Source organism: Ascaphus truei, chromosome 14 (genome assembly GCF_040206685.1).
Source record: "Ascaphus truei isolate aAscTru1 chromosome 14, aAscTru1.hap1, whole genome shotgun sequence".
NCBI classification, from domain to species: domain Eukaryota; kingdom Metazoa; phylum Chordata; class Amphibia; order Anura; family Ascaphidae; genus Ascaphus; species Ascaphus truei.
Genome location: NC_134496.1, coordinates 27248160 through 27309837, shown reverse-complemented (window position 1 = coordinate 27309837; position 61678 = coordinate 27248160). Strand labels below are relative to the sequence as shown.

Genomic DNA, 61678 nt, shown 5'->3' with positions numbered 1-61678 from the left:
ACTGCAACACAGAAAAGAAAGGGGGAGCACAGGTTGAGGGATAATGGGGTGTAAATGGAGGATGTTAGTGACCTCTGACAGGGATTTTTGGACCACACCAGCCACCATATAGGAGTCAGAAAGTGAAGCTGTAGCCCTGCACCCGGACGCGGAAGCAGAGAGCTACCTACGAGTCAGCTACGATTACTTAAGGACAGGCTGCTACCCTTTGTTTTTTTTTGTTTCTTTTTTGATGTAAGTGCTGTTTTTATTTTTATTTCATTTTAATAAATTGTACTGTCACAGCACAAGTGCAGACATCAGCTTTAATTTACACCCCTGCACTGAGGAGGAGTCCCAGCTCTGCCCAGCACTTAGCCACAGAGGGGACACAAAATCACAGACACGACCTACAAGGGAGGATAGACACCATTACGAGTGTGCACTCACACTAGTCCGTGTGAGTGGTAATTTGAAATATATCTTGATTCATCCCCCCTCCCCCACTTTGGGGTATCTAAGATTGCAGCATGGCATTTATCTGTATCTAACTAATTTGTTGGCCTGCTGTGGGAGAGATCTGGGTATTTAGACCTTCGTTAGGAAGTCTTATACCCCAACACCAACTAACAAAATACTGATAAGGGAGAAGAGAAGCAGAGAAGAACAGAGACCATTATAGGATCACACCCACACTAGCCTGTGTGAGTGTTTGCAGTTTATTCTGCTCATTTTATAGTTTCTCTCTCCCCTCTTCCAGCCATTATGGTCATAAGTGTACACATTATATGTTTAACAATTGCTTTGATCTAACTGGTTTCTTTTTGTGAGAGGAAAACCTCGACAAAAAGCAAGAAGGGACAGAAGTAAGAGCAAGGAGGATACCCCTTAAACCATGGAGGGACGACCGCAAGAAGAATAGGAGGAGATCCACACCGGAAGGAAGGAGGAACAAAAGATACCTTGATGCACTTGCACAAGGCTGTGTAAGTGCCATTCTATCACTCTTATACAATTTTACATCACCACCATCCTACTACACTCCAGGCAAGAGATCCATTTGGGTATCATTATACCCTATTGGACCCCTGTCAGAGGTCACTTACATCCTCAATTTACATCCCATTATACCTCAACCTGTGTTCCCCCTTTCTTTTCTGTGTTCCAATTACCATTAAGGGTCCTGGATAGATCCTGTTGGGGTCAGAGTCACAGGATGGCACCACGAAGCTAAAGGGGCAATAAACCCCAAAAGGTTGTAATATACCAATAATTGTTTCCACACTTCATATTGAGATAGTGCCCGGGTATGTTTTTGCTGTATTACCAAAACATACTGCGAAAGCAACCCAGGAGTTTTTTATGGCAAAGAAGTGGAATATTCTGCAATGGCCGAGTCAATCACCTGATCTCAACCCCATCGAGCATGCATTTCACTTGCCGAAGACAAAACTTAAGGCAGAAAGACCCACGACCAAACAACAACTGAAGACTAGCACTGTGAACATTCTGAACACATGATACATAAAGCTTGGCCCCCTGCAGACGCACTTACCAGAACTCCCTCCTCCTGTCTCTGTACGTTCTCCCTACCTACCAATTAGATTGTAAGCTCCTCGGGGCAGGGACACCTCTTCCTTAATGTTATGTTTGTCTAAAGCACTTATTCCAATGATCTGTTATTTATATTATCTGTTATTTATTCGATTACCACATGTATTACTACTGTGAAGCGCTATGTACATTAATGGCGCTATATAAAGACATACAATACAATACAAGACAGCAGCAGTAAAGGCCTGGCAAAGCATCACAAAGGAGGAAACCCAGCGTTTGGTGATGTCCATGCGTTCCAGACTTCATGCAGTCATTGCCTGCAAAGGATTCTCGACAAAGTATTAAAAATGAACATTTTATTTATGATTGTGTTAATTTGTCCAATTACATTTGAGCCCCTGAAATAAGGGGACTGTGTATGAAAATGGTTGCAATTCCTAAACGTTTCATACGATATTTTTGTTCAACCCCTTGAATTAAAGCTGAAAGTCTGCACTTCTATTGCATCTCGGTTGTTTCATTTCAAATCCATTGTGGTGGCGTACAGAGCCAAAATGACGAAAATGGTGTCGGTGTCCAATTATTTCCGGACCTAACTGTATAGCTTTCCAGCATATGACAGCTTCAATCTCCCTTCCTCCTGCTCTGAATGCCACCAGAGTCTGTAGGGTTCCTGTCGGTAGATCTCCTTCACCCTGTTGTCCGGCGGCATCCGTCCCTCCGAGTTGGAACAATATGCTAAAGTCCAGTTGCCTTATCTCTCCTTCTTCGGCTCGTGCACAGCCAAAAGGGAGGTTGGACAGGCAGCGGTTATCTTTAGGCGGATTCGCGTCTGCGAGATGGTAGTCACAAATGCCGGGATGAAACGAGTAAGTTTGCATTTTGTGCGTCAAAGAGGAACTACGGTGGCGTGTGAGGGTCAACCCAACGCGTTTCACATTACGTTTCCTTAGGGGACTCATAGGGTACCACTGTGTTCTTAACTAGTGTTCCAAATGAAGTCCACTTGATACTACAAGTGATTCAAGGCACACATAATGGTAAGGCAGGTTGATTGATGCAAGTGCACAGAACAAAATGAACCACTTAAGAACATAAAACGTCATGCAGAACTTTCCTGAAAATTGTTACAGTACAAGTTGTGTATCCCTATGAAAACCAATAAAAAAAAATTTGAAACAAAAAAAAGAAACGCAATAAATAAATAAATGCTGATTGGCAGAAACACGAGTAGTCTAAGAAATTGCCCTGGTTTTCAAGGATTTTGCCCGATTTTTACTTTCTTCGTTATTACAGTGACAGCTCAGATATGTCTGCAGTGTTATGTAACTAACACTGACAGTATAAAGAATTATTAAACATAGCTCAATATAGATATACCTGCAGGTATTTAATACTACTTAGAGTATAAAGTTATTACAATGAGAGCTCAGTATTGTTACGCCGGTGCTGCCCGCAGACCAGACCCGTCCCCTGAGCTGAAGGGGGAAGTGGTAATACACGCACCCGCAGCAAAGGGAGCGTGTCCGGAGTGTGGTATGAAGCGTTGCCAGGCCAGGTGTAGTAAGGTAGACAATACTTGCCGGTACCGGTTGTAGAGATAGAGTGATGAATGCCTTGCCGAGGTCAGGGAGTGGAGAGTGGAGATAGGTCGTAGTCCAAGCCGTGTTCAAGGGGTTACCAGAGTGAGCGTTGTCCAAGGAGTGCCGAGATCGAGAGCCAGAGGGGGTAGTCGTACAAGCCGCGTCAGAACCTGTGAAAACACTGAGAGAATCCAGAAGTACTTCCATACAGAGACTATGTCGAGCAAAGACTGAGAGCAGAGAGGAGCTAGATAAAGCAGGAAGGTCCAATTAGGAACGGAGGCGGGACAGGAAGAGCTACAGGGAGACACTGCAGATTGGTGCAGGCATAACAGGCCAGGTGAGTCTTGTTGGAACCTGAGTATGCTCGTGCAGTGTGCGGGGGCGGAGCCTGAGGTCCGGGGGACGGGAAGAAGAGTGTGCAGACTGAGCGTGCTCCGTAACTCGTGTACGCGCGTGAACCGAGCCAGTGGATGGTGCAGGAGGGCGTGGGCGCGCGCGGCGCTGCACAGAGGAATCGCCGAGGGATTGATCCCGCGACGGCGGCAGGGGCGGGGAGCCGTGGAGGCCGGTAAGGCAGGATTGTTTTGTGTGTCCAGGGGCTCCCTGCGGGGAGGGAGTGCTCTGTGTGAGGAGCGTGGAGAATGCCGATTCCTGACAAGTATAGATATAGCAGCAGTATTTTCTAATTACCACTGAGCTTATAGAGTTATTACAGAGATCTGTATAGATATACATAGTTACATAGTAGATGAGGTTGAAGAAAGACATACAGAAGCGTCTCGGTTATCCGAATTTTGTTAAATCGACACTCCGTTTTATCCGTCACCCCCCCACACCCCCCCCTTCTCGCTTACCGGCGGCAGAAGGAGAGGACTGCAAACCACAGGAGCGGCACCAGAGGAAGACAGCTGGCGGCCGGACAAGAGGACCATGTCAGCAGAGGAATGGAGTTAACACAGCAGGCAGTGGCAGCAGGCAGGAGAAGACCATCAGACTCTGTGTGCAGAGCGGCATAGGAGAATGGCCGGGGAGGAATGCGCTGTAACACCGGAAGTTGACCAGTGTCTGACTTCCAGGTTTTACAGCGAGCTGTAACAAGCCTTAGACAGGTTTGCAGCCATTATCACCCAGCATACAGTGCTTCCACTGCAGCAAGGGATTCTGGGAAGTGACATGCAAATGATCACAGTCTTGTGGGTAGGTTTACTGGCTATGCATCTTAACCCAGGCTGTACTCAAAAGCTGTGAAATACAGCAAGCATAAGCTTTAGGGGACAATGTTAAATGTTTTTTTAAGCAAAAGGTGGCACTGTGTGCTCATTTGCATGTAATTTCCCAAAATCCCTTGCTGCCGCGGAAGCACTGTATGCTGGGTGATAATGGTGAAAGGCTGCGTCCCCGCTAGGGCTGAGCGGGCGTCTCTTGCCGCGGTTACTTACATATATAGATATAGGTAAGTCCCCCGCTCACGAGGTGCACGGGCACACACACCACTCACCGACGCTCGGCGCATATGTAAACAAAAAAATCTAACTTTCTAGCGTGCGCAATGCCCCCCCCCCCCGCACGCATAAGTGACAGGACACCCGGTGCTCATGCTTGGAGCGCTCTCCAAGCATGAGCGCGCTCAGCGCCAGAGAGGACTCAGCCTGACATGCAAATGAGCACACAGTAATATTTCCATTTGATATATATATATTTTTTTTGAGATATAGGGTATTTGTGTTTAAGCAGAGTATTATTCATGGTACAGTATTTGTTGCAGTGGAGTGTTATTTCAGGTACAGTATTCATTGAGGTGGGAGTGTTGGGGTGAGGAGCAGTATCATTTGATGTAGAATACTGTATTTGTTTAGGTGGGAGTATTGCTGTGAGGTGGAGCATGGAGAGTATTATAGGAGTATACATTTGGTATCCATGGTAACCCGGTGCGCGCGGTTCCAACCGCCAGGTCTCGCGCCTGGTCCCTCCCAGCAGAGCACACTTGTCCCCGCCCCTCAGGCTAAGCGCCCGCATCCTTGTCCCCGCCCCCCAGGCTAAGCGCGCGCGTCCTGGTCCCCGCTCCCCCAGGCTAAAGTCACTCTCCGACTCCACCCTCTTAGTAATGTAACGCCCCGCCCCCGGATACGTCACTCCCGGGACCCATCCCCCGTGACTCCTCGGTTGTCTCCGCACCTCCCCCGACACGTCACTGCCCTGAATACGGCGCGTCACGTCCCCGCCCCTAGCATACGTCACTCAGAGCTGTCGCCGCCCCCCGCCCTGGCCTCGGTGTCCCCCGCCCGGTGAGTCCCGGTATCTCCCGGCTTGTGAGTCCCGGTGAGTATCTCCCGGTGAATATGGCGGTCAGCGCGAAGAGGAAGCAGGAGGAGAAGCACCTGAAGCTGCTCCGGGAGATGAGCAGCCTCCCACACAACCGCAAGTGCTTCGACTGCGACCAGCGAGGCCCGACGTACACCAACATGACCGCGGGGGCCTTCGTGTGCACCTCCTGTTCTGGGATCCTGTGAGTACCGGGACGGGGGGGTAGGAGAGAGATGGGCCTTGGGAGAAACGGAGAGAGATGGGTCTTGTGGGGACAGGAGAGAGATATAAAGGGGGGACGACAGGAGAGAGATATATGGGGGGGGGGGGGGACAGGAGAGCGATATGGAGGGGGACAGGAGAGAGATATGGAGGGGGACAGGAGAGAGATATGGAGGGGGACAGGAGAGAGATATGGGGGGGGACAGGAGAGATATGGGGGCAGGAGAGAGATATGGGGGGAGGGACGGGAGGGACAGGAGAGAGATATGGGGGGACGGGAGAGAGATATGGGGGGGGACGGGAGAGAGATATGGGGGGGGACGGGAGAGAGATATGGGGGGGACACGGGAGAGAGATTTATGGGGGGGGACACGGGAGAGAGATTTATGGGGGGGACACGGAGAGAGATTTATGGGGGGGGGACACGGGAGAGAGATTTATGGGGGGGGGACGGGAGAGAGATTTATGGGGGGGGACACGGGAGAGAGATTTATGGGGGGGGACACGGGAGAGAGATTTATGGGGGGGGACACGGGAGAGAGATATATGGGGGGGGGACACGGGAGAGAGATATGGGGACGACGACACGGGAGAGAGATATGGGGACGACGACACGGGAGAGAGATATGGGGGGGACGACACGGGAGAGAGATATGGGGGGGACGACACGGGAGAGAGATATGGGGACGACGACACGGGAGAGAGATTTGGGGGGGACACGGGAGAGAGATATGGGGGGGGGACACGGGAGAGAGATATGGGGGGGGGACACGGGAGAGATATATGGGGGGGACACGGGAGAGATATATGGGGGGGACACGGGAGAGATATATGGGGGGGACACGGGAGAGATATATGGGGGGACACGGGAGAGATATGGGGGGGACACGGGAGAGATATGGGGGGGACACGGGAGAGATATGGGGGGGACACGGGAGAGATATGGGGGGGACACGGGAGAGATATGGGGGGGACACGGGAGAGAGATATGGGGGGACACGGGAGAGAGATATGGGGGGGACACGGGAGAGAGATATGGGGGGGACACGGGAGAGAGATATGGGGGGGACACGGAGAGAGATATGGGGGGGGACACGGGAGAGAGATATGGGGGGGGACACGGGAGAGAGATATGGGGGGGGACACGGGAGAGAGATATGGGGGGGACACGGGAGAGAGATATGGGGGGGGACACGGGAGAGAGATATGGGTGGGACACGGGAGAGAGATATGGGGGGGACACGGGAGAGAGATATGGGGGGGGACACGGAGAGAGATATGGGGGGGGACACGGGAGAGAGATATGGGGGGGGACACGGGAGAGAGATATGGGGGGACACGGGAGAGAGATATGGGGGGGACACGGGAGAGAGATATGGGGGGGGGACACGGGAGAGAGATATGGGGGGGGGACACGGGAGAGAGATATGGGGGGGGACACGGGAGAGAGATATGGGGGGGGACACGGGAGAGAGATATGGGGGGGAACGGGACGAGAGAGTGATATGGGGGGGACGGGAGAGAGAGATGGGGGGGGGAGAGAGAGATGGGGGGGGGGAGAGAGAGATGGGGGGGACGAGAGAGAGAGATATTGGGGGGGGGCAGGAGAGAGATATGGGCCTTGGGGACAGGAGAGAGATATGGGGGGACAGGAGATATATACACACACGGGAGAGAGATGGGGGGAGGGGGGACAGGAGAGAGATGAGCCTGGGGGTGGGGGGCAGAAGAGATATATGGGGGGGGGGGGGCAGAAGAGAGAAATGTGGGTGCAGGAGAGAGGGGCCTAAGGGGGGGGGGGGTTGGAGAGTGGGGCCTGAAGGGGGGTGGGTGAAGTAGAGGGTCCAGAAAGGGGGGGTGGTAAGGGATGAGAGAAGGGGAGGAGGAGAGGGGCCTTAAGAGGAGTCGGTAGGAGAGAGGGGCCTGAGGGGGGGGGGGTAGGAGAGATGGGCCTGAAGGGGGGGGGGGGTCAGGAGAGAGGGGTTTGAAAAGAGGGGGGGCAGGAGAGAGGGGCTTGAAAAGGGGGGGGGGGGTAGGAGAGAGGGGTTGGAAAGGGGGGGGGCAGGAGAGAGGGGCCTGAAAAGGGGAGGTGGGCAGGAGAGAGGGGCTTGAAAAGGAGGGGGGGCAGGAGAGAGGGGTCTGAAAAGAAGGGGGGCAGGAGAGAGGGGCCTGAAAAGGGGGGCAGGAGAGAGGGGCCTGAAAGGGGGGGGGGGCAGGAGAGAGGGGCCTGAAAAGGGGGGGGGTGGCAGGAGAGAGGGGCCTGAAAAGGTGTGGGGGGGTGGAGAGAAAGGTCTGAAAGGGGACAGAGGGAGGGGCCTGAAGAGGAGATTGGGGGGGGGGGGGCAGGAGAGAGGCCTGAATTGTAGTTAGGGAGGCAGAGGCCTGAGGATGGATTGGGGGAGGCCAGTTAGAGACTGGGGGGGGGTGTGGAGGGGGGGGAACCAAATACCTATGGTATCATGTCCTGTGGCTTTATCCGATAATGATTGATGTCCTTGTTGGGTTGACGCCAAGATAATTACATTAACCCTTTCACTATCAAAACAATGCTCAGCTGGCCGCTGTGGCAGTGACGGGTAAATTACATTCTTTAGGTCTTCAGCCACCCTGACCTGAAATACCACATTGAAAAGCCAAATCCCAGTGGTGTTGCACGATGACAGCTGAGGCAGTGTTACTAAATGGCATCTTATACAGACGTGTGGGGACCCCTTGTGGTACCCTGACTGTTGTCGTCATTGTCACCTCTGCCAGCCTCCCTGGTGACAAGTCAATGTCACGTGGGGGCCTTCAGATCCCATTAATTTGTGTCCTTGGTAATTTTTATAACAATCATCATGAAATGGCACCACTTCAATGAAGACCTTGTTGGAATTCTTTATAGATCTTTGGGACTGAAACACTACACATCTCAGTCATCGAGCTCTTTAAGCCTTGATAGCTCTGCTGGTATCAGTTACCCAATGCGACCTGCCAAAGTCCACATTATTCTACAGTATATACCATCCTAATCTCAGTCACTCCTGCATCACTCTGGTCTTTGGCTGCTTTGGTAGTACATAGAGTTGTCTCATTGTCCTTCATCGAGACTCTTGTCATTAAATCCTCTGGTCTGGGATGGGGAGCATATTTGGACAGCGGAGACTGTAAACTCTTGGGGGCATAGAGCTTGTGCTGGCCATAAATCACAAGTTTCACCATAACATGGACATCTGTGTAGCACTATGTGATAAATAGTTTATTAACGGTTATCTTGCATTGTACTGCTCCACCGATTTTATGATGGCATAATAATAAAAAGTAAAGGGTAAGCCCTAGTGCGTTTGGGTTGTATGAGGTGCCCTTAGACAGTGCAGCATGTTCATTTTTACCATGGGCATACAAATCACTTGGGTACCAGAGAGGCCTGCGATGCATTTTGATGCCAAGTAATTGAAATGATTATTTTAGAGCTCAGGGTGTTCATTTGATGCAGTTTTTGTACAGATGGAACCGTGCAAAGTTCAGGTAACTGTATTGGTCCTAAAATAATGTAGATTCCTTGCAGGTGGAGATACCGTTTACCGGACCTATATTATTCTTTATAGAAGCTTTTTGGGCTTGCAAATCTTTCGTTCAAAAGTCCTGTCACTTGACTACCTCTGGAGAAGATATTTGAGGTATTAAAATCTTGTGTATAGATTGTACGAGGAACGGTCATTCATTGTGATTGCACCACAAACTGAAATCCACACGTCTCCAAACGCATACTTTATCTTGGAAAATCAAAGTATGGGGCGTAAAGTTTTATTTCAACATTGAGCATGGAAACCAAAAGCAGAGTTACAGATGTTGTGGCACTGTTAATATGTTAGGCATTTGTGTAGAACACTTTCTGCATGGCTTTTGGCACGACTGGAGCCACCGCTGTGAAAAGGAAATATCAGATTCTACATTATTTGTAAATCTTTGTATGTGTTTTACATTTTATACCTGTGACGTGGGAACTTTTGCATATTTTTTTTTTCTAGCAGATATTTACTTTTACTGACTATTGTAAAGCTCAAGTCACCTCTTCAATTCTATAGCCCACTTTGAAAGCAGGTATTTTGTATACAACTAGACCATCTTGGCTGTCCATTGTTTTTTTGGGGGGGGGATATTGTTGTGTGGATATGAAGAGACTAGCAGCTGGCAATCGTGTTATTGGGCTCATGGTCCTGTTGATGCCAGCTGGATGTATTGAATCACTCCAATTTACCATCCAAAATGTTGACGTAACTGCATTACTGTAGAAGATCCACACTGTGTACTTCTAAAGCGGTAGCTGTCATTGTCACTATGTTTCACCATGCAGAGAGAGAGCATTAATAAAAGCAACGAAGCACAGGTATTGTGTAATAGTAGGAAGGAATTCACCCCAGGCTGGGGTAGCATTCAAATATTGTCACTTGTGTTTTTTTCATTTCGAGATCCCTTTCCCATAAACATTCCATGTTGCATTTTGTGTTAGCTGGTACATTTACATCAGGCCAAGTGATTGTGCTGCCTTGTGCTAATTGTGTATTGAGCGTCCTATTCCAAATATCTTTCTACAACAACTTGCGCTGCGTCAGTTTTGTTTAACCAACACATTTTGTTGGACAAAAGCAAAATTTGTTTTTTTCTTACGTGCGTTTAGTGCATCACTTTCATTTACACACTCGATAAATTTGCATCTTCTTCTAACGTGTGTGTGTGTGTGTGTGTTTTTGTCTGCATAGCTACCGGTACATCTTTAAATAACCTTTGATTAATTCAAGGTATATGTTTGGTGTGTTTGAAGCTACTATTGCTTCTGGGATATATGCGATTTGAAATTAACTGCTGGTAACTAGCAGGCTGTCTGTTAGTCTGATAATGTTCTGTCACTGTTATCTTCCAAATAAATATTTATTACTAGCTGATATACCCGGCGTTGCCCGGGCGTGGAAGGGCAGGGGGCATGGAGTGGAAGGGTGGGGAGGGGCGGGGGGGGGGGGCAAAGGGCAGGGAGGGGCGGAGGGGGCAAAGGGCAGGGAGGGGCGGAGGGGGCAAAGGGCAGGGAGGGGCGGAGGGGGCAAAGGGCAGGGAGGGGCGGAGGGGGCAAAGGGCAGGGAGGGGCGGGGGGGGCAAAGGGCAGGGAGGGGCGGGGGGGGGGCAAAGGGCAGGAGGGCAAGAGGGCAGGGAGGGAGGCAAAGGGCATGGGGGGCAAAAGGGCAGAGAGGGGCGGAGGGGCAAGAGGGCAGGGAGGGGCAAGAGGGCAGGGAGGGGCAGGGAGGGGCAGGGAGGGGCAAGAGGGCAGGGAGGGGCAAGAGGAAAGGAAAGGGAGGGGCGGGGGTGGCAAAGGGCAGGGAGGGGCAAGGGTGCCAAAGGGCGGGCAGGGAGGGTGGGGGCGAAGGGCAGGGAGGGTGGGGGCGAAGGGCAGGGGGTGTGTGAGTGAAGGGCAGGGCCGGAGGGGGCGAAGGGCCGGGCCGGAGGGGGTGGGTGGAAGGGTGGGGAGGGGCGGGGGGGGGCAAAGGGCAGGGAGGGGCAAAGGGCAGGGAGGGGCGGAGGGGGCAAAGGGCAGGGAGGGGCGGAGGGGGCAAAGGGCAGGGAGGGGCGGAGGGGGCAAAGGGCAGGGAAGGGCCGGGGGGCAAAGGGCAGGGAAGGGCGGGGGGGCAAAGGGCAGGGAGGGGCGGGGGGGCAAAGGGCAGGGGGGGCAAAGGGCAGGGAGGGGCGGGGGGGGCAAAGGGCAGGGAGGGGCGGGGGGGGCAAAGGGCAGGAGGGCAAGAGGGCAGGGAGGGAGGCAAAGGGCATGGGGGGCAAAAGGGCAGAGAGGGGCGGAGGGGCAAGAGGGCAGGGAGGGGCAAGAGGGCAGGGAGGGGCAGGGAGGGGCAAGAGGGCAGGGAGGGGCAAGAGGGCAGGGAGGGGCAAGAGGAAAGGAAAGGGAGGGGCGGGGTGGCAAAGGGCAGGGAGGGGCAAGGGTGCCAAAGGGCGGGCAGGGAGGGTGGGGGCGAAGGGCAGGGAGGGTGGGGGCGAAGGGCAGGGGGTGTGTGAGTGAAGGGCAGGGCCGGAGGGGGCGAAGGGCCGGGCCGGAGGGGGTGGGTGCGAAGGGCAGGGAGGGGGTGGGTGCGAAGGGCAGGGAGGGGGTGGGTGCAAAGGGCAGGGAGGGTGGGGGTGGGTGCGAAGGGCAGGGAGGGTGGGGGTGGGTGCGAAGGGCCGGGTCGGGTGAAGGGCCGGGTGAAGGGCCAGGCCGGGTGAAGGGCCAGGCGGGGGGGGGGGGTGAAGCGCCGGGCCAGGGGGGGTGAAGGGCCGGGGGGGGGGGGTGAAGGGCCGGGGGGGGGGGGGGTGAAGGGCCCGGGGGGGGGGGTGAAGGGCCGGGCCGGGTGAAGCGCCGGGCCGGGGGGGGGTGAAGGGCCAGGCCCGGGTGAAAGATCCCTTCCCCTGCGGTTACTTACTTCGCACCGGGCCGCGCTCCTCCTCGGGTTCCTCGGCAGTCTCCGTTCCCCCCGGCGAGGCAGAGCTGAGACGCTCAGGTGAGGAGGTGGTGTGGGCAGCGGCCCGTACAGCTCCCGACTGAGGGAGCCGGAGCAGCGCTCGCGGGGATGGTGAGCTGGGGGCGCGGCCTCTAGGCCTGAAGGTGAGAGCGGCGAGAGCGTGCTCTGGGGGGGGGGGGGGGGGGAGCGGTCTGTGGGAGGGAGCACCGGGAGAGAGGGTGAGCACCGGGAGAGAGGGTGATGTTGAGGTCCCGCGGAGTGGTGATAGGGGGGTTTCCGTTGTTGCGGGCCAGCCGCGAGGGGGGGGGGTCAAGGCCGGGCAGCCGTTAAGGAGGGTGGAGTGTGTGTGTGTCTGTGTGTCTGTGTGTGTGTGTGTTGAGGAGGGTGGAGGGTGTGTGTGTGTGTGTGCGCGCGTTGAGGTGTGTGTGTGTGTGTGTGTGTGTGTGTGTGTGTGTGTGTGGCCCGTCACTCCGCCTCAGGCCAATGAGAGGTGTGCGGGGGCGGGCGGCCCAAGGGACCAATGAGATTTCCCCTAGGGACACCGGACAGGCAGGCATACAGTGCTTTCACTAATATAGTATAAGATACCGGAATCTATTTATCAATTATTTCAGCTGCAAATTGGAGCAAAAATCCGGGTCGGATTTATGAGAGAGGAAGCAGCTGGATTTGTTTCCCATGTTAAAACCTGGTGCAGTTTTTCTGCTCAGATGCTGCCACAGTTGATGGATAAATACAGAGTAAAACCTAAGCAACGCTTATTTTTACTTGAAGATCCCTATTTTAAAGGTACAATCCCACGTAACATGTTTCCAGATATGTGCAGCAAGTTACTTCATAAGGCCATAAATCCTAACAGCTAAAATTAGCACATTATACATATTGTACATTAGTTAATGAAGCCGTCCGTGCTGATTGACATCGTTTGCATTTTTTTTTTTTTAATTCAAGATTTCTTCTTGCCTTTTCCAACGCTGTTTTTATTTTAAAAAAAAATCCGATGCTCCGTTTAGGAGATCGAACTATTTAAATGTTAAGTGTCTGGGGAGGTTAAAATGGCGCTCTCCCCACAGTTCAGTGTATAGATAACCATGGTAACCACAGGCACTAGAGATTAGAAAAATCATGATATCTATATGCTTCTGAGGAGTGTTGCTACTTTAAAAGTCAGTCTTGGGGCTTCTTGCCTGAGGTACGTTCTATAGTGCCGGGCGCGTGGATTTTTAGTTGGCTGACGTTAGTCAGCCTTTCTATAGAAGGGCCACGCATGGCAGGGAGAGGTGAGCCAACAGACAGCGGCGAAGATGAGGAAATTCATCTTTTCGCGCTGCTGCCTGCGCTCAAATGTATGCGTGGATGTGTGTTTGTATGGATGTGTGTGTGTGTGTGTGTGTGTGTGTGCGTGTGTAAATAAATGCAGAAGTAAAAAAAAAATATTTATTAAAGTTTTTTTGTTTCTTTAAAAAAAATCTTATCTAGGACTTACTTTCACTCGCACAACCCATGCACACACATATACTCACACATACATATACACACACATATACCTTACCTGCAGCTCCCGGCACTATATACACGAAAGGCATGCTGCACATGCACGCGCGTTCGCATAGGAACGCACGGCCACATGCTGTATATTACAGCCCTGATTCAGTGAGGTCGACTCTGCATTAATCAGGGTTAAGTTGCCATTTTTTGTTGACTTATGTCGCAACCCCCCCCCCCCCTGTGGGGCGGTGCCCTTAATGCGAATTCCAATTGAAACAGTTTCCTGCATTGAAGCAGCTTTTAGTGTTGCTGCATTTTTAGTATTCCTTGGGGGCAAGGGGTGATAAAGCATCTGGTGCTTAGCTTGCAACATCATTTTGCAGTACATCTGTGGACAGACTACCTACACAACTGCCATATTTGCAGCCTAGGCCCTCCTATCTCTAAAAGCTCCTGTGGGTGGCAGTTTTTTTTAAAGACAAGCTGTGTCTAGCATGTTTGTGGGTGCTGTCAGGGTAGTTTTACTTTAACCAGCATTGTTTCGTGGAAAAAGTCTCCCAAAATCAATGTTTACAATGAAAGCTTCTGGTATGAAATAGAGCAAACTACTTTAAAAACATTTTTTTTTTTTTTTTTAAACTAGGTGCTTTATGTTTGTTGTAAAAAATGGAAGATATCTGTTGTCACCTTGATGTCATTTATAGTACAGGAAGGTCCATGTGTCACAGACATCATTGTGATGTCACAGAACTTTCAGCTCTCCCCAGATGACAGGAAGATACAATGTCACTAAATGATCCAGCAGCAGAGATATTTCTAACACTGGGGACACATCACTGATAGAGAAACTCTGAAATGAGCACTTTATATAAAAATCCAGCTGTTCATACACCCCCACCTCTGCTGTCACTAAACTGTCCCTGTCACAGGCATAGCCATAAATGATATCACAGGAGGTGATAGCTGGACAGCAGAGATGCAGCACACTGGGCATGGCGGCACACAGAGGGAAACCATGACATTCATTACTTGGGAGGATTTAGCTGGATTGTTTTATTACTTGACATGAAAGCATTGAGATAAAAGTTGATATTTTTAACACCTTTTGAAATAGTTTGTGGTATAGCCTAAAGTTTTCCATTGCTTGATACCAATGCAGAACGTTTTGCAGCGGTCTCCTGTGCCACCAGGATGAGGTAGATGTGGTCTGCGCTGTTGGCAGCTCTCTCTGGCACATATTGTCCTGCTAGCTATGCTTGTCATTGTTGGCAGTGCCAGGGGAACACGCCCACATGTAGAGATGGCCAGCTGTAGTTCACCTGGAAAGCTGCCTGCTACTAGAAGGAATCTGCCCAATTTTCTAAGTCTCTCTAACCATGTATGTGTGACACCCCTTTATCAGAATTCTTGCGCTGTTTTATCATCCATCGGTTATATTTATGATATATTTACATTTGTATTTAATTTTACTGCAACATGTTTGCTCAAGCGGGAATATTCAAGCAAGAACCCCCCCCCCCCCCTCCACTTCCCTTCTGATTGTGTTTTGAGAAGTTTTTTCCTGAAGCCGCAGCTATGGATTGGTTATGGGTTGCTACTAACCTTTTGTAAATATTGTGCAAGTTTAAAGCGGTATAGAATAAGAATGTTGTAATGCTTGCTGGCCCGGGATGACACACCTCTTAAAAAGGAAGTCTATGGCCTCGGCCAGGGTGAAGCTGAGCACGCTTGTGTGCTCATGCGACACGCGATCAAACACATGATCGCAATGAGACTGTCAAGGGTGCACGCACGTACCCGTGAGCGCTCAGCTGCTTGCAGAGACAAAAACATTTGATTGATTGGGGAGGCGTGGCGGACACGTCACGAAGTTGGTTCGTCCTCATTGGCTGAATCAGCTGACGTGACGCTGCAGCCGCCTGCGAAGACGAAATGTATTGTCTTCTCAAAACGCTGCCGCATCAACGCGCCTCTTCACCTGCAGGTGCGCATGCTGCTGGATAACGCAAATGCCAACAGTGAGCGTGCTTGTCACGCACGCAGCAATTCGGTAAGTATGAACTCGGTCCAAGTCTGTAATGATGGTGCTTTTGTGCCGTGAACAAAAGGCCTACCTCTGAGGCAGGCCATAGAGCGGCAATTTTTAAAACTACAATTGAATTTGTTTTGCAGTGTGACAGCCGCGTCACGTGAGCTGTTCAGCCAATGAGGACGAACCGCTCACGTGACATCACAGCCACTCTCCCTATCGCCTCCAGCCTAGTGCATGTTTTGCGTGTGACGTCATGTGCTTGGTCGCGCAGGCACTATAATCACTGCCTTAGAAGCTGACAAATTGTATAGCAGCTACTCTGAAATGTTTTCACTATACGGTCTACATCCACAAAGCTCAGTTAAATCAGGGTTCATAACATGACGGTATGTTCCCTGAGTTAACATGGTATACACAAATCTAATCACATGCAAACAGTGTCCAAACTAATTTGCATAGGTTTAACGTCACGTTATTGTAGCATAATTTTGCATTATCTTCTCAAAATGCGTCATGCCGTTACTCCGATCCAGACCGTGACATAGATTGAATTGAGGAATGGAAAATAACATTGTTCGTTAAATCATACCTAACTGGAGATACACCCATCCTGACGCTGAAATAGGTGTTTAACCCAACTTGTGAGCGAGAGGAGCAGGAAATAACGCTATATTGGTTATATCACCTAACTATGGTGTTGCACCCATCCAGACCCTATAAAAGCCCTCTTTCAGGGTACGGATGTGGGTATGACCTAATTAACACAACGTTAAGTCCCTGCATTACCCCAACAGACTTTAGTGGAGATGCAATGTTTTGATAACTCCTCATTTACATGTCATTATCACGAACGGCCATCATAGTTAATACTATGTTTTTTACGGGAGAAAACATGGATTAATATTACATTATTGTCCTTTGAAGATACTCTTAGTGTTACTGTGATAACCGCCATTACATGTGATACCGCCATGTTAAGGGATTTAACAGAGCTTTGTGCATCTGGGCCCAAGAGTTTGTTCTTTAATGCAACACAAGTCTCACCTGTTCCCTGCTAAATATGCTTTGTAAAATTATTTTAAGTCGGATCTACTTAACTGTTGGACAAGTGCTACAACTGACGGCAAACACATTCTAACTGAGATTCTATTTGTGGATAAACTCCTGTTTTGACTGCAAACACTCACAAATGCAAATATACCAGGTGATTCCAGTTGAAAGCAGCACAAACTTTAGCTTAGGTTTGTTAACAATCCTGTTGACCTCTTTGGCTTTGTTTAATGCCCCTGTCCAATGTAGACGATTCATAATTTTTAAAAAATATTTTGGAAATTGCCATTGCTTTTTAATTGGTGTCTTAATCACAAATGTCAGTGTCCCATCTCAGCACTGTACAGTTCTACATAAATATTTGTGTATGATTTTTATGGGCCTCTTGTCACTGAATGTATATGCAGTGTTGCATGTTCTATGGCAGTTGATGTGGTTTTTGCGAAGGTATTATTTTGGGCCTTAACTTGATCAGATTTTATGGGCTGCCTATGTGGCCCAAGTGGTTATCTGCCTTCAAATTCTGTTTGCAATGTTTTATTTGAAACCTGTCTTGAACAGTGAAAGACACAATGCTGGAAGAAGGTGTTGTATTCCCAAGTGCTTTTCATTTATTGTAAGTCCTGTATATTTTGGCGACTGGAGTTTTCATCTGTGGATGTAGCTTAAGCCTCTGGCCTTGTAAAATGGGCCGTGGAAGAACAGTCACTTCCTATGACTTGGTATCACAGTATTATTGCAGTACTGTATCATACAGCAGACAATTGGGTGTAACTGTAATGTTTATCTGTTGGTGCTGTGTTCCTCTACACAAGGAGAACTGGTGGGCTAAGCTTTTTATCTCGATGTTACACGTTCTCTTATTTTTCTGTTGCTCTCACAAAGCAGGAGATCTCCTGCCAATCTGCATTACCATAACTTGCGCTCACAAAACAAACTCCTGTTTTATTTGGCATTTCACTACTGTGCTCTCCAAATATGAGACTCTCCAAGATTTGAATAATACAGATGTTGTTTGGATAAGAACCCACATCTGTTTGATCCAGTTCTTATAAAATCAAGTTTCCCACAATTTCTTTTAAATTAAGTAGAGAATGCACCATTGCTTTTGAGTGAAAAAATTTATATATCCAACTTTTTAGTGGCATACACTCACAGCTGTTAACTGTATGTATGTACATTGACGCATATTTCTGTTTGTTTGGTATTTGATCACCTGGGCAGTTTGTGAAAGGGTAAAACGCAGGCAATCCTGTGTAAGATTTTGTAAAAAAGAACTAGGGCGCTAACTCACGTGAAAATTTAAAAAATATATCAGAGTATTGTAAAGTAGTAAATATATAATACTACCTTCCCGAAGTCCCCTAAGAGTACCTCACACTTGAGGCCACTTGTGGGGTAACAAATTCCTGGTGCTCAACCCGATAGGATCTAACCTTGATTCTTAGAATTAGTGTAAACAGAAGAAATGGGGAGCGCTGGTTAAACACCAACAGCCACAAACCAACAAATACAAAAGTTGCTGTTTGTGGAATAGTGATGAACGAGTGTGCTATTGTTTTCCTGGACGGCCACCGTACTCTCGGCAGAGCTGCGTGCCATCTGCGTTCCAGCGGTGGTACCGGACGCTGGAGCCGGAGCAAAGAGGTACCGCAGTGTACCGGAAGAGTGTGGTCGTCGTGGTTCAAGAACCTACATGTGAGTTCACTCGTTGCTTTGTTGTATTGAATAAATGTGTTTTTAAAATCATTTCCATCGTTGTCTGCTGTTCCTGTCGGCGTTTGCGATCACGCGCAAGGGAGTCTGAACAAACAGACAACACCAAAGCTTTCCACAGCCGACTGGGGAGAACATTGGGATAAGGACCCTAAAGAAACCAGTACTTACCTGTGTACTCACACATGGCCGTGTGAGTAGTAATAATCATATTTTCCACATCATTGTTTCATCACTATTCCACAAACAGCAACTTTTTGAAGTGAAACTTCCTTAGTGGCACCTCATTCGAACTGGGGCAAAAAAGAATTGTGGAGACAGAAATGAAACGGATGTGACGTCAGTGCTGGCAGTTGAGGCCGGGCTGTGTTCTGGCTCAGCCCGACCCCAACACTGACATCACACCCGCTCCACAAATCAGATGCGGCGGCGGTGGCGGCGCCGCTCCTAATCGCTCCTAATCACCCCCCCCCCCCGAGCCCCCCCCCCCGAGCCCCACACACCGTGACATATGCAGCGGCGATAGCCGCCGCTCCCATGCCGCGCAGCCTCTCTCCTCCCTACCTCCGCTTTTCTGCTGACATGCGGCGGCGGCTGTCACGTAAGGTGTGTTAAGGGGTATTTAATTCCCCTCATCCGCCACGGGCTCTGTGGTGCTGCCCGCCGTGGAGTACGCTGCTCCGTGGTGGGATAGCTGAGGCCGAGGCTCCACCCCCTGCCCTGTCACTCCTGCTTTGGTAACGAGAGGAGGGGGGAAACGGGACCACGTGTCGCCGGGGGGGCTGGGAGTCCGCAGCTCCGTGTCCGAAGATCAGCCTGGGGTAGTGGGAGTCGGGAGGAGGGGGGTAGTGGGAGTCGGGAGGAGGGGGGTAACGGGACCACGTGTCGCCGGGGGGGGGGGCTGGGAGTCCGCAGCTCTGTGTCCGCAGCTCCGCCTGGGGTAGTGAGAGGCGGGAGGAGGGGGGTACGGGATCACGTGTCGCGGGGGGGGGGGGGGGCTGGGAGTCCGCAGCTCCGCCTGGGGTAGTGGGAGGGGGGGGGGGGAGGAGGAGGGGTGGGGGGCACAACACAGAGACATTCACACAACACAGAGAGAGAGACACACACTGACTGACACACACACACACTGACTGACACACACACACACTGACTGACACACACACACACTGACTCACACTCACACACTGACTCACACTCACACACTGACTCACACTCACACACTGACACACACACACGCACACACACACACTGACTGACACACGCGCACACACACTGACTGACACACGCTGACTGAAACACGCACACACACACTGACTGACACACGCGCACACACACACTGACTGACACACGTGCACACACACACACACACTGACTGACACGCACACACACACTGACTGGCACACACGCTGACTGACACACATGCACACGCTGACTGACACAAATGCACACACTGACTGACACACATGCACACACTGACTGACACACATGCACACACTGACTGACACACACGCACATACATACTCACTGACTGACACACATACACACTGAGTGACACACACGCACATACATACTCACTGACTGACACATACACTGACTGACACATGTGTGCCGAGCACGCGCGTTAAAAGTCAATTTCTGCGACAAAAGTCAAAGAAGTTTCACTTACTATGCGCGTGCACAGCACACACAGCTTTTTTTTTTGTATTTGTTGGTTTGTGGCTGTTGATGTTTAACCAGCGCTCCCCATTTCTTGTGTTTACAATCCTGTAAGATATCAGCTTATTGACAATGTTACATTCAGGTTTTTCTAGTTCTTCGTTTGTTGGAAGTTCGTATTAAATCTTTGTTTACTGACGGACCTTGTAGTCGGCATTCAGGCTTTATTCACTAAACCGAGCAAACGCCATTCAACGGCATGCGTGCACAAGCCGTGCTGTGCAGGTGTGCTGTTTTTAATAAAAGGTCGTTGCATGAACAGAATTTGTTAAAGGAAATCGGATTCAGTAATTTTATATAGCTTAGAAACACAAACTTTTTTTTAGCACCAACTGTGGTTTTTTTTTTTTAATATATACACTGTGTATATATATATATATATATATATATATTTATTTATTTATTATAGGCTGTGAACAATAGTCCCCTTGAGCCAAACGCTGCTGTTTTTAGCACTGGGGAACCCCGGTTCCCGAGATAATTACTGGGTTGTTGTAAAACAAAATGGCTGCCAAATCTCAGGCCATTTGGAAGTTGCAACATCATTGGTTGTGATGTCCTATTGAACGGTCATTTAAATCCCCTTTAAAAACCAGGAAGTAATAGTGGTTATTTCACCAGTAACTATCTCAGGATCCTCCAGGTCCTTGAAGATGAAAATAGTGTGGTTCATCTCTGGAGGACCCCTGGTTCCAACCCTGTGAAATGGTTAGTTAGGAGTGATTGCTCATTTAAAGTTGAGATGACTTCAGGGGACTGCATAATAATAATTCAAATGTTTAAAAAAAAAATATATATATATATATATATATATATATCTAAATAAAATTTTTTTTTTAAACATTTGAATTATATATATATCATTTTTATTTATTATTTCTTCCCCCCCTTTAGTGGTGTTCATTATGGTAACATAAATGAATTGTCATTCACGTATTACAATAAAAAGTATGCAAATATTAGACCTCAAAAGTTGAACATTGATAAAAAGGAATGTCTGTTTTAAATAGCTTACAATCTAAATGGTGTATTCACTAAAGTGAGCAGCCACTCAGGTGGAATGAAGGCTGTTCTACTATAGTAAATATTCTTTCTGACTTGGCCGTATGCCCTACTTGCCTAGAACTCACTAGAGCAAATGATGAAGTGCTCGTGAACTTTCTCTGTATACATAAATCTATTTATTTGTGCTAATAAAGGGTGCGCTGGGTCACAGTGAGCAGCAGTGTGTGCGTGTGTGCGTGTGTGCGTGATTTTGTGACCTTTTTATGACTCGCACACAGATTTGGCGTAAAGAAAAAACATTTGACACTTTTTCTACTTTTTTAAGGTTTTGAAATGTAGGTCCAAAAGCCTAACCCAACTTAGGCACGAATGGATAAATGCTGCAGTGTTCAAGACAGTGTCTGATTTCGTCCGAGACAGCAAAATAGTTTCTACAATTTCTTTAAAGTTGAGAAGTTCTGTTTGACATTGTATATGTAAGAGAGAAGTTTTAAGAGCTGTATTGGTCCTGGAGAAGTGTAAATTAGTTGCTGCTTGTAACTATTAAGACTGGGGGGCGGGGTGCAACATTTTCTGGGTGGGGGGCCGCGGCATTTCCAGACGCCCAGCGCTCTTCCCCAAAGCATTTAACTTAAATGCCGGGGAGTGCGCATGGCCTCTGTAACTTCCCTTACTTTGTCTCCTACGTCTTCGGACGACGTGTTGCCACATTTGACACCGGAGACAATGTAACGTGGGGGGGAGAGAGAGCAGGCAGGGGGGCGCAGACTGAAAAGTTTGCGCACCCCTGTATTAAGGGACCAGCATGAGTTCTTCAGAGATTGGTTATAGTATATAATACATGCAAACTTGTAGATCTCAAGAGGATTATTCAGAGAAGCATAATTTTGGATGCCAGATTCACCACTGCGATCAATCGTTATTCAGACACATGTACGTATATCTTTTTACATCGCGCTTCACAGGAGTAATACACATGACATAATAATATAATACATAATGGGAATAAACGCTTCAGACGCAAGTTCCTGCCCCAAAGAGTTTACAATCTAGGTGGTAAAAAGGGAGACCGTGGAGATAGTAGGAGGTCCGTAATGCATACTGTACCTTAAAAAGGTTCCTTTAAGGACCGAAATGTTTAATAAACCATCCTGAATGATTATCGATTTCGGCTTGGAGTGCTATTCCGTCATTTTCCATGTGTTCATCATAGATTGAATCATAGCGCTTTTAGCTTTTGAAACGTCAGTGTGACAGGAAAGTGGAAGACAATAGTTAAATCTTTTAGTGCTTTTTTTTTTTTTTTTTTTTAAGCACCTGAGAGTCTTGAGGATATGAGAATGAGTCTGCTTGACGTTTGTTCGCGTAATCATTAGCCTGGAGCCCCACGGACAAGCATGGTTGGTAGATTCTGTAGACCTCTTTTCCAATGCCCGTTTTCACTTTCATTGCGAGATTCATAACTCGGTATCCTGCAATCATGTGGCTCTTATCAGGAAACTGGTAGCGGAGAATGAATCGTTGACCCATTTTCCCGCGCAGTCGCTGGCCTTTTCCATGTGTTTGTGCACAACACTTTTAAATTCCTATATTGTACTGACCTCCATCAGCCTTGCTGGGAGTCTATTCCTTGCATCCACTACCCTTTCAGTGAAGGGTTGCCTCACGTTTTCCAAGAGTTTACCACCCTCCAGAACATGAGATATTGATGGATTCTTCTTCCTATAGAGAAACACTTCCATCCTTTACTTTTTGCTATGTTTATGATCCCCCACTTTAATATCCAAAATGCTGAAATCTCAAGTTTTCCAGAAAAACACTAATCCAACTCCACCCCCCCTTCCCCTTACAGGCAAATAATCTCAGTGAGGGGCGAACTAAACCTTTTGTTAGTGTCAAACGCAGAAAGAGCTATAAGATGGACTCAACAGAAATACTATGAAAAAAGTAACAAAGCAGATAGAATGCTGGCACGCAAATTAAGGCAAAAACAAGCTAAGGCTCAAATTCATAACATCCACACTCAAAATGGCTCAGTATCCCACAACCCCAAAATTATAAGTGATGCATTTAGGGACTACTACACATCCCTTTACAATCTACCAGGCCCAGTGGGAGACTCGGCTAAAGAGAAAAGAGCAATAAAGATCCGGAATTACCTAGCAAAATGCAGACTCCCCACTCTAGACCCAAATGACATCACAAACCTTGAAAAAATTATAGAGCCCCTGGAAATTATGGAAGCAATAAAATCCCTGAAAATTGGGAAGGCCCCTGGTTCGGATGGATTTTCTAATCTTTATTACAAGAAATATTCCACAACTTTCCTCCCATTTCTTACCAAAGTATTCAATGAGATGCAACTAGGCTTTCCCCCTCCTAGAGATATGCTCCAAGCTACCATAGTGGTAATCCCCAAAGAGGGGAAAGATCCTCTGTTGTGTTCTAGCTAGAGACCTAAAACTATACGAAAAGATCCTGGCCAACAGATTAAATAGTATCCTCCCTAAATTGGTTCATCCGGACCAGGTGGGGTTTGTCCTGGGCAGACAAGCCCTTGACAAACAAGGAGGACAGTGAATCTAATACACGTAGCAAACCTTACAAAGTGCCCATCTCTATTACTCTCTTTAGACGCAGAAAAAGCGTTCGATCGATTAGATTGGCAGTTTATGTCAGCTACGCTTTCGCAGATGGGATTCACAGCCAAAATTTTAAATAGTATAAACACTCTATACTCCACACCAACGGCCACTGTGAGGACGAACAGCTCTTTGTCTGACCCCTTCCCAGTATTAAATGGAACTAGGCAGGGGTGTTCGCTCTCACCTTTGTTGTTTGCCTTAACCATAAAGCCATTAGCATGCCAGATAAGGATGAACCCCAATATTGCGGGTATTTCTGTTGGTCAGGAAGAATTCAAAATAGCTCTTTTTGCGGACGATATACTATTGACGCTTTCAAAACCTCTCACATCCCTCCCTAACCTTTTTCAGGTTCTATCAGAATTCAGCTCACTTTCAGGTTATAAAATTAATCATTCCAAATCCATGGCCCTCAGTTTAAATCTCCCCAAAGAATTAGTAAAATTACTACAACTAAATTTTGACTTCAAATGGAACGCGAACCATATTAAATATCTAGGGGTTCAACTAACAAAAAATTATTCAACTTTATACAACGCAAATTTTAAACCCTTCTTTGACCAGATAGTCAAGGACTTAGCCACTTGGAACCCATATATAATATCTTGGTTTGGGAGAATAACTACTATTAAAATGAATATTTTACCTAGACTCCTCTATCTCTTTCAAACTCTCCCGATTAAAATCTGTCAAAGATTTAAATAATATTCAGAAGAAAATTTTGACGTTTGTTTGGCAAAACAGGCGACCTAGAGTTCGCAAAGATATTCTTTATAAGTCCAAATCAGAAGGAGGCTTAGCTCTTCCAAATTTACAAAACTACTATAGAGCAGCTCAATTAGGGCAACTTGTTAGCTGGCATTCAAATCCAACCGAAAGGAGGTGGGTCGAGATAGAAGATTTGATTTGCTCCCCATGCAGAATAAAAAATCTTCTCTGGCTCAACAAAAAGGCTAGACCACCCGAGAGTTTCAAGAACCCGGTGATATCCTTTGCCTGTAATATCTGGGACTCCCTCAAATCCAAGTTTCAATTAACCGGTACCCCTTCCCTCATGCAACCCCTATTCTCGGACCCCTCTCTTCCTTTTTACACAGAAAACCCGCTCTCCCATACCTGGGTTCAAAAAGGACTCACGAGCGTCAAAGATATTCTCGTTCAAGGGAAAGTCCCCCCATTCGCTTCTCTGCAAACGAATCATGATATCCCCTCTTCCGATTTTTTCAGATTTCTCCAGGTTAGACATTATATCCAATCGGCCTATAAATCAAGCCAACCCCATACTTTAACTCTGTTTGAGGATTAGTGTTTACACCAGCCCCACACAAAGGGCATCATCTCCAGAATTTATCAAAGTCTTTCCTCTATCAAGAGCAATCAAACCCCCGATAAATATATGGTATCCTGGGAAAAAGATCTTAACGTCTGTATAGATCTTGATACCTGGAAAGACATCTGGGAAGCTGCCTCCAAAAATTCATCGTGCGTTGTAATAAAAGAGAATATTTACAAGTTAATATACAGATGGTACATGACTCCTGCCAGACTGCACTCTTTTCTCCCAGGGGTCTCCCCACTATGCTGGCGTGGTTGTTGCGAAGTGGGGAATAATCTGCATATATTCTGGTCATGTCCCAAAATCCAACAAACATGGACGGAAGTGTTCACCTTAATACACAAGATCCTAGAAATCAAAGTCCCACATGACCCAGTATATATATATTGTTAGGCAAGCCAATAGCCAATATTCCCCGAAAAAAAGCTAGAGTACTAGCCCAAATGTTAAATGCTACACGGTGTACAATTGCCAAAAATTGGAAACAACCTGCCCCCCCATCCTTAAACCAAATAAACAATAAAATCTGGCATATAGTTTATATGGAAAAACTCTCAACCTATCTGAATGGTTCTACCTCGCGATTTTCTGAGATTTGGGCCCCCTGGTTTCGCCATGCAGATATATCCCCATATATAGATTAGAATATTCGGAACAGAGTGATACATGTGGTAACTAAATTGTTGTGTACAATGCTATATTTTTACAAATGCTTCCCCTCCCCCACCTTCCACCCCCCCCCCTTTTTTCTATCTGTTATATGTTTTGTTAATTCTTATTTTGTATGAAAAAATGCTCAATAAAAATTCAAGTAATAATAATAAAAAAAAAAAAATCTGCTCAGTCTTATCTATAAAAAAAATTCCTTTTAGAAATCCGGCATGATACATGTAAATATTAGACAACAAGGTTAATGTTTTTTGCTATCCTCAAACTATAATGACACTTTTTAAAGTTGAAGGCAACATATCAATGTAGATAGGCAGCATTAGCAGTTTGTACGGCTACATCAGCTTATTAAAACGAAATATAACCCTTTTTTGTGCCTACATTCAAAGTGTGGGGGCTATAGAGAATTGAATATACAAAATTATTGTGTTATTGTAGCCACTAAGGCTTCAGTTCATTGAATTCACGCTATGCAGCGTGTCGTCTCCCTGTCATATAAAGCCACAGGTGACAGTGTGCATTGCGACATCTGTCACCTTCTCGATGTCACCCGGGGAATCCGCAGCACCTGTGACCATGCGCCGTGAAGTAAAAAGTCTCCTCTTATGTCCCAGCCTCTTGTGACACACATGCTACTTTTATTTAACCCCTGAGGCGCATGTTCTTGCTTTGCAGAAGGACATGCAGGACGATGACACTTCCAGCACGTGTGTGTGTGTGTGTGTGTGTGTGTGTGTGTGTGTGTGTGTGTGTGTGTGTGTGTGTGTGTGTGTGTGTGTGTGTGTGTGTGTTCGTTCAGCAGTATTTTTTCAGTATGCCGCAAATATCATATTTTTTTTAAATGCTTAGTTGTGTACGTAATCGGGTTGAAGAGGAAATGTCCTGGAAATGCAGCTATGGAATTCTGCAGAACAAACTGCTGACTGTGTCTATGCAACAGGATGTGGATGTTGCACACTGTGTCCGTTCCGTCTGCACTCAGACTCCTTGTTTTGGGGTGGGTGTGGGGTTGGGTGATGGACCAGGTTGAAGACTGAGCAAAGATATCGGCCTTTTCAGAGGAGGAAAAAACTGGAAAAGTGTTAGCCATGAAACACATTCTCGAAGTGCCTTGATGTATCTTACATACTCACATTGTGCCGTGTTTTCAGTATTTACCGATTTTTACTGAAAAATTGCCATCTTTTTTTACCAAAGATAATTCAGTTCCTACCAATTTTAATTTTGTGAGGCTTCAATAAAGTTTTTTCCTACGAACCCGGAAGTACCTTGATTTTTGTCACTGGCTGTGGCGCCGGAACTCCTTTCTTCCACGTCCTACCAATTTAAACCCATTATTTGTTCAAATGAAAAACCTTTCACTATTTGTCATGCAGCCCTGATTAAACCATTTCACTGTAGTAAAAAGTGTGTGACACACTGCAAAATCCTTCATATGTTTACTTATTTGGTATATCCCTGTATACCTTTCCTTTCTAAAAAGATGTTCAACCTTTTTTTGAACATATCTGCCATCACAGTCTCTATAGGTAATGAATTTCACATTGTAATTGCCCTTACTGTAAAGAACCCTTAACTTTGTTTCTGGGGAAATCTCCTTTCCTCCAACCTTAAGGGATGACCCAGTGTCCTTTTGTACTGCCCTTGCGATGAATAGTTCTTTTGAAAGCTACTAGTACTGTCCGCAAACATATTTGTATATAGTTATCATATCCCCTCTTAGATGCTTCATTTGTGATGTAAACAAATCTAATTTAGCTAGCCTCACCTCATAAATCAGATTATCCATCCCCTTTATTCATTTGGTGTCTACAAGCACTCCTAGATCTTTCTCCATCAAGGATTCCCCTAATTTATCCCAATTTCATTTGTACGTAGCCTGTTTATTCTTCTTTCCCAAATGCATAATCTTACATTTATCTGTATTAAACCTCATCTGCCATTTACCTGCCCAAGTTTCCAGTCTATTCAAGTCCTTCTGGAGAGAAATTACATCCTGCTCCGATTCTACTACCGTACACAATTTAGTGTCATCGGCAAAGATGGAGTCTTTGCTCTCTCTGCCAACCTCAAGGTCATTAATAAACAAGTATAAAAAGCAGGGGTCCCAGTACCGATCCTTGAGGTACTCCACTCACTTCTTTAGCCAAGCCTGAAAAGTTCCATTTACGACAACTCTCTGTCTATCCTTCAATCCAGGTGCAATTATTTTTAGAGTCAAATTCCTTTTATTTTGTACACTAACCTATTGTGTGGCACCTTATCAAAAACCGTTTGCAAAATCTATGTAGACCACATCAACTGCATTTCCCTGGTCTGAAGTCCTACTTACGTTCTCAAAGAAACTAAAGTTAGTTTGACACGGCCTATCCTTCATAAATCCATATTGACTATTACTAATAATTTTGTTATACATTAGGTTTTCATGAATATTTTCCTGTACTAAACCTTCAAGTCGCTTCCCCACTATTGATGCCAGGCTTACAGGTCTGTAATTCCCTGGTAGTGAACTAGCTCCCTTTTTAAATATAGGCACCGCATCCGCTTTACGCCAATTTTGTAGTACTGAGCCTGTGGAAATGGAGTCCATGAATATTAAATGTTATGGTTTGGCTATTGCTGAACTTAGCTTCGTAAGAACTCTTGGATGTATGCCATCGAGGTTAGGTGCCTTATTTACTTTAATTTTATCACGCTCCCTATGCATTTCTTCGTCAGTTAACCAAATGTTAGTTAATATAGAGTTTGTGGCTTATTCTTGTGGCACTATTTTTGCAATTGAGTCTCATTGGTACACAGAGGCAAAAAGTTTGTTCCAATACTTCTGCTTTTGCCTTAACTTTGAACTTTAATGCCCCAGCCCCGTCCATCCTCCCTGGTAATGATCCAGCCGCAGTGTTGTGCAAAGAGTAGGGATTGCATACTGGCTAATATGAGCATTCAACCCTTCCCTTTTTGGTGGACCAGGGTTGACCGTTGGGCAATATTTTCTGTGGCATTTTACAGAAGATATTTGATTCGAAGTAAATTGTTACTTTACTTGGTTTGCTATGTTTGACTTCTCAGTCAACTGGGATCTAAATTTTTTTTTTAAATATTGTATTGCGATATTCTAGAAATGCGCTCTACTGCTCCCCCTCCTTTTTGTTTGCATGTTCTAAAAATCCTGATATTTGTAATTCTATTAACACAATGTTGGTTAATGTGCAGTATTTTTAGCCACACCGGATACAAAAGTTTAGGGTTCAGTGGTTCTGAAAAGGTTGCTTCCAACTCCTGTATAGCTGGCTACGGCTATGCTTATAGTGCCGACGACGGTCGTGGAAAATCAAATAGGGACGACTTCCAGCGATTGCGACCAATTCGTCGTGCCGTCGTGTTGCGCTTACTATAAGCGCATGCGACGGTGGCAATGCATTTGTTTTGCCGTCGCTGTCGCCGGCACTATAAGCGCAGCCTAAGACTTGTATATTGTATAGTATAATTGCTTAGATCTCATCTTGTCAGAATTATTTTCTGTGTTTTAACGGTCTGATAAACCCCTTTTCTTGTCCTCTTTCTCAGGCGAGGGTTAAACCCACCCCACAGAGTGAAGTCTATCTCCATGACCACATTTACACAGCAAGAGATAGAATTCCTTCAGAAGCACGGCAATGACGTAAGTGTTCCTTTTGTTACTATATCTGTCCCCTTTACCTGCTCGTAGCGAGATACTAAAATATATAGATCCATATTTTTGTGTGTACACTCACTTTTTGTGGGGAATTCACAGGCACTTCTTGCTCCGTTTGTTTTGGGGACTAACAAGAAATTCCATGTGAGTGGTGGTGATATTGTGCGGAATAGGGCTGTCTTACTGGGAGAGAGTACTAAAGTTGGAATATTACTTAAAGTTTAGACTTAAAGTAAAAGAAAATATTTCCATGCTTAGGTTATCTGCACCGTTTTCCAAACAAAAACGGCGTGTGTGTGTGTGTGTCTATCTCCTGTCAACTGTAACTCAGCCCTGTTTAAGGTTTGTTTATGAACCAAAGTGTTGTTGTTTTTCTGCTATGGATTTTATTTCTTACACTTCTTTTTGCAACCAGTGACTGGTGTGTGCTGTCCATCCCTTTCAATTTAAGTTGTGGGTGATGGTATAATTTGTATGTATATATCCATCATCATAATCTTCAGCCCTTGTTGGTCTACTTATGAATGAAGGCGTCCCCAATGATCTCCCAGGTTGCAAGCCTCTCTTCTCCATGTTGCTCCAACACATTTTCTGATTTCATCCCCCCCCCCATCTTACTTTTGGCCGTCGTATTGGTCTTTTAATCTCTTGGAATTCAGGTGAGTACCATTTGTGTCCAACAATTGTAATATTTTCTTGTGATATTTTGGAACAACTGCCATTTCAATTTCTTGATCCTTGTGATGTCAGATTTTTGTTTGATTTCAAACCTATTCTTTCTTCTTGTCTCTTTGGGTAATACCCAGCATGCATCCCTTCATACTTTGAGTTGTCTGAAGCTTCTGAATTATCTTCGCATTTAGGGTCCAAGTTTCACGTAAATACGTGTGCACGGGCAGCATACACTGGTTGAAAACGTTCTTCTTGAGACACAGTGGAAGGTTCCCGTGAAATATGGTCAAAATGCACAGTCTTTTATTGTTGATCCATCGTCTTGTTTGAGCGCAGGTCCTCTGTAAGCACTGCGCGCCCCCATTTGCACACCATTGTCCTAATAGTATGCGTGTGTATATATACTTTTTTTTTAAATGTGTATATGAGGTGTGTATTTACAGATTTATAGGTTTGCACATGCTTGTTAAATGTATTATTATTTGCTCCAATTTTTGACAATGTAAAACTGATTTGGTAACTGAAATGTTGTCCTCCAGGTTAAGAGATGTATTATCAATATAAACGTTGTGTCGTTAAATGCTCCATGTTAAATACTACACGAGACCCATTACATGCTGTAAATAAAGGTCTGTTTAAAAGGGGCTTGTCTCTTTCTGGGATTAGGAATAATTGTGAGATCGGAGAGAGAAATCTTCCCTGCGCATATCATTTCACTATTCATTAATAGATTTCTCCTTCTGCTTTGGTTGTTTTGCCAACTTATTTGAGTATACACCTACTTTGCAATAAGCTGCATGTAGTTTTATTAGAAATGTACTATTTTTGCTGACTGTACAGTGACTTCTGTAACACATCTGCTGAGTTTATTTCTTCTCTTTTTTTTTTTTTTAGCTTGTCAATGTGCAAGTTTAGATGTTGTGTTCAAACAGATGCCCACACAATGTTTTTTATTTACTTTAAATTACTATTGTAAATATTGTACTGTAGGGAGTACAAAAAATACTTTAAATAATTTAATAATGGACTGTTCAAATAAATAATATACAAGGTTAATGGTCTATTGAGGATGGTCTTGTTTTCATCTGCCAGCAGCTATCTGATTCCTGGCAGCGTTAAATAAGGTTCATAATTAACCCATAAATGGACACCCAAGGAAGTGAGAATGTGGATTGTTGGACTGAACCTCCCTGCAATTCCAAATTCCTTTTTAGGGCTACAGCTCGTTAATGTTCTCTCCACACACTTACAGTACATCACGGTAAATCCCAAATGTGCTGTCCACCGGGTAACTAGATGGAAACAGACACCTTTTCACGGTTTCTGTGCACAGCAGTGCATCGCTGGCTTTCACCAGCACTGTTGAGGTTAAGGAATATCTATGTATTGGAGGTCCGAGGCACCTGTCACTATACCCTTCCCCAGATTCTTTATTCTCTCTAATTCAACCAATGCTTCATTCACTGAGAATTACATTGTAAGTGCTTTGATCGTGAGATGTATGTATTATAGATAAACAATAGAGATCGGAAATCCTCATCGGATTGGGCAGCACCCTGAAGCTGGTGACTGATACAAGAATTTTCTCATATATACAGTATAGTTGTGCATGGACTTTTACACTGCGCCAAAGAGCTTACAATCTAATTTTGGGTAACATTGGCACAGTGACTCCCCCAGCCCTTTGTGAGCTGCCACTTGGAATGGAGCCTCGTCCTTCATCAAAGACAAGGTCTTCTCTGTAGGTCACACTTCCTCCCAGATGCTGTTGTACTGTGCGCTGAACTGTAGTAAATTGTACTTCTATTCTGAAAGCTCTACAAACCATGAACACCCCTGATTTTATGACATTATCTGCTGTGTTTTTTTAGGTATGCAGACAGATTTGGCTAGGATTATTTGATGATCGATCGTCCTCAATCCCAGACTTTAGAGACCCCCAGAAAGTGAAAGAGTTCCTTCAGGAAAAGTATGAGAAGAAGCGATGGTGAGTGTGTCCTCTCTCTGATGTATTAACCCCCCCACCCCCAGAACATTTTTTACCATGAGATTGGTATACACACTACTACAATAACTGAGGGGCAATCCTAAACACAGAAAAATTAAAGGTAAAAAAAACATTTTAAGATGGATATATTATAGTTTTTTCCGTGTTCATGTGGTACTCAGAACTTTCAAGCCGTGCCCACCCACTTCAAAGGTAGCATTCTTAGCACTAAGCTACTGCTTCAGTCTTTAAAGGGACAGTTCCATGTAGCTCGCCAGAAAACTTTTTGTAAAGAATTTAACCGTGCAATTCACTTCCCTGAACAAATCTAACAATGTTAGTAGCAAAGACTTGTCTGTTTTGCATTCGTATCAATTTAACTTGATTGGTTTTAAAGTTGTGTAATACATTTTTTTTAAAAGCAAAAACATTTGACGTGCTATGTTTGACCGCCCCTATAATAATATTAATAATATAATAATAATAATTGTTGTATAGTGCTTCTAGTTTTACGTAGCGCTTTACAGAGACATTGTTTGCAGACACAGTCCCTGCCCTGTAGAGCTTACAATCCATGGTTTTTGGTGCCTGAGGCACAGCGAGATAGTGACTTGCCCAAGGTCACAAGGAGCCGACACCGGGAATTGAACTAGTGCCAGAGTCCGTGTCTTTACTCACTGAGCCTCTCCTTCTCTCCTCATATATAATTAGTGTGCCTTGTTCTCTGTATATTCAGGCGCCAGTTCACCGGGAAGCTAAGATCTTGAGTAATTCTCTCCCCCCTACTCTCTTCCAGGTACGTCCCCCCGGAGCAGGCGAAGGTTGTGGCCTCTGTCCATGCCTCTATTTCGGGATCCTCCGCCAGTAGCGCCAGCAGCACACCCGAGGTGAAACCGCTCAAGACACTGCTGGGGGAGTCTGCCCCAGCACTGCACTTAAACAAGGGAACCCCCAGTCAGGTGAGCGGCAGCTGGGGGGAGCGGGTGAGGAGTGATGAGGCAGATTTATCCAAACCAGTTTTTCCAAATCTGGTGGTTTTATTAAGTTGAGGTGTCAATTATACCATGTGTTCTTGCTGGAATGAACTTTCCTGCTAAAAAAAAGTGTGTGTAAATATATCGTCTTCAGCCCTTGTCGAGCCACTGCTGGATGAAGGCCTCCCCAATGATCTTCTAGGTACTGCAGTTGCAAGCCTCTCTTCTCCATGTTGCTCCAGCAAATGTTCTGATTTCATCCTCCCACCATATTGTAGTATGCTAAGGCAGTAAGGTGGTCTCATTTATGTATAAAGACTTTATCTTAGTGACAGGCTTTTCCTGGGAGCAGTACTTCAAAACATGTCGTCGTCCCCACCCCCTTTTGTTTTTCTTTTTTTTTAAATATCTGATCCAGATACATGCTGAAGTTGACTCGGTCCCAATTATCCAAATAGTGCAGCCTAACGACCTGCTGCATAATGATTACATTTTCCACTTGCATCCAAGAAAACAAGTGTGTGCCCAGCGGGTTAGACATTTAGAATCCTGGCCTGGAACAGATGAATAATTTCAGGGAACAGTCCTAAGCGTCAAAGTACAAGGGCTCCACCATAAACCTTTCATTACTATATACCAGCCTTGCGCATTGAATGCTTGGTTTGCTATTTAGAGGGACAATACCTCCTAAGACCAAAATGTTCTCAAGATAGTGGCGTGTTTAAAGGGTTAGTCCCTCCTAGCACTGAGGTGTACTAATGACAGATGTTGTACTGAGTCTAACTTGTAAAAGCAGTTTAAGTCCTTGGGGGCAGATTTGTCAAGTGAAGCCGTTGCCGCATAATTTTTTATAGGGCCTTTCTCTGGATACGCTGAATTCATGCTCATTACATACTTATATCTATCTGTTTGACTAATGGCGGCTTCACAATGCACAAAAGCAGAGACCGAGAACAAAAGCAAAACATTTACCTGCAGATTTGGGGATTTACAAACGGTCTTCTCGCAAGAAAGACATTACGTAAGGATTGTAAAAAACTTACAATGGAAAAGTTAACAAAACAAAAAAAAAAGATTTGAAGGTTTACAAATGTATTTTAAAATATTTATATACTTGTCCGTTGTGCCACGTATTAAAAACGTCACTGTGCTTAGTTCACTTTGGTCTCAGGCAGAACTTCCTCTTGAAGGCCTTCCTGCATGGTTAATGAGCTTCTCGTTTGCAGTCCCCCGTCGTGCTTCGCAATCAGGGGCAAGCGCCGCAGCATCAAGAAAAGAAGTTTGACCTTCTGAGTGACCTTGGCGCTGACCTCTTCGCCGCTCCCGCTCCACAGCCGGCAGCCACTGCTAACTTTGCAAATTTCGCCAATTTCAACAGTCACACAGGTAGGAGAATGGGGAGTCAGGAACGTGCTACTTTCATTAATATTGTACTTGTTTATTTTTACATATTTGATTCCAGTTTTATGTGGAGAGATCATGCAAAATGTGTAATGGGAAAAATTAGGAAAATGTAAGGAAATGCAGATAAGGAGTTATACCACAGAATAAAATGACAACTTAACAGTAAATAACTGGAGTGATAATAGCAAGTGACTTAACGATGATTCTAGCAATTGTCATAATGCTTTAATGTGGGAATATAGGAAAATCTTAAACACATATCTAGCATTTTCTTTTAAAGTATCATCATAAATACATGCATTTATTGGTTAGCAAAACCCTTTTTGTATGTCATTAAACAATCTATTTAATATTTTAATTGAAGCATATTTATAGTGCTTTTGTGGAATTTTGCAGCTACATTCTGTGCTCCAACCTTTCAATGACTCCCAAACCCCTGAAGAAGGCTTCAAATATTGTCACACCAGGCTTCAAATGTCATACAGTTAATATCGATTTGCAGTTGTGTGAAGACATCCACATATGATAAACATAGTTTACCTGCCTGTTTCTGCTTAAATCTCTCTCATTGATGTGTGTGGGTCAGGGACCGGTTTAATAATGTAAGAAAATGTTGCATTATTCAGGATGCTACAGGAAACGGTGTCATCTGTTTGGATGCTGGCCAGTTGCTAAGGGAAAATATCCATTAGCTGTTCCGAATGTGCCGAATTACAGCTCATTTCTTTCCGACATACTGCAGGTCTCCCTGCAGAGCACTGACCATTCATGCATTGACCCTGGCAGTAAAGGTGTTATTGATCTGACTGGAAAATAGCCCAAACTCTTAGATGGGTCCAATACCTTTTGCTGTGCAAGCAGCAGAGCAAAAACAAAGATGAGAAGCTAAAAGTGACACCCTGGGTACTCGTCTGCATATCACTTCCCAGAATCCTTGTCTGCAGCTTAAGTAGTAGTTGGGTGAATTGGGCCGAGTCCCCGCTGGCGCTGATCTCGCTGAGCGGGCGGTGCTTGGCGAGGTGACATGTGTGTGAATATGTCCCTGCTCATGCGATGCGCCCGCGGGTATGCGCGTGCACACACGCTCATCAGCGCTTAGGTAAATAATTTTTTTTAACTTTCCCGCTCGCTCAACTATTCGGCAATGCCGCCCCCCCTCTCTCACCCTCCCCCCGGGTGCGCGAGCAGACGCAGGACACCCGGCTCGCATGCTTTGAGCGCCAGCGCGCTCAGCGCCATCGGGGACTCAGCCTTAAGCAGATTTAATTCTGCGAAACGGAGGGGTCACCTGGCAAGGGTGCCACAGCCCCTCCGGCACTCAACGATCACATGACCGCCTCTTTAGTGATCGATCTGTCACTGACGGAAAAGAGGAGTCTTTCCCTGCTGTGTGCCATCAGTTCAGAACGTGTCCTGTGCGCCATAGGAATGCAGGACGCGATCTCCGCTAAGAATATAGCATTTTTGGGGGGGGTCATAACTACTACATCATGAGTGCTGGCACCATTCGTACATCCTAGGGCACTCAAAGGGTTAAAGGCGCAATCCTACATAGTTGACCAGTCGAATTTATCCAGGGCCTCTGAATGGGAAGTGTTTTTCAATCAATTTTTTTCTTTCCCCTTATCCCACCTTATCCCATCTTATCCCACCTTATCCCGTTCCTATCAGAGACCAAATAGAGATGTGGTTAGGAGGGACTCTTGCTGTACAAGTACTTGCTGTTCACACAAAAGGGGGCAGCCAGAGGAAATCAAACCCCTCCCAAGTCTCACTTTAACAAATAAATACTTATAGGTGTCAGTTTGGGGTAAAAAATGTATCTATCACCCAGATGAAACCCCTTTAACATGTCACCGGAGTTACTTCACTTTGTTCCTAGGAGGGGTTGCCCCTTTAAAAACATGTATAAGACATGCATACACACGTATGGGTATTCTGCTTGTGCCGCACAGTTAAATACAGAGCATCAATCTCTTAAACCTTCCCCTCTGTATACATAATGGGATTTCAGATCACCTCAATCTTCAGAGCATTGCCAAGCCTTTATGCTTCTGTACAATGTCTTCACAACCCTTTTATCACGCATGGTTAAGATTTGTGTTCTCTTTGGAGATTGCTAGACTGTATCTATGGTGGACAGAGGCAAACAGTCCCAAATAGTTCTAGGTCAAGACTGGAAGTCTGCCACGCTCCGTTTTGATTTACATTACAGTGCATTTCTTTTCAGTGCTGGTAAAATATTTTGCACAAGCAATGACATTTCTTCATTACTATGGATATTGTTGTACTCGGACATGATGCTAACAGCATCCTGAGCGTCTTAAAGCAGCAATTCTCAATGCTTGCAAAGTGTTAGCTGAAGGTTCCCCCTGAGCTGATCTGTAAGCCCCAAGGTTCCCAGGCTTGTCCATTAGGCAACAATATTTGCCCAATGGCTTTTAATCAGGCCTTGTTTCTATGAGTAAATAGAAAGTTGCAATGTCCACAGGAGATGCATATACTATATAATCTTATGAATCTCAAACCAATCCTCAACTATATATTGGTGCTGGATAATTAATTACATGTGCTAGTTATGTAAAGTGCTACCATGTTTTGAAAACTCATTGGTTACTGCTAAAAACCTGTGTTTTTGGGGGAGGGGTTCCTTAAAATTTGTTCTGGAATCCCCTGATCTAATTTGATACCCCCGTCTCCCATTCTCCGGTCTAGTTTTGCAAGTTTAACCCTTTGTGTTCCCCAAGACGTAGTCCCTACATCTTGGGTCTGGCCCTTAAAAAGCCCCATTACATTGGGACTGTCATGCCAGCAGTGCGCTTATTTTCAGCTGCCCCTGCTTCCGGGTTAAGGGCTGTCATGATCACATGATCGCTTTCAATAGCCGTCACGTGACAATGCTGTGCTGAGCTGAAGGGACTATGACACCTTAACTCTCCAAGGGTTAAAGGTGCATTTCTCCTTTTTTTTTGGTTCTTAATCCCTTTATTTAGTAAAGAACAGAACAAAGGTTTTGAACAGGAAATAAAACGATAATGGAAAACCATATCATATTAGAAATACAAAATCAAAGGTGCATATCTGTGTGTCAAAAGGAAAAAGCTACTTGTCAGGTTTGTGATATGTGCAGTCACGCTGCGGTGGGGCGGGGAGGACGTCTCTCTCTGGAATGTAAACTTTGCATATCTAAGATCTATAAATGCAGTGCCGAGCACGTGAACCCGGCCATACCTAGCACAGGCTTGTGACTAATGGCGAGTAAGTGGGTTAGACCCTGTTCTGAACAGGTTTTTCCTACAAGTATCTGTCCTGTCCGTGGACGCATTGCAGCATTATAAAGAGGCCAGATTTACTGCAGCCATGTTGAATTGGGTCTCGGACACATTGTAATTAAGAGTTTTTTGTTTCCGAACGATGGATTTTCTTGTGTTGAATTACGTTTTCACTTGGGTTCCTTTCTCGTTACGGGATCTCTGACATTGTTGAAAACCAAAGCACTAAGACACCCGTGCATTATATTCCCGTCCACAAAAAGGTGCAGTGTAGGGCTTCAACCCGTTAATACTTAAAGCCCAGGGGAAAGGTTGACTCTGTGACGGATCCCCTCGGCAGTGAACCCGCAGTGTTAGGTTCAAAACCAACTTTGACAGATGAGTTTCTTCCCCTGCCGATGTGGACATATACACAATCTAATGGTCATGTCATGACGTTGGAGAAAGCTGAAAGGCAGCCTCGGCAAAAGAGTGACGGGCGCATTGAACAGCCTCCCAGCTGTGGCAATAAAGGCAAATGATGCATACCATGAATAATCTCTAAGCGGGGATTCGAGTGAAGTTTGCAGTGTTGTACTGTAGGAAAAGTGACTTATCTCCTGTGTTACCCACAAAGACTGATCATGTTTGTATTATGTTCACACGCTGACAATGCTGTATGACAATTGCTAGTTATTTCCTCTAGCAATAGTTCTCTAACTGTGTCCACCAAAGATTTTAGCGGGGTTCCTGGAGACCGTTCAAAATTCACATCCGTCCGTTCTCTTCTGGTTTCTATTTGTTTTCCATCACCACTGAAAAATCTTTTTTTAGATGCAGCATTTCTGAAGTGTGTGTGTGTGTGTGTGTGTGTGTACACAATGGGAACAGTCCACAATACACACTATTTTTAATAAAAAGTTGCAAGCTTATTCCATCTAATACGGAAAATATATATAAAAGCCCACTTTTTAATTATATTATTTTCTGCATTAGATGGAATAAACATACAGTACAGCTTTTTATTGGAGATAGTGTTTGCTGTGGACTTTTCCTACTGTATCTTGTATATCACTTTGGGCTGGAAAGGTGATCATGGCTCCCCTACGTGCACTACAACAAGCTAAGTAAACTCTGCAAAAATGCTGCTAAACTAGCTTAAAAGTATCGCCTAATACCCTCCTCCTTTCCGTTCCTGCGATACTTACTGGTGAAGTTACAGCCATCACTTTTGGATTTAACTGACCATCCAATAGGAAGCCACGACTGTTACGTATTACATAGTTACATTGTTACATAATTGATGAGGTTGAAAACAGAAATGCGTCCAAGTTAAACCTATGCTAAATGGTGTCTGATGTCGCAGCTTCCTATAGATCGGAGATTTGGCAGCCATTTTGAGCCTTGGAGAAAGATGTTACATTCTGTAACTTGATCGTTCAGTATCTCTCTATAACCAGGGACTGCCCCCTCCCTTGTTCTAATGCTTTTTTATCTATCTATATCTATCTATATATCACGCATGGGGTACATAGAAATGGTTTGGACATTCTTTGTGTCTGGTTCTCTTGCTGCGCACACACACTTCGCAAAGTAAAATACCATCCATGCATTTTACAATAGAATCCAAACCTTTCTAGCAGGGGCTGGTATGGAATCTCAGCATTTAGGGCAATTAACCCTTTTACTGCCTGCGGGGCCAGCTGCTGTAAATTACATACACCATCAGACAGCTCATTCTGTTTGCCGTGTATAAATGTGTCCAGTTTTATTTGAACCCCCAGACTCATTTTGTGTATTCATCACTAATTCAGGGTCACAGTTTATTTGTATCTGTCAGTTTTTGTTTTTTTTTTGCTCACTGCTCACCCTCATTAACACCGTTCTGTTCTCACCATTTGCAGCTCCCAATTCTGCCCCCGCAGACTTTGCAAACTTTGATGCATTTGGACAGCCTAGTGGCACGAGTAATTTTGGAGCTTTTTCCTCTGCGAGTCAGACTACTGCCCCGCCCTTAAATACAGGTAGACCTACCTCTGAACTGCACCTTATAAAGCCCTACGCTTTAGCTGAACGCTAGCTACCAATGTGCTGATCTACTCCTTATTTCTGTGTATATAGCTATACAGATCTGTTGGAGGAAAAATGTTATATTTATTATTTTCATACAGTGTGTATGTATTTATCCTTTCTTTATTAGTGTTTGTGTGTGTATCCTTAACCACACCGTACTAAATTAAAATAAGCATGCATCTGTAAGTGTATGTGTATTTATAGTTAAAAAATAGGTGTATACATCACCCAAACATAAAGGGCTGGAGAAAGAGACCGCACATCCAAGGTAAGTGTTCAAAACCAATGTATTTGCACAAAATAAAGAATTCCAACTGTTCGGTTCTGCTAAGGAACCTTCATCGGGGTAGTGCCCCTTAGCAGAAACGGACGGTTGGATTAATTATTTTGTGCAAATACATTGTTTTGAACACTTGTTTGTGCTGTCTTTCTCGAGGTGTGTGTGTGTGTGTGTGTGTGTGTACACACATAAGTGTTTTGATCTAATTCTAACGTGTTACTCCTACATTAACACTAATTAACCCAAGAGTATCTGTGTGTAACGGCTGCTACTGCATATTCAGAGCAGCGGTTATTGGAAGACTGAAGTAAGCTTTTGAGTATAACTCTATAAACATAACTGTATACATTATATAGCTGTTACTATGCAGGTCATTCTATATAATGTTACAGAAGAGCTTACACACTAACATTGCTGAGCATTGTGTGGCCTGCCGGGCGTTTAATCTGTCATCACAGACTTCTCCTGATTTGATTTGTGTTGCCCTCTCTTTACTTTCCCAAACTTTTGATTTTCTATGCACCCCTTTTCTTTTGTCACCCCCCTTTTTTCTGGCGACGCAGCGTTCAGAACGCTCTCTTCCAGCTGCAGCTTTCGCGACTTTCCATCCGCCCGCTCTCTGCAGGCGGCTTACAGTAAGTTGTGTCCTGTCCTCGCAGGGGACCTGTGCTTGTGTTTTTCATTTGTCTTTGTTTGCTCCATGTCCCATAGCTCAGTATTTTGGTCTGTATTTGTGTGCGTGTCCAACATTAATGGAGCAGTTCTTGCTACTGTTTTTTTTTTTTTTTTACAGGGTGTGAACCAGGGGTCCCCCTGAGCGTAACACCTTTATTTTCAGCTCCGAGTACCCCTTGTTTCTGAGATACCGGTGAAATTACCAGGTTTAAATCTCCCTCAAGGGAAACAAAATCGCTGCCAAATCTTGGGCCAATAGGAAGTTGTTGCTGCCTATTGGACAGAACTAACACAGTTAATTTCACCACAAAGTATCTAGGGAACAGAGTGGTCTGCAGAGCTGAAAATAGTGTGGTTGATCTCTGGAGGACCCCCGATTCCAATCATGTACAAAATTGGTTAGTTGGCGTGGATTGCTCGTTAAACTCTGTTTTTATATTTGGACATGAATCTTTTTGCTACTAAGGATGAGCACTAGGAGTCAAAGTCGACATTGGCTCATATAGTTGTTTTTTTTTAATACCATAAAATGTATTACTCTGGTCAGTGTAATAGGACTTATTGGTATAATAAATGCGTGGTCAGGAAAATGTTTAAAGTGCTTGACCATAAGTTTAATCTTTATGCAGTTTATCCTATTTTATGACTCTACAAAGTTGGGTTCATAAATGTTCTCAATGGAAACATATAGCATTAACATCTCTTATTAAAGGAGGAATCCCTCCTAACTAACCTCCATTTCTGTTACAGGATTGGAACCGGAGGGTCCTCCAGAGATGAACCACCATATTTTCAGCTCCGGGGACCCCCAGTTCCAGAGATACTTGCTAGTAAAGTTACCAGTATTGCTTCCTGGTTTTTAAAGAGGATTTAAATCCCAGTCCAATAGTAAGCCATAACTGATTTTGTTTCTTTGAGGGAGATTTAAACCCGGGTCGTATCTCGGGAACCGGATGGTCACCGAAGCTAAAAGTAGCGGCGTTTGGTTGAAGTTGACACACCTCTTCTCCCCCCCCCCCCCTCCTCCCAGTTCCCACCCTGTAAATCAATGGGGGCCGAACAAAAAAAGTAGGAAGAACTGCTCCTTTAAGTTTAAACAAGTCTATGTTATGCTGCTTACCACCTATTTTCTTGGAAATTTCTGATATCTTTTTTTTTTTTTTGTAAAAACAAACAATCCAGAACATAGCAAAGCAATCATATCACTGGCGGTTTTTGAGGCTCAGTTGAAGATGCATCTGCAAATGTCTCACACAGTATTTCTGGACTATAAAAGGTGGCTCCCTTGCCCTCCGGTGTCACTCCATAGTAGAGTTACTCGAGCACATTGTATATTCAATAAACCCATATTTGTCTCGCACACAAACGGTGCGTTTTGGTAGAAGGGAGACCCTAGATGTGGTAATTTGGCACATTGACGTTTCAACAGAGGGGAATTCTGATGGCTACGGTTTCACTAGATCTCCCCTCTATGCACCGACTTCTATCACAGGAGGAAATACCAACGCAAACTTCGCTCAGTTTGACAACTTCCCCAAGTCGTCCAGCGCGGATTTCGGAGCCTTCAAGCCGACTCCTCGTGGCACAGCCCCAGTCAAAGTTGCAGTGAGCAAACCGGGCCAGCCTGCGGCAGATAGATACGCAGCCCTGGCTGATCTTGACAATATCTTCGGCGCTGTACAAGGTACGGAGGCGTATAAATGTTCTAATAGGGTGACCCAAGCTGAAAGGAAGGACTGGGAAGCTAAGGTTTTTTTCCCCTGCTTGCGTCTGCATCACACGTGCACTATTCCCATGGCATTTTTTGCTTTTGATGCGGTCTTGTAAGATGGAGAGATTTTATTCGGTCTCATGGCTGGTATATTTGTTTGACACAAGGAAACGGGCGATCCTGGTATAATATGTACGTTCCTGCTATGTGTAAAAACTTTCCAGAACCCGAACGTATAAACCTAATCACTTTCCTTTGCGTATACTGCGATAACCTAGTATCTTAAATGTATTAGCACTAACTTAGTAAAAAAAAATTAATTTATTTTTTTGGGGGTGGGAACCCGGGGGTGCCCCTGAACCAAATGGCACTATTTTCAGCTTCGGGACTTCGTGGTGAAGTTACTGGTTTAAATCTTCCTCAGGAGAAAAAAATGGCTGCTAAATCTCAGCTCAATAGGAAGCTGCAACATCACTTGGTGTGGCGTCCCATTGAACGGCCATTTAAATGTGTTTCTAAACCAGGAAATAATAACGGTAACTTCACACGTAAATATCTCGGGCACCAGGGGTCGTTGAGCTGAAAATAGCGCGGTTTATCTCTGGAGGATCCCCCGGTTTCATCCCTGTAATAAAAATGGAGGTTTGTTGGGAGGGATTCCTCCTTCATCTATTTCCCAATGTCTGAAACGTATTCAGCTTATGTTCTGAGTCTCTTGGCGATATATGATGGGGCTGTAGTAGTGTAAAAGGTAATATCTTTCAGTTTTAACATTTGTTTATCAGCATTACTGACTTGAAAAGCTAACTAAACTCAAGTCCCCCAGTACCGGTGTATGAAATATGCACTGTATTTCTTTTGGCCGAATATGGATTCTAGCTGAGAGCTCATGTCGACTTGACGTAAATATACTGCGGCATTACCAATGGTGCTGGGATCAATGTTGATTTATAAATGCATTCTTTCAATGGGCCAATTCTCCTAGGTTTAAAGTGAATTTATGTTTAGGGGTCTCATCTGGGTGATAGAGGTGACCGATTCGGGTAATAAAAAGCATCAAGTATTTTCCATTTATTTGTTAAAGTGAGACTTGGGGGTGATTTTCTCTGGCTGCCCCCTTTTGTGTGATGTCACTGTATGATCAACAAGTGCTTGTACAGCCAGATATCCCACCTCCCCTTATCTTTGTCTCTCTGATAAGGACAGGGTGGGACTAAGGGGTGAGAAAACGTTTGATTGTTTGTTTGACAAACGCTTCACAATTCAGAGGCCCCTAAGAAATTCACGTCACCGACTGGTATTACACCTTTTAAATCTCAAAAGGGGCTATTTTTAATTTACACCCAGGTTTCTTTTTTCCTTAAAATATGCAAACTAATGCGCAATATGTGATCAGGTAAACAGTAAAGGTGAGCTAATACAAAAACCCTGCGCTCCTCCAAAATAGGTTTACAGTTTTTTTGATTAAAAAAAATGCCACAAAATGACTGTTATACGATCAAAATATAGGATCTCGCTAATAAATTGCAAGCCCATTTGGAAGGATCGTAGTTTTTTTTTAAAATTAGTTTTCCATAAATGTGTGCCAATTCTATTTACCCAGCAGCATACTCCATAATGGTATTGAATTATTGTGTTATTAATACATTCCGTCATAGGGGTAGGTTTGAGCTTCCCAAATTCTGTTTTGTTAAAAAGTAAAGGTGTTTAGTAAAGGATTGGTACTTGTTGTGGTACATACAGGGCAGCGCCATGTAGGTATCAAATAAGTTGCTTTGCGTATGTACATTGGACTTTGTATGGTTATTTGATTTACACGTCTGCTGTGTGGTCACTATTGTGTGACCAGTGAAAATAAAGGCACCAGCCTTCGCCTGTCCCCCACTGTTAATCTTTCACGGTTGATGTTTTCTAGGTGTCGGAGGACCGGGAGGCAGCTATGGCAGTGGAGCGGTCCCACCCGCATCCGGCACGGCAGCTGCAGCGCATGGGACCCCTTCAGACAAGTACATAGCTCTGGCAGTGTTACAGTGTGCCCGGGCTCCTCGTCTAGTAATGCGTTTAATTACCGCCAGTAATGTGCATGGATACTGTATATCATGCAGTATTTGTTCCATAGTTTGAGAGACTGTAAGATGTGCCATTTAACCCCTGTGCTGCCATAATGTCCTGCAATGCGTGACATACCCTTTATGGCAACACAGGGGTTAATTAGGGGTTCTAATGCACAAATGAGCAGATCAGAATACAGAGCGAGATCATTTATTTGTGCAAATATAACAGATGGTTGTTGCCTGATGCAATATTATTTAGGATTCAGCCACAGTAATACAGTGGCGCTCACACTGGCCAATCGGAGAACTCCAGACACCCTGCGCATAACTGGAGCATCAAACGCATGCCTGCCAGAGATGGAGATTTGTGATAGGCTCAGGTTGTTGCTATGGAGACTGAGCCCACTTCCCCTCTACTCTTTAAAATGTTCCACTTATCCAGGGTTCATGGTGGGAGTCCAGCATTTAAATGCTATTTTTCTAATTTATTTAATTTTACTCTGATTTTATAATATGATCATTGGGGCTGGTAAAACTTGGCACTTTTTTGTGTGGTAACAGGGTGTTCTGAGTGTTGCCTCCCGGTAATGACAGGCATGCTGCAGCACCCTTATATATAATAGGCAGCTTTATCATTGTTCAGTCTCCACTGTATGGCACTTGTTCCAAGAACTGTCAGTCAAATTTTGCCGCACCATGAAGTGGCTTCTGAGCGCTGGGGCAGAGATTGGCTCTACGCACATTAAATATGACCAAGATCTTCTCCAGCGCAGGGAGTTTTTCTATTATACAGAGCCTTCCCACTTCAGAGGTAAGAACCTTTACACCCTTCTGCCATAACCCCCAGCGCAGCAGATATGTAATCTTTAGCCTTTTAATTGTCTCTTTATGGCTATTCATTCATTCTTCCCACCCCATGAGAATCTCAACCTCTCTCTTCCCCTCGTGGGACTCTTAACCCCTAGCCCCTTACCCCATAGGACTCTTATCCCCCTAACCCCATGGGATTCTTAATTCCCCCCCTTCCAGCTCTTAATTAACCCTCCACCCTTCTGGCTCTTAACCCCCCACCCTCTCTTTCCCCATCTGGTTTTTAACCCCTCACCCGTACCTCTATACCCCTTACACTACCAGAAAGGTATCAGGGCATTGCAGAGAAATTTCATGCAAATATCTCTTGTAACAAGAGATTTCCAAACCTTTTCCATGTCTGCACTTCACCTAACTAAAATCACTCCGATTTATCCTCCACTCACCCTTAGATACTCCCATTTAAAAACGCATTTCATTTATAACGTTAATTCATAAAACACATTTTTCGACAAATCTTAAAGGATTATGTATTTTTTACGTTTTATAAAAGAAATGTTTTTTTAAATGGTGGGATCTAAGGTGGAGAGTGACAGGCGAGGGGTGAATGAGGGAGGGTGATGGAAGCAGTGTAGGTGAGAAGGTGAATTGCAGACATGGAATGTGGTTGAAAATGACGGAATTAAGCGTTTCGTTACAGGAAGAATTTGCATCATTCCGTTAAAACAAAAGAATTTATTTATTTTGTTAACACTTAATTTAGATTTACTAGAACATTTTCGAACTTATATTTGAACAAATATTTATCGCAGTACATTTACTGATATGGGAGTTTTTAATTATCGTTCTAATGAGGCTCCCATGTTGATTTTATTTTTATTTTTTTTTCACCCAGAAATGTTTTTGGGCTAGGACCAGCTGTTACCGCTGCTCACAACCACCCACCAACATCGTCCGCAGCAGGACATTTTGGGGGTAAGCCAGAAGCTGTAACATTTGTTTTTTTTGTATATTTTGTATATTATGGGTAAAACAATATGGCCGCTCTGTGTTTGCGGAAGGCATACGTCTCGCCAGCGCTGGCAAAGTCTAGATGTTTCCCGTGTTTGTTAACTCGAATTACAGCAGAGATGCAAATTATCCCTGTGATAGGAGCGGAATCAGAACAAATGTAATGCATCTTAGGCTGTGCTTATAGTGCCAGCGACAGCAATGCGACGTAAAAAATGTACTTGTAGTATGCGCTGCGTGACGGCTTTGTCGCGATTGCTGGAAGTCACTTCAATTTGATTTTTCCAGCAACTGCAGCGTGACGTCGCCATCGCCGGTACTATAAGCAGGGTCTTAAAGGGGGGACTTTTCTGCATTTTCCTTTTTGCCTGGAGTTAAAGGAATGAACTCGATGCTCTTTGGTCATCCCTGGCATTGCTCGGTGCCACAGTTTGTCTGGTCCTTTTAAACTCTGTTTTTAGCGGTTACTGGAGCCACAACTATCTAATTGCTAATACGGTTACACCATGTTCTGCCTATTCGTGTGCTGCAGGGGTTAACTTTTCCTTTTTAAAAATAGACAGATGGTAAATATGTAGATTGTACTAATAGGTAAAGGACAAAGTACATCCAAAACCCCCCAAAATAAATAAGCTTGCATATCTATCGAAAATCGACATTTCGGGCTCATACTGAGACCTTCATCGGGACTTAATTTAAGCAAAGGTACATTGTGGAGTGTTAATAATACGGTATACCCTCTGTTTAACGTGTTTCCTTGACATTTAGGTCCTGCCTCTACAAACCCGTTTGTGTCTGCCTCAGTTGCCCCTGCAGTTAACCCATTCCAGACCAACGGCCGAGCACCGACAGGTGAGGTGAATCTCTGCCAGTGATTCCCAACTGGGAGTGCGTGAGGCGTCATCAAGGGATTCAGCAAAAAAATAAAAATAAATAGTCTAATGTCTGATCCCGCGCAGTACAGTGGGTTCATGGGTCTGTGTCGGGACTATACACTTGGTACGGCCCAAAATGTACCTTGGCATGAATGGTATTTATCTGTCAATTACAACAGGAGCTTCCATATTCGTTCCCCATAATGCTTTGCAGCAAGGCATTGGGGGATAAGACTTTTGAAGCTCCTGCAGTTAGTGACGGCCATACCACCCATGCTGGATACACACACAGGTGCAGTTTGGGGCCTTAAGCGTGTTCGCTCCACAGGTTGAGGATACTATAATGCAATAGTCTGAGTCGGCAATCAGATGTATTAATTCAAGATTGCAGGGAGTGTACAATATAAGAACGGTTGGGAATCTCTGCTCTATTCCCATATGGAAGCATGTGGTTAGCTCAGTCAGTGTGTAAACATGTGTCTCTGTATGGGGCAGATGTTGGCAGGAAAATTACAAAGAGTAAAATAATTAAACAAGTCACTGGATCTATAAATCAATATGCTGTGAAGCCGCTTCCCTGCGCTGTAGATTTTCCATAACTCGCCCAGAACTACGTCGTCGAGGGAAATATTACCTCTGCTACATCTGTACCTTTTTTCTCAAAGTATCATTTTCCTTTTGTAGGTGTGAGAGATGGTCACGCTGTAGACATGGAATATCCGAGCGCCCCGTTTCATCCTTTCCACCAGACACGTTTACCGGCCGGAGCAATGGATGCCTGTGAGTGCCATGTCTGCCTTATTCTCTGCCGTAAAATACAGACATCATTCCCTTATTGTTACACAGTTCTATGTTATGTAGTACAGAAATGCTAGCCCCTCTGGCAGTGAAGGGGTTACATAAATGCTTGTTTCGATTTTAATATTTTCCCCAAATTGTATTTATTTTTTTTAACAGTAGACCTTTTTTACCAAATTTCATTGGTAGGAATTTACATGGGACAGTTACGATGTTCTGAAGGAATAAGACCAGTTCTAAAACCAGAACGGCACAAAATATATGAATCCACGTTATGGCTACAATGTGAAAAGAAGCTTGTCCAAGTGCGTAGGACAGTATGAAAGGGAATTTATATTCTTTTATCATCACATAGCATAAGACAATCCTGTAGTGTCTGCAATTCCTGCAGTTAAGGATTGTCTGCATTACCTAAAGGTTTTCTGGTCTTTTTATGGCTTCCATAAGACCTCACGGGAGCAATGCACACCCCGCTGTACCCTGCATCACGCTTTGGTAGGTAGCCACATTAAATACCTTCTTTGTCTTACAGATGTAGCAGCCTCATTGTTCCTAGTGATAAACCAACATATCCCATTATAACTCAGACTATCAGAGTTTCCATGGCAGTCTGTGCACAATATCCCAACAGCAACAATGAGGCTGGCTGCATCTGTACGTGTGGCCAGTTGTGGACCCACTGTAAAAGCTTGTTACGAACCTGTTCTCCGCATGTAGCGCGCTCAAGGCTTTTCATACCCCCGCTCGAGGTGGATATGGATGCGAGGCATGTTAGGAGCATTTCCTCCCAGGCACCCAACTTGTTTGGTTAATTTGTTCAGGAAGCAGGTGTTCTCTGGAAATGTACCTTGCTGATTTCAGCTGCGCCGACCACCTGCTTCCCGGGAACCAGGAACCAGGGGGTCCCTGCAGTTCAGCTCTGGAGACCCCCTGCTCCCTAAGTGTGTAGCGTTAGGAGAGAGGGTTGCCAAAAAAGGAGCAGGAGGAACTGCTCCACTAAAAAACTTGGCCCTGACCGTATTTAGACCCTTTGGAAGGTTTTCTGCCCTCTTCTCATCCACTGTGACCCGCTTCCCTTATGTCCCATTCTGTGGTTTGTGTTCTATTTGTCGTTAACGTGGCAAAATCCGTTGGATGTGTGGTATGTACAAAGACTGGAAATGGAGTTTATATTTCAGATGAGAATTGAACTACAGAGCCACAAATCATTTTTTTAAAAAGGTTAGGAAGCCGTTCTGTGGAGCTGAACCATGTTCATGTAAGCTCTTGGAACCCTTTGCTCTCAGAGATGCTTTACTATAAAGGTAATGCCGGTATTTCATATCTGTTTAAAGGTCCCATCGCATGCTGGCCAATAGGAAGCCGCAAGGGATGACGTTGCAGCTTCCTAAGGGCCCGCGGGACCTTTCAAACAGAGGTTTTCCATGGCGAGACAGGAAGTTAATGCAGGTCAGTTCCGGAGACCCCCTGCTTCCCACCTAGTCCACACAAAAAACACCCCAAGAGGTAACCCTGTTTAACCCTATTTGTATAAGCAACTTTTATTTAAGAGATTTATATAGTCTATGAAGGAAGCAGGGTTAGGATAAAGTTCATTGTAACTATGCCTTTTATCTAGGGGGGCAGTTCCTCCTACTTGTGTCGTTTTGTTTTTTGTAGCCCCACTTTTATTTGCAGTATGAAAACCAGGGGTCATCCTGAGCCAGAAAATTTAGTTCCAGGTATCTTCTCTTTCCCTCTTCTCTCGTCCCCCACACCCCCCCACCCGCCTCCCTAATGGGAAGCTGCAACATCATTGGCTGTTGCTTCATTTTCGATGATCATTTAAATTCAAAATTAAAAACCTGAACTTCATACCAGTAACTTCATCGGTAAATACAGTATCTCAGTAACCAAGGGGCTCACAAAGCTCAAAGTAGTGCTCTTGAGCCCCCACGTTTCCAAGGTGAAAACAAAAATGGATATTTGTTTGGGGCGATTTGATCCTTTAAGATTGGTAGCGAAGGGGATTAGATGAATCACTTCTTTGCCTCCAGAAATGTAAGTGCAGTAATGGGTTAAACTGGGGGTTCTCCACTCCAGTCCTCAAGATCCCCCCGACAGGTCAGGTTTTCAGGATATCCCTGCTTCAGCACAGGTGTCTCAATCGGTATCTGAGTCAAAGACTGCACCACCTGTACTGATGTGATATCCTGAAAACCTGACCGGTTGGGGAGGTCTTGAGGACTGTATTTGAGAATCCCTGGGTTAAAACACATGACTCCTTTTCCCTGTGAGCAAAGACTATCCCAGGTTATGTTCTGCACCCAAGGACATCTGCGGTTATTATGCTACAATTGCAGAAAGTAGCCATCACAAACATTCTCCTGCATATTAACCTTTATTTGTATGGAATTGGCATTTTGACATTGTGAAAGTGACATCTTAACCACAAGTCAATGATCATTCGGGGGTGCGAAACCGGAAAATGCTTAACATGCAACAAGAAAATAAGGGCGTTAAAACCACTCCTAAAGTCCCATTCCAAAATTGATCATGCAAAAAGATGTACTTTTATTAAGAAAAGGCATCAATCAAGAATATTTAACCCATTAACTAGATGCCCGACATGAGCAATCTAGTTCTACGAATCACTGCACCTGTAAAAATACCCTTTATTATCCAATTCCAGCTTTGGAAGTGATCTGCATAGTTTATATAAGCAAATGCATGTGTAAGGACATTATGTGACGCCTTCAGAAATCACTGCCTTGTCGCATTGTCCTCTGCGCTGCTCCATCTGCCTGTGTCTTTGTGTCCGCGCAGCGTCCTTTGGCACGGCGTCCCTGAGCATGCCTGCTGGTTTCGGAACGTCGTCCTCGTACAGTCTTCCTACCAGCTTCAGCGGCAGTTTTCATCAGCCGGCTTTCCCCCCGCAGACGGCGTTTCCCCAACAGACTGCATTCTCTCAGCAGCCCAATGGTAAGGTCTGAGGCACCCCTGACCGCTTATTTTACGCGGATACAGAGCAGATGATATCAAGCTTGGTTAGTTCTGCAAGGCTATAACGAAATAGTAGAGCTTCCAGTGCCATTAAATACCTGTAGATCTCGGAGGTCTGTAACCCGTGGTGTTTCTGTAAGAAGAAGTTGCCAGAACCCTAAGCAAAGATACATGAACGACAATAAATAATTCCGCTTGGAATGTGGTAGAAAAAAAGTGTGTGTTGCAGGTTAGTAGTCCAGACAAACTCCTAATCCTATCATTACACCTTCCCAAATCTGGTTGATCCCTTAAAACAAAAAATGTCCCTCAAAGCCATTCCTCCACAAAACTAGCTCTGTCTGTAACTATGTATACCATGCTTGTTTTGCTTCCCCACTCTTAGCTTTAGTTAACCCATTTGCTGCCAGAGGGGTCAATAGAGGGTTAAAACAGCAACCAGTCACGGTGGTGTAGGATGCGAATATAGTAAATGTATTCAAATCGGTTTGGAATCGCCAGCAGAGTACTGTATCAGGTTTACTGGATCTGAGACTACATAGCATGTAGAAAGTGGTCCGACGTTTCGGTGTATGTCTCTGTAATGAAAGTGAAATAAATAGATGTCTCCAGGGCCTGTTGCTTGCTGCTGGACTAATATTACATTTTTGGGGTCCACTTTAGTCTCTTGAAAATGCTGGGATTGTCACCATATTATTTGCCCGCTGTGCTTCATTGCTGTTCTCCTCTCGTATCCCTCTTGCGAAGGTGCAGGGTTCGCCATGTTCGGCCAGGTAAAGCCCGTTGTGACGCCGTTTGGTAATGTGTCGGCTCCAGGCGTCTCTAGCAATCCTTTCATGGTAAGTGTGAAGGAGCATGGGATATGTAAAGACTCGGCAGGGTGCCAACTAACCCTGTATCCCACAAGAGGTTAACCGAGTATTCCAAGTTAAATGCCCCCCATGTTATTCAGCATGGATGGGAAGGAGGGGTTTCAAAGAGCGGAACAGTGTTAATTTCAGCTCTGGGGGACCCACTGGTTCCCGAGATACTTACCGGTGAAGCTGCCGCTGGTACTTCATGGAAGAGCCAATCCCCTGTGATGGATGATGCTGCGTCTTCCTATTGGTGTTCCGCTGGAGGGGACAGTACTGGCGACACCTCCAGTAAGTATCTTTGAACCAAACTGATCCCGGAGCTGAAATTAACGCATTTCAGCTCTGGAAACCCCCTGCTTCCTATACAAGATAAAAAAAAAATCTTTATGGGAACTGCTCTTTTAAGCATCCAAAGAAACCAGTGGCGTCCAACGCTCATAATACCTGTTCTTCTGATGCAAATGTTCATGTATTCATTTAGCATTGAAGCTGCCGGTAAGATAATGTAATCGAGTAAAATGCTAATTCCCGTGTGTTCCAGCGTTATTGAAATTTCTGCAACTGTATTACAGCGAGTGCTAAACAAAATCCATTTATATAACAAACTGCAGCTTCACTACTTAAATATTTGGAAACAAAATCCATTTTAACTATTTTTTTAAATGTTACTGGTGTGCTCTAACCCGTGTTCCCAGCGTTTACTATCCACAAAATCGTTATGTTTGCGATGTGGGTGTTGGGGGGAGGGGGGGTAATGGAGAGATGTAACTGTTAGTCTTGGTCAGCAGTAGGTTTGTCACAATAATGATTTGTGCTAGTTGTACATGAGCTATTGAGGGGAAGGACATGTAAAATCTGGAAATTTTATTCAAGAGACATAATCTAGAATTATTCAATAATGATGCTTTTAAAAACAAGTACATTTTTATAACAAATTCCATTTGATTAAAAATGCAAATTGAATTGAACATAGAAAAGTACTGGTTTGCTTATGGCAAAAGTAATGCTTCTCCTGGTTTGTTGTAAGGGATTAAAAAAAAAAAAAAAAAGTACGCCCACCATAACTTCACATGTCCTCGTTTTATTTTTGCATGGTAACGTTCTGTTCCTCACTAACCGTGTGCTCATGCTGTTCTATCTCTGTTTGCAGGCCGGGGGACCCACAGGCCCGTTTCAATCAGGGAATTCATCGACGAACCCTTTCTTATAGCCTTAGATGGGAGCTCTCCCAGGTCACTTGTCCGTCTCTCTGCCTCATGCACTGTTTGTCTTGTTTAAACAATGTATGTTTTAAACACAGGGAATTCTTTCGGAGCCTGCTACTTATTTTTTTTTTTTTTGTATTTAAACAAAAAAAAAAAAAAGGAGAAAAAAACAAGGTGACGTGCAACTGGGAAGTGCTTTTTCCTTTTAACCCCTTTGCTGCCAAAGGGCCCACTGGCAGCGATGGGGTTAACGTTTGCGTTAACAGAGGCGTATCATGTATATTAAATTTGGTAAGTTATTGCAGATCCATATTCACTATGCTGCAGTACTGTACATATTTTTTATTAGGGTCTAGGTAATTATTCATATCAGTATTTGTAACTATAAACCCATTACGGTATGCCGAGCAGGAGCACAAATACTCGGATGTTACCAGCCGCCGTGTTCCTTAACCGAATAAAATTATTTCGGCAGAATGGCTTTGAAAGGTGGGATTCCCGACCCCCTTCCCCTCCCCCCCAAAAAAAATAATTAATCCCATGTTTTCTTCATCCAAGATGAGAAAACACAATGTTTAACTTTTGTTAAAAAGCTATTCCATTTATCTACGCCTAAAATCTCTGTACTGAGATTCTTGTCTGCATAATAAAGCTAATCATGTTTTGCTACAGTTTGCAGGTGAAAATAAATATTAAAATATTAGAAAAAGAACTGTATCCTGCCTGGTTCCTTTTTTTGTTTGTTTGTTTTCTCTCCGTCTCTCGCACATGGATTTAGTGCGACCAGAGGTGCAACTGATGTTGTAAGGCAGTGATAATGGTGTGCACGTGATTCCCAACTGTGTTTGTGAAGTGCTTCCAAGAGGTTGGCACAAATAAACTCTGCGATGGCGAATCCTGGGCAGTATAGTGGGTTCCTGAGCCCGTGGGGACGGCGCTCTAAATGCCCCAAACTGCACCTTAGCGTGGCTGATATAGCTGTCAATTACAGAGTGACCGTATTACCCCCATACTTTCTGCACATACCGAGGTGCAATTGGGGGCTTTAAGCGAATGTTCTCCCCCCAAACCCCCCCCCACCCCCCGTGCTCAGGACACTATACTACCTAGGATCAGTCGCACAACATTTCGATTAGGGATTCGGGGTACAAATATTTTCTAGTAGGGGGTGCACAATGTAGAAACTGTTGGGAACCACAGGTGTAGACGCTAAGGCAGCGAAGAAATTGGGATTTCAATGGCAGTTTCTGTCCATTGCTCATGCTTTGGATGGCCACACACAAAGCGGGATCTCCTAGTAACACTGCCTGTCACTTTCTGGTTGCGAGAACGCGTTCTTTCATAGATTATATACTGAGTTCACCGTAGCCAGTTTTATATCGTTAAGACTGAGTTTTCCCACCGTTAATTACATAGCCAAAGGTTTTTCACAGGCTGAATGTTTTTGTAACATGTAATAACAGAACCTGGGGAAATCATTAAATTCTTATCTCAACCATGATACTGGCAGCTCCAGGGACCCTGAGTTGCTACAACCACTACTTTATTTATTTTTATTTTTTGTAGCTTCTTACGAAATAATAGAATTATGACCCTGGCGCCACCATATTATCGGAAGATGGCGTTGCAGCTTTATACCGGTGACAATAGTGGCCTTGTGTGTTTTGTTTTTTGCCTTATCTGACTTATCTGACTTGGCGGCCGTATACTTGTCCGGGAGCTTTAGGGGTTCATTTGTGGTAACGGGGGTCCCTGAAAACCAAAGACGGCAGTTCCTGCACCACCATAGTAAAAGCCATTATTTTCCCATTCTGCCCACACACTATTGTAAATTCCTGTGGTTATTTCTCATTTGTAGAGACATTACATTTTTATTTTTTTACGGTGATGACGTGTTTTTTTTTTTTAAAACTGCTTTATAATTTAGTCTAGATTTTATAAAATAGGGAATCTTGAAACATTTGCTTAGCTGTTTATACCGTGCCTGAAAATGTTTGTTCCTGGCTCTTCAAAAGTTACTTTGTACTGTTTCTCCCCACCAACCATATAACAGCTGAAAATGGAATATTAATGTGGGTTCTTGAAACTACTTTACGTGACCAAGTGGATCTATTAGAAAAATAGAGTACAATGGAGCGCTGGACACCCGCAAAATGGACCTGCTGCGACGGTGACCACGATTCCCTTACTCACTACCCCTTTGTATTATTTGAATTTCTGTATTATGATTGGTATTTCCAGTAGGTAAACATGAAAGTGTTTGATGTAACATGAAAAATATTGCTATGTAAAGTATACCCCATTTGTCACCGTTTTTCTTTTTGTACCCCATTTAAAATGGCAAACATTTGGGGGAGGGAGGAGGCGGCTTGGACATGGGTCAGCAGAGCTCTGTTTGCTCTAAAGAGTTCGCTCCGTCCCCAAAACTGCAGATAAGTACCTCATCCCCTACAAATCTCCCCTCAACAAACAGTGCACTGAACACTGCACCAGAGCAGCACCTTAAGGTGATTACTGCACCTAACTCGCCCACCTAACTCCTGTACTTTACTGCACAAAGTAAATGGTTGTTGAAGCCACGTGGTGAAGGGCAGAGCAGAGTAAATGACTGAATCTTTCAGTAATAGAGGTGATTGCCTTAAATAATTAAGACCCCAAAAATGAACTTGTTAAAGTTTTTTCCAAGGGCTATGCTTTTAGATTGAACTAAAATGAGATCTGAGAGAGGATTCCATTTGTATCTACTTATAATACTAATTGTGCCCAAAATTTTTATTATTTTATAAATAAATTGAAATGCGGCCGATATCTATACTATAACTCTAAGTTGTATGTCCGAAGCATCGATATCTCACAAACGGCACCACGTAGCACAATGAAACTTTGACTGGACATTCTGCGGCAGATTTGTAGGTCAACGCAACTATTTTCAGGTTCCAATGTCGCACCTCCCAAATTATGGACATTCTAAGTTTCCCTCGGCTAATGTTAGAGCCGGGGGCGTGGCTACTAAGAGGGGGCGTGTCCTTGCCTGGATCGGGGCTGTGTGTATGCGGGGGGAGACATGTGCCGGAAGCGGAGGGAGATGTGCCGGTAGCGAGGGGACATGCCACAGCGGCGTGGGGAGATGTGCTGCCGGGGGGGGGGGGGGGGGCAAATACATGTTCCGGCAGCGGGGGGAGACACATATATACACAGAGACAAATCTCACCCCGCACTACATCCAGCAGCAGGGGGTGGGGGGGGCTGTATTAAATATTACATTCCGTGGCGGAGCCGGGTGCAAAAGCTAATTTGCTTATAAAAGAGGGAGGAATATTGGTGATGTCCTAATTAAAGCAGATATTTGACTATATATTTTTATGGTGCCAGCTATGTACATAGCGCTTCACAGCAGTAACACCCAGGACATAATCATATAACACATAATGGGAATAAGTGCTTGAGAGACAAGTAGCTGGAAAACGGAGTCCCTGCCCCGAAGAGCTTACAGTCTAAGTTAAGTAGGAAGAACGTACAGAGACAGTAGGCAGTGAGTGAGAAATTTTAGACGGGAGAGGGCTGTTTCCCCTCCCCCGCCCCCCCCGTTGGCGGCCCTGTTCATAGACATAACATCAGCAAGAGGAGTGGGAGAGCTGCAAGCTCGATCTTGCACAGATCCGTTACCATACAACAGGATAAGGCCGTCATGCAGCCAGTTTATCATTTCCTGCCTAAAGTTGTATCCCAATTTCATATTAACCAAGAGATTCTAATTCCCTCATTTTGCCCAAATCCGAGAAATTAAAAAGAGGAAGTACTGTAATACACAATCTCAATTTTGTGAGATGTCTAAAAACCTACCTCAACCTAGTACAGAATCTAAGAAAGTCAGATAGGCTGTTTATCCTCCCAGAGGGATCTAGGACAGACAACAATATCCTGATGGATCATATGCATAAGGAAACACTATGAACAGGAAAGGGGCATATTCGTCTAAAGGCTCATTCAACAAGGGCATGGCCATATCTTGGGCATGTAAGGCACAAGTGTCATCAGCACAAATCCGCAAAGCACCCGTATGGACATTATTTAATACATTTATGACATTCAGGGCCCAGCTGATGCAAGCTTTGGACGTCAAATACTTCAGTCTGTAGTAACAAAATAAATATGATTGAGACAGATAATGGTGGTATTCCTTATTTCCCTCCCTTGTATTATTGCTTGGGGAAGTCCCTACAGTGCCCACTAGGGAACAGAAAAAGAGAAAATGTATTCCGACTTACCGTATACTGTATATCTTTTCCTGGAACCATGTCGCAGTGGGCAAAAAGTTACTCTCCCTATGTTTAATGATATATCAGTTGTATTTTTCAGCTATGAGTTAAACCAAAGACTACCTCTGCAGGTAGTCGGAGGGGCCTTTTTTGGTACTACCTGAAGAATACAATTTCTTGTCCTACTCGAGCTAAGGCTAGCGTTAACCCTACGGTGCCCACTGCCATATGTTTCCAGGAAAAGAAAATTACGGTAAATTGGAAAACTTTTTCTTCACTATTACGTGTCTATAAATCCCCCACTAGATGAGGATCTTGTCTAATATACTTATAGTTTCAGTGCCATTTAAGTTAGTTTTGGACTCGAGGAAACTGCAGATGAACAGAGCCTTGGCCCGATCGTAGCTTCCCTGCACCCAAAAGCCTAGTAAACTGGCTGCCCTGAAGGGATTAATGCAGCGGTATTCCCTGCTTCTGAATGTGACTCCTGGTGCGTTAATCGTACCGGACTTACACTAGTGGAAGAGCTGCGCAGAGAGATTAGAGAGACGCAGTCCCTGTCTGTGTCTCCCCGCACAGCTCTTACAGCAGATCGCACTATTTTTCTTTTTCGTACATAGGATTGAAGCAGGGTGTCTCCAGAGCTGAACCGCATTAATTTCAGGTCCGGGGACACCCTGCTTCCCGAGGTACAGGCCTCCATATGGGGTGCCGGTATCTCCTGCAAGTTTAATTCTCCCGTGTCACCGCCCACGTGACGGGGAAATTTAAACAGCCCCAGATACCAGCACCCCATACGAAGGCCTGGACCTCGGGAAGCAGGGGGTCGCTGGACCTGAAATTAATGCGGCTCAGCTCCGGAGACCCCCTGCTTCAATCCTATGTATGAAAAAGAAATAAACTAAAAGCTAAACCGTCCCATCACCCCTCCCGAGTGACCTGGCCACTCACGCCCCCTTCCCCAACCCCCTCTCTAGACTAATGAGACTTGTATCAGAATCCATGATTGGATTCTACAAATCCATCCACGGGTTGCGGAATCTGTGGAGTGTATTGGTAATAGAAAATCTGCAAAACATGAATCGCCCTTTTTGAGACTGATCCGCTGAAATCCGTGCCTAGAAGTTGAAGTCAGTACAGTGACATGTGACTGCACCTCCCATGAGTGTTAAGAGTGGGCACTTAGGAAAGAAGTCTATCAAGAATGATCGCAGTATGGATGAAATAAAGTACAACCGTGTCAATCTAAATGTAACTGTGACTGCAGTGTTCCCAAGCCTGGGAACATGGGTAAGGATACTATAAAAACTCCTGGTGCCCGTCTTTTGCATCACCCAGCTGACCACAGACAGCACCCTGAGACACGGTAAATCATTGCTGATGTGAAACACAGCTACCTCGATGTAACCTCCTTAGGGAGCCAGGCAGGGAGGGTTACATAGCATATTGCAAACTTTACTGAACTCCCATCTTTTATTTATTAAAGTCCTGAAATATTTGGATTTTTTTACCCTCAGAAGAAACCCCACGAGTCTTTACTGGCTGGTCATAGTTTTGATTTTTCATTCAAGTCCAGACATTTTGCGATTACTGCTCTTGATCTACCTTCCTGGTTTTGCCTAACTTGAGCCCTTTCCACTTTGATGTTAGTGTGATCTTGTGGTAGTCCCAAAGATCCAGACAGCCATTTTGTGCAGCAAATCCCGCAATTGAGAGGGTTTCACCTCGTCAGAGATTCCTATTAATCTTGTGTTATTTTTGCAACACCTGTTTTCTAGGTCATCCACCTTGTCTTCTAAAGATTTGTTTATTTTTTTCAGCGTTTGTGTCATGTACAGCACACTGCTAGCACGCGACCTGCATACGGGACAAGGGTTAATACTGACACCCGCAAGCGCTCCCACATTTCACCTCCACAAAGGTCCCTCAAGTGGACAATATCTCCTCAGGATCCAGGATTAGTACACAGCTCACCAGCTGCCCCAATCTTCACCTCTGCAAAGGTCCCTCAAATGAGTTCTATCTCTCCTCAATCCATCCCAATATACCACCACCACGAACAGCACTCAAGCGAGCACGTGACTTAGATATGCAACCAGGGTTAATACACACGACTACACTAGCCAACACATCTTTCTCCTCCGCAAGGAACCAGTGAGTTAATATTAACCCCATCTCTATTGAAAATCATATCTGTTCACTGCTACCACCTGAGGGTATGCAAATATGTTAAAAGATATTAGACTAATATTTGCCAGGGCCCCAGGCCCCTGTTTATTATAGAAAAAGCTATTCACTTTAACACACCCAAATCAGTTGTAGCAACGTGTCCGAATGCGTAATTTACTCTCTCCAGAGCGTGCACTAGTTCATTCAGAGCCCAAAGTATTACTTTAAGTTACAGAAAAGGTATTCCTCTCTCCCCATCTCATCCTCTCCCCCCAACCCTCACAATACACACACACACACACACACACACACTACCCTCTCCCCACAATAAACACACACTGCCCTCCTCCCCTACAATATACACACACTCCCCCTGCACAATACACACACACACACAAACCCTGCACAAAAACCCCTACAATAACCCCACAAAACCACCCACCCTGACAACCCCTCCCCACAATACCCCCACACTGGCAAACCCCTCCCCACAATACTCCTGCAAAATACCACACATCCCCCACCCCCAGAAAACTCTCCCCTGCAATAACCACAAAAACCTGACACAATACCCCCCTCCCACACCTTACCTTGGGGGAGCCTCTGGTGCTGCACGGGCCCTACTTCTAGTGCGGAGGGGAAGGGGTTGAGGGAGGAAGGAAGGGGAGGGGAATGTGAGGGAGGGGGGATAGGGAGAGGGAGGGGAAGGTTATATGGTAAGGAGGGGAAGGGAAGCTGAAGGAGGGGGAGGGGAATGCGGAGGGGTGTGGAAGGGTGGTGAGGGGTTAGAGGTGGATAAAGTGAGAAAGGTGGAGGGATGTGAGAGGGAGAGGGGGGAGAGGAACAGATAGTGGGGGCGGACTGGAGATGTTGATCTGACGTCTTCTTGGGTTCAAATGAGATGGGATAGACCTTATATAAGGCCTGTAATGTCACATTTGAGTGTCAAATGGTACACACCCAATCTGATAGGTTGGTGTACCATGTGACAGCTTCCCTTTTTTTAAGGCTGTGACGTCATCAAAAAGGGACGGAAGCCAGCCAATCAGGTATTAAGTATATGCTTTCCTCCTTTTAAGATGACATCACTTCAGCAAAAAAAAAAAAAATGGAAGCCCTCGCATGGTATACCCAGCAATCGTATTGTTAGATATACCATGTGACACGCAAAGGTCTTATATAAGGCCTGTCCCATCTCATTTGAGCCCAAGAAGCCATTGGGGCAACATCTCCGGCCCCTTTGGACAGAAAAGAAGGAAACAACTTACCAGAGACGTCTCTTCAATCAAAAGAGGACCATGGACTTTTGTGCATCGGCTGTTGAGTAGCATTGCGTCGTGGGTCAAGAGATGGTGCCAGAGTAGGATTCGTAGGGTGAAGAAGACAATGGTAAGAAACACATTGATTGTATTTTATTTAATTGCATTTTTTTTTAGGTTCTCATTGATTGTCAATGTGCTTATCTATGCTCCTTTCTGGCTATAGATAAGCATTTTTTGGCAAATGCTTGTTTTTATTTAATTATTATGTATTGTTTTATTTGTTGCCCATTCATTGTGATTGTGGCAATCCATGCCCATATTGGGGGCATGGTTTACCACCGTGACAATCGATGGGTAGAGTGGGTGGGTGTAGTTGCCTCGGGGAGGGTGGTTAGGCCTCCCGGATGTGTAGCGGGGGAGGGTGGTTAACCTCTTAACTATTATAGAGGTTACTAACCGCTAAGGTGATTATGGGGTTAGTGGCCAGTAGTTACATTTCTTATTGTAATATTGCTGCCCGCAGAGGACGAGGAGGAAGACGAGGATGGCCGTCATCCTGGGAGGGGTAAGCACAACTTTAATTTACTTTATGCTGGCTGTTTTATTTGTAATGGGCAAATGCGCTATTATCCAGATCTGGATAATAGTACTTTTGCCTATTATTGTACTGTATGTGTTGGGTCGGGTGCTGTATTTTATTTTAATTACATAGGATTGAAGCAGGGGTTCTCCAGAGTTTAACCGCATTAATTTCAGCCTCGGGGATCCCCTGCTTCCCGAGTTACAGGCATGGGGTGACGGTATCTACCTGTATTGTTTAAATCTCCAGTGTCACGTGACTTAAACACACAGGAGATACCGGCACCCCATGCCTGTAACTCGTGAACGTGGGGTTCCTGAGGCTGAAATTAATGA

At 45.0% G+C, this 61678-nt stretch overlaps 1 protein-coding gene across 10 annotated transcripts; it reads left to right on the top strand.

The window, feature by feature from the left end:
* The first annotated feature begins 5160 nt into the window (after positions 1 to 5160).
* AGFG1 (ArfGAP with FG repeats 1) lies at positions 5161 to 53785 on the top strand. 10 transcript variants are annotated; one of them, XM_075570170.1, is made up of 15 exons: positions 5162 to 5628; positions 29346 to 29439; positions 31998 to 32113; positions 32910 to 33072; positions 34314 to 34473; positions 39647 to 39766; positions 40659 to 40730; positions 42263 to 42454; positions 44397 to 44487; positions 46241 to 46320; positions 47125 to 47208; positions 47916 to 48011; positions 50835 to 50990; positions 51765 to 51850; positions 53019 to 53785. In XM_075570170.1, exons 1-15 carry the CDS (start codon positions 5462 to 5464, stop codon positions 53076 to 53078), a joined length of 1737 nt encoding a protein of 578 aa, XP_075426285.1. In that variant the 5' UTR covers positions 5162 to 5461; the 3' UTR covers positions 53079 to 53785. The 10 variants fall into 10 exon arrangements, with proteins under 10 accessions (XP_075426289.1, XP_075426285.1, XP_075426290.1 ...); XM_075570169.1 differs by having other exon boundaries at positions 5163 to 5628; positions 51759 to 51850; XM_075570174.1 differs by lacking the exon at positions 50835 to 50990 and having other exon boundaries at positions 5161 to 5628; positions 51759 to 51850.
* The last annotated feature ends 7893 nt before the right edge of the window (positions 53786 to 61678 follow it).

Bases quoted from the DNA above. Each gene is read 5' to 3' on its own strand.
- AGFG1 (XM_075570169.1), top strand. From the start codon at position 5,462: ATGGCGGTCAGCGCGAAGAGGAAGCAGGAGGAGAAGCACCTGAAGCTG. The intron at 5,629-29,345 runs GTGAGTACCGGG...CCTCTTTCTCAG, and splicing joins ACCTCCTGTTCTGGGATCCT to GCGAGGGTTAAACCCACCCC. The intron at 46,321-47,124 runs GTAAGCCAGAAG...CTTGACATTTAG, and splicing joins CGCAGCAGGACATTTTGGGG to GTCCTGCCTCTACAAACCCG.